This window comes from Magnolia sinica, chromosome 18, assembly GCF_029962835.1.
Source record: "Magnolia sinica isolate HGM2019 chromosome 18, MsV1, whole genome shotgun sequence".
NCBI lineage: Eukaryota > Viridiplantae > Streptophyta > Magnoliopsida > Magnoliales > Magnoliaceae > Magnolia > Magnolia sinica.
The window spans coordinates 4,804,904-4,876,992 of NC_080590.1; the positions used below are offsets into that span (position 1 = coordinate 4,804,904).

Sequence of the window (72,089 nt, forward strand, 5' to 3'; positions counted from 1 at the left end):
TGCATCATTGGTCGAGTGGACCATACATGGATGAGCTAATCAACTCTGATAATCTAATTGTTTTGAGCATCGGGAGTTATTTGGCACTCTGGCAGTGTATGATGCTTGATACGCAGGCACCTAAAAATTGTAAACGTGGCAAACTAACTACTGTGGAACCCACTATCACTAAGTCTCAAAATCAGAGTGATTGGACAAACCTAACCTCTGATTAGTAGACACTTGGTTGTTGAGACAGAACCTCGAATATTTCTTTCATTTTCAACTATCCCTTGAATGCACATCAATCCAATTGTCAGGTAATCGAATAATCGTACTTGTTGTTTCATGATATATCTAAACTGGGATCCATAATTTGGACAGTTAAATTTGAATTTATGAATATTCCATGCATGCAATATCTAAGCAATCTGGAAGTGCCTTTGTATCATTCTCCACGCTCTGCTAGAGTAACAGAGTTTTTCTCTTTCAGCATTGCCTCTTAAATGTTTTGATCATTGGTCATTTTCCATGAGGCCACTGATTTGATGGCTACCACAGTCTGAATCTGGTCACGTTCACTTTCTCGCGATGGCCTATCAAACATGTGGCCCACCAAATGAACAGTTATAAATCTTCTGATCACTGTACACTAGTGACACATGTGCATTAGTCTTTTTTAGGGTGCACTTCTGGTCTTATTTTCATTGAAGATGAACTTTTAAAGGGTTTAACATTCTGGTCGCATCTTTGTCACATAGATCCCTTCAATGCGCCCAAAATCGCCACCACTCCACCGACGAAGCAAATCAATATCTGAACAAGTAAGCAATAAAACAGAGACGATTAACCGAAGTAAGTCAGTATCCGAACCGGCGAATGGTAAAACGGAAACAATTAACAGGAATTCTTCCAAGGCTACAACCAGCATTGCCACAATACCTGAATCAAGCAACGGTAAAACAATGGAAATTAGCAAGAGTGCGACTAGGACTATCAGCAGCACTGCTAAGGAGGCTATAAACAGACTGCTGAGAGGATCTTGGAAGTCTCCAAAGACTGTCCAAAGCAAGGAGTCTTCGGCCAAGGCCCGAAATTCGTGTGGTGTTGGTGGTGGCTTGGAGAAAGTAGCAGCAGCAACTGCTGATGAAGGAAATGGTGTCCTAGTCACCTGAGGATTGATGGAATTCAGTGCTTCATTTGTGTTTTCTAAGCTCTTTGCTTCTATGATGAAAATGGATTTGTGTTTTCATAGATTGCGATATTGTATTTGGTTGGGATGTGTTGTCTTGAATTTGAAACTTTGTTTTGAATGACTGATGAAGATGGTTAGGTAAAAGTGCAATTCTTTTGGTAGGTTGTTACTGGCTGTATACGTATGGACCATAACTATTAAATATTGATAAAGATGTCTTTATTTAATGATTGCTTGTCTTTTGTTTTATGGATTGAAAAGTATTTGCTTTCAAACTATTTTTAAAATACGGCTTAAAACTTCTTACCGTTAGCTAAGAAATGGTCTACAACTAGAAATGTATACAAAATCAGTTTCATATTTTTGTATTGATAAAAATTCTCATGGTTAAACAGCCGCGCATAATCCCCTTACCTCAGCTACTCGGAGAGCAGTCAATGGCTTAGACTGCCCTGTCAGGCTTTTGGGGTTAGGCCGCCTCCGGCTGGACTTGGGTTAAAGTATCAAGTGAGGGTCGAGCTCAGGCTTAAAGTTCAAACTGGCTTACCTATTAGCCTAAGCTTAGACCATGTATAAAATTTCGTCAACTCGGTTGAAGCACATTAGGTTGGTAAGACAATATAAATTTATAAATAAATAAACAATTAAGGGCAATCTATTCCATGGCTAGGGTGGGCCCATCGTACTGTTAATGTAAAATCTACCACGAACATTAGGTGATTCACTGTATAAAAGATTTAGGCCCCAAAAATCAGCCCCATCTATGATTCAAGCCGCTACATAATTGGAAATAGTGCACAAGGCAACACTCACCCTTCAAACTATTTCTCTTCGTGTGACCCACTTGAATGATATATAGGCCTAAATTTTGGATCCTAAGCTTAAAATTTAGTGTGGCAATTAATTGTTGGAATGGATTTCACTTTAGGGTTCTATACATTTCTGGAGGAACCTCATCTTTTCAAAAAGCAAATATAGTGCATGCTGCTCAATCTTTTGCTAAAGTCAAATATTACTCCATGGGCCATAACACTAGTGAGATTTTATGGCTCTACTTGCCTTTTTTTTTCTTTTTCTTTTTCTTAATAATTTTTTACCATATTTTTAGTTATTCTGTATTGTGATAATTAGGATACCATCCATATCATTGGTTATCATATATTTTATAAGGCGTATCAAACATATTGAGGTGGACTGCCACTTTGTTCATCTCAACTTAGTCATGAGTGTTGTTTGTACGGCTTACTTGTTGTTCAAGGACCGGTTGTCCGATATGTTTACTATTATGGGAAAATCTGTAAAGTACTCTCAGCCGACCTATATGATACTCAGAGTAGTGAAGACCAACGAGGTGGTGCTCAACTTGACTTAATCTCATTTGAGTGAAATAAGCTTGGACTTGGCATAGAAGCATAGTGCCGATGTCGTTCACTGAGTCGGACAGAAGGAGTATAATTGCAAGAACTGACTACTAACTAGTCCGTGTGGGGGTGTGGGCGCACATCTTCATAGTAACTGCATAACCGTCCATACCCGCACGTCCGTCATTCGTAGCTAAAGGCTAAGAACGTGACGAGAATAACAGGTACATCCACTCCAGTTGAAAGGTATAAATAGGGGACATATTTACGGGAACAAGTATGCAACATCTTACACCTTAAGTCTACTCTACACTACTTAGACACAAATTCTTAGCCTGACTTTGGCATCGGAGGGTCCCCTGCTTTAGTCATGGTCTCCTTTGTCTCACTCTTGTGCAGGCTAGGGCTCGGCTTGAGAACTCGGAGCTCAGTGAGGGTGAATCAGATTTCTGCATCAACATTTACCAAAGCTATTTTTTATTTCTATCTTTCTGAAATTATATCTAACATGGCACCATTAACATCCATACTCTAGCTTGAGGTAGACTATTAGCGGGTATCTATGGGTGTAAATAATACTTTGGACTAACATTTAAATATTAATAAATAGAGAAGGGGAGACTAAAACCGTAAACTCATTCACAACTCGAGCAAATTACAATTGTCCTTATTTATGGCAGGTGTGAATACAGTGCATGTGTTCATTTATTGGCGAGATTGAGCCCCTCCTTAGCCACACCACCAGCTGTCAATACGACCATGTTGTAAAATTAGGCCAGATTTGGCAATTAGAAGCAGCTGAATTTGAGTGTTGAACGTAAACCAATGTCAACGATGTTTTCAGCTCAAATTCAATGGTTAGGATTGTCCAATTACAGAACTAAATTTTAGAAATGGGTGGGGGCTGCTATTGAGTAACTCAGATAATATGTCACACAAGGATGTATAAATGAGATTAGTATTCCTCTCAACCATGCGCACACTAAATGTGTACCTTGTTACTCGGCCCATCCTTTCAATAATTTCAAACTTGGAAGGTCAAGCCCAAAATCAGGCCATTTGTGATGAACCACTCAGACTCGAATCTTATGCCCAGTATCTTAATGAACCGCTCGGCCCTGACTTTTAAGTCCCATTAATACCTGGGCTGGGCTTGAGTTGACGTTGGTCAGTAGACCTTGCAAATAGCCACCCCTCTAACACAAATTGCATTTTCACATGATGTATATGAAATTACGACTGTCATTGGTTGAGGATTAGTAGGAACATTTTAAGGCCTAAGGTTTCACTCGGCTCCTGGAAATCCAGCTACTGGAAACGATTTCCATCGCTGGTATCTGATTATTTCTCTATTCCCATTATCGAGGTCCAACAACATGGCAGTTGTTACCGGAAACCCACATCATCACAGGCGTCCGCACATGTGAAGGATAACTTTGCAACTGTTTAGCGGAGCCTTTTGCATGTCTTCATTCCGAGCCGCTCATCAGGTGGGCCCATTGTGTATATGCAGTGACAATGAAATCAGGCCACTGCAATCATCAGGTGGGGTAACGCTTGTATGTTGTCTCCAGACCATAGGTCTATCTTCCTGCGTGTCTGGGTCTGGCCCACCTATCCATGTGCGGGCTCATTCTGATGAACCTGGACATGACGTACGCAGATTAGGTACTACCCCTGCCATCCCCAGATGGGAATGGACAGGGGCTTTGAGGGGCAACCGTGATGTATGGACTTCATCTACACCTTCCATCCAATGTTCCGTATCATTCTAGTATGGAAGACCAAAAATGATGCAGTTCTGAGGCTCAATTGGACCACGCATTGGGGATTAAATACCTGCCGTTGAAAACTTTTTATGGGCCACATAAACTTTGGATCAAGATGACATTTGTGTTTTTTCTTCATCCAAATCTATGTAACCTTATGAATAGTTTGGATGGTAATTAATAATCAAGGTGAGGCCTAGGAAGGTTTCAACGATGGGTGTCATTATGTTGGGGTTTGGTCTGCGGAATCACACATATATGGATAGGATATCAATCCAAGAGCACTAAGCAATTACAAGAGAATGCAAAGATTTAACATGGAAAATTCTTTCGGAAAAAAACCATGGTACAAAGCGACAGATCTTCACTATGAAAATAGAAATTACAAAGAGAGGGGACTTACTTGATTCGAACAACCTTGAATCTCACCCTTGTTGTACATAACTTGTGAACATAACTTGAAATTACAAAGAGTTGGACATAACTTGAATTTCTCTGTAAAAACGACCTTAGTGAACATGTCTGCTGGATTCATGCTGGTGTGAATCTTTTCCGGTGTTATGCCTCCTTCCTCAAGCACTTGTTGGGTAAAGTGGTGACGAACATCAATGTGTTTAGTACGTGAGTGATAAACAAAATTTTTAGCTAAATTAATAACGCTCTCACTATCATAGTTAACCGGCACGGCCTCTTACTAAAGTCCCAACTAATTTATCATGCCTCTTAACTAAAAATCTTCTTTAAACGCTTCCGTCACTGTCATATATTTTGCTTCGGTCGTGGAAAGAGTAACTATAGACTGAAGCTTCAACATCCAATTGATTGCTCCACCTGCTAGTACAAACGAGTATCTTGAATTAGACTTTCTGAAATCCACACTGTATGCGTAGTAGGAATCCACATACCCTACCAATTTTGTTCATGTCTTCTCAAAAGTTAAGGCGTAGTCTTTCGTACATCGAATGTATCGAAGTAGTCATTTCACTACTTCTTAATGTTGCTTGCCGGGGTTTAACATGCATCTACTTACAACACTGACTACCTGTGAAATATCTGGTCTTGTACAAACCATGACATCTATTAAACTGCCAATCACATTCGAATAATGCACATGAGACATAACCTGCTTTTTCTCATTTGATTTAGGACATTGTTCTGAAGAAAGCTTGAAGTGAGCTGCGTGGGGAACGCTCACCGGCTTTGCCTGGTCCATTCCATACTTGATTAATATCTTTTCAAGGTATTCTGTCTGTGATAACCAAAGCATGTTCCTCTTCCTATCTCTATGAATATCTATGCTGAGAACCCTCCTGGCAGCCCACAGATCTTTCATCTCGAATGTCTCTGATAACTGAGTCTTCAGTACGTTGATTTGAGACATATAATGACTGACGATCAACATATCATCAACATATAATACTAGGATAATAAATCTGTCATCATTCAGTGTCTTGTCATAGACATAGTGATCGTATTTACTCCGAGTAATTTTCTGACTCAACATGAAATAATCAAATTTTTTATACCACTACCCAGGCGATTGTTTCAGGCCATATAACGACCTCATTAACCTGCAAACTTTTTTCTCTAACCCTTTAATTTCATAGCCCTCTGGTTGCTTCATGCAAATCTGCTCTTTCAACTCCCCGTGCAGGAATACAGTCTTGACATCCATTTGTTTCAGCTCGAGATCGTATTGGGCAACCAACGAAAACACAAATCTTATAAACACCTGCTTAACCACCGGCGTGAATATATTTGTGAAGTTGATTCCTTCTCTCTGAGCATAATCCTTTACTACTAATCTAGTTTTGTATCTATCCTGTTTTCTTTTGAATAACCACTTACATCCGATCGCTTTTCGACCCACTGGAAGCTCCACCAATTTCCATGTGTGATTTTTGTGCAACGAGTTCATCTAATCATCCATAGCCAACTTCTACTTTTCTGCATCAAGCTTACTGAGAGCCTCCTGAATAGTAGACAGGTCCCCCTCATCTATAATAAGGGCATATGCAATATTAAAGTCGTCCCTATATCTTGTCAGTAACCTGCGATCACGCGGTGGGTTTTTTCTCATAGGTAGTTGCTCCGCCTAATCATGTACCTCTGTCTGCACATTTTTCTCTGCCTGAGTATCATTTGTGTCAATCTGGACGTTTACAATTGACCTTTCAGGTTCCTTTTGCTCCTCCTGATCATTATTGTAGAATATGGAGCTTTCATCGAATTTGACATCACGATTAGTGATGACCTTACATGTGACCTTATTGAATAACCCGTAACCTTTCACACTAATGTCGTAACTAACAAAGATGTACCTTTTGGCTCTATGGTCTAGCTTATCTCTCTCAACTGACGGTACATGAGAGTAAGCCTCACAACCAAATATGCGTAGTCTGAGTAGTCGATTTTTTGACCACTCCATACTTCCTCTAGGATTTTACATTCAATTGTCATTGAAGGAGACCGGTTCACCAAATAACAAGCCATATTAATGGCCTCAGTCCATAAGTCCTTCCCCAACGCAGCATTACTTAACATGCATCGGGCTCTCTCCAAGAGAGTCTGATTCATTCGCTCAGCCACACCATTTTGTTCGGGAATGTAGCGCACTGTATTGTGCTTAATGATCCATTTACCCTTGCAATATTCATTAAACTCAGTGGAAGTGAATTCTCCACCATTGTCAGTCCTTAAAACATTTATTTTTCATCCCGACTGTTTTTCCACCATTACCTTCCATTGTTTGAATATGGTGAAAACTTCGGATTTACATTTCATGAAGTAAACCCAAACTTTTCTATAGTAGTCGTCAATGAATGAAACAAACCATGACGACTCTCCAATGAAAATTTTTAGCAATGGCCCCCGTACGTCAGAGTGCACATAATCAAGCACTCTCTTATATACATGTTTTCCAGATTTAAAAGATAATCTAGATTATTTACTATATATACAATGCTCGCATATAAATCAAAATTTTTAAAAGCTAGAATCAAACAATGATCAGATTGTACCTTTATGCACCACTTGCTCATGTGGCCCAGACGAGCATGTCACATACGTAGATACATAAAATCTGCAATAGTTGTTGCCGCTCTACCTGCTGAAGTGTTCCCGATCAATCTGTAAAGGTTTCTGTACCTTTGCGCTCTCATAACCATAAATGTCAGGACACCTTCAATACCAGTGAACTTGTACCCTATAGCCTCGAGTGCATCGAGAAAAATCAGACTTTTCTTCATATCAAGAACGTGCCTGACGTCAGTCAAGGTATGCTCCATTCCATCAAATATCTTGATGCTCACCGTACCAATAGCCACCACGTTACAAGCATTGTTATTACCCATAAAAACCTGTCCACCATCGCATTCCTCGTAATTGAGGAACTAACTCCGATGAGGAGTCATGTGATATGACACTCCTATGTCTAGGATCAACTCATTTACATGATTGTCGTGCACATGTCTGATCATGGACACAGACAGAACTTCACCACCACTTATCGCACTTGTCTCTTTATCAGATGTGACAACATTGGCCTCCTTAGAAGAAGCCGCTGAATTTTTTTTATTCGCTTTAGGATTGGTACAATCCTTCTTCATGTGTCTAGACATCCCACAATTTCAGCACTTTAGTTTTCCTTTGTCATTGCCCTTGGATTTAGATCTAAGTCTTGAAGATTCTGTACCTTGTTTAGAATTCATTTTCCTCGTAATCAGTGCATCGGAAGATGTCCCTATGTCGCTGTTTAGCTTTCTCATGGCCTTCCCTTGAAGGGCTGTAATAACGGCGTCAACAATCAGAGTTTTATTTATGGTGCATATTATGTCTCTAAATGACTCATAAGATACCAGAAAAGAATTCAACAACATACATGTTGGTTACTCATCTTTGACCATATCCAACAATTTGCAAACTAATTTATTAAAGTTGCTGATGTGGGCCTCCAGATCTCTACCCTCTGCCATCTTAAAGTTATATCACTACTGCTTCAAGTGTAAGCGATTTTCAGAGAATTTTTTCGCATAGATATCCTCTAACTTTGCCCATAAACTAGCCGCAATTTTTTCCCTTAAAACATTATAGAGAACCTCATCTGTGAAACATAAATGGATTGAGGATAAGACCTTATCAAGAGTTTTCCATTCATCATCAGTCATACTAGACTTTCTCGCCTCAAGAGCACCATCCTCGTCTTGCTTATTTAAGTAACTGATCATCTTGATCTTCCATAATTCAAAGTTATTTTTGCCTGAGTAATTCTCAATATCATACTTAGTACTTCACATTATTGATAATCCTGTAGATTCAGATATGTGCCCCAACGATAGCTTTGATACCACTTGTTGGGGTTTGGTCTGTGGAATCACACAGATATGGATATAGGATAACAATCCAAGATCACCAAGCAATCATAAGAGAACACAAAGATTTAACGTGGAAAACCATTTCGGAAAAAAACCAAGGCACAAGGCGACAGATCTTTACTATGAAAATAGAAATTACAAAGAGAGAGGACTTACCCGATTCGAACAACCTCGAATCTCACCCTTGCTACACCCTTTGATAACCCGAGAACCCTTTTAAAAACCCTTAGAATACCTTTCGGAAGCCTTAGAATCACCCTAAGGACTCCTATTTATAGATGGAAAAACCCCACTTACGCACCTCCCTAGAAACCGCCTCAAATTTATGCAGTCCACGCGGAATCCGTGTAAGACCCGTATCCTAGTCCGTACTGTTTCGTCGACTGCCGCCATCCTTCCCGTCGAATTCCGGCAACCTGCTACGTATAATCGATGTTTGCGCGTGACTGTAAGTCGAATCCCATAGATTTGAGTTGGCTTAATCCGAGACTTGTACCATTGCAACCGCACCGTCGCCGCGGTTCCAATGCCGCGACTCGCGCATGCCCTGGCTAAGAGATGTGAGCCGGCGTCTATTTCGAAGAAAACGCCGCGCGTTTGCAATCCGAAGAGAATCTCTACAACATGTCAAATCAATCCCATCAATCACCTCATGTCAAGTACAAGAGCACCTATGCTTTCTTTCTCCACAAGTTAAGCAACCACCAAAGTCAACCAATCCATCACCTCACCCATCACTCACATCCATCACCCATCTCCCATCACTTCTCTCCTTACATCCTCTCTCTCTCTCTCTCTCTTTCTCTACACAAATTCTAAGCAACCAAAGAGAGAAAAAAAGTGGACGTCCAAGCCATCATAAGTGAAAAAAATGATTTTGGTGGCTCACCTTTCCATCCCAAAAATCCATCATCCTAGCCCTTCATTTCTCATCCTCTCCATCAAAGTGAAGCACAAGGAGATTGGCGTTCCATCGGACCGAGAAGATCGAACGGTGGGTGCTCATTGGGCTAGATTTTTCATGTTTTGATGATGGACCAAGTGAGGCCTACCGATTGATGATATGGATTTCACTTTGGACCCTAGGTATGGCCGATGCCCCACCTTGATGCTCATGATCATTCCATGATGGGGCCATTTTCCATGGACCCCATCATGATGTTTATTTTCTTGCATGAATAGGGTCATCTAGACCTTTCATTTTGGTGGAGAAAGGATCTCCATCGTTGATTTTCAATTTGATGGGCCCACGTGTAATGGGACCCACTTGATGTATGATCGATTTCAAGGGAGGGCCCATAGTGTCGGGGTCCCTCCATCACACGCGTCCCACTCTATTTCTCTCTCTCTCTCTCTCTCTTCCTTTTGTGTGATGGTGTAGTTGAGTGGCCCACTTGGATGGACCCCACTTTGATGTATGTATTTCCCATGCCATCCAACCCTTTCTTTTGGTGGCCCACGTACATAGATGGGGCCCACCTCAAATGTATGTACTATGCTGAAACTGTCCAGCGGAAAACATAAATATTAGCCTTGTTTCAAGGCTATTTGGGTGGGCCACTTGTGTAGGCCCCAACTTGATGTAAGTATTCAATCCACTCCGTCCATTCCCTTCCACGGCTCATTTTAGGCGTTGAGCCGAAAAATGATGTTAATCCAATTTTTCTGGTGGGCCATAGCATAGAAAATATTGATTTTTACCGTTAAAAATCGACTAGGACCCACCTTGAGTTACAACATACTGGATATTGGACTCCTTTGGACGGTATCGGGCCATGGAATCCAGTGGCTGGGGTGGATTCAGCTTAAGTGGGCTGCACGTATGGAAAACCGTGATAAATCAGGTTTCTAAAAAATATATATATAAAACCAACAGCAGCATTGCTGCTGGTGCTGTCAGAGGCGCCAGCGCCAGCGCCAGCGGCGGGCGGACGGTAGCAGGACCCACGACTCTAGCTGTGGGCCCCACCATGATGTATATTTGTCATCCAACCCGTTCATATGGAGGGCCACTTCCAGCAGTGGGCCCCCTCCAAAAATAAGGACAATCCAAGTCTCAGATGGCCTACATTAGGGGAAACAGTGGGGTTGAACTGTCTGCCATTAAAACCCATTTTTGGGTACACAGAAGTTTTGGATCAAGATGAAATTTCTTTTTCCTCAGCGTCCAGGTCTGCGTGACCTCATGGACAGATTGGATTGCAGGTAACCATTATGGTGGGCCCCACGTGGAGCCCACAGTGATGCATGTGTTTTATTCCCACTGTCCAGGCGGATGGTGGAGCCCACAGTAATGTATGTGTTTTTAACACCGTCCACGAACCCACCTTTAATGTATGTGATTTATCATGCCGTCCAGCCATTTTACTAGCTGTTGGACGGATAGTGGACCCCACCATGATGCATATGTTGCATCCAAATCGTCTATCTATTTTGAAAGACCATTTTATGGCATGAGTTAAAGAATGAGATAGATTTAAGTTCAAGTGGACCCCACCATTTTAAGTAGTGGTCAATGATGCCCACCGTTCAAAACCCTCTAAGGGCCATAGTAGCTTCCCATTAAGTTGATATTTGTTTCCCACTTTATCTGTCACTATGTTAATTTATGATTAGGTTGGATGGGAAACATATTTTATGGTGGGCCTTTGGAATTTTAAATGGTGGAATTCATTATCACTACTTATCTTGTGTATGACCCATTTGATATGCATAGGGCCTAGTTGGGGCAGCCCATTTAATATAAATGGCTATGTTATTAGACCCATCTTGATGTAATTGTGACCCGTTGTTGAGGCCCACTTTGATATGGATATAAGGCCCATGTTATAAGGCTCATTGTGATGTATTCTAAGGCCCATGGGTTATGGCCCATTGCAATGTACATAAGGCCCATTGGTGCAGCCCATTGATGTGGCCCACTTGATTATATAAGGCCCATGTGATATGACCCATTTGATGTATCTAAGGCCCATGGGTCGAGGCCTAACGGGTTGTCCTTAGGGTCCATTGCAATGCGTGATTTCTCCAAGGTTTGTGGCGGGCCATGCCTTGGGAGCAATGTTGGTTTGACGTCCACATTGTAAGAATAATGTTGGTTTAATGTCCGCATTATAAATCTCCCTAGGCCCATTGATAGGCCCATACTTGTTGTGCGTAGGCCATCTAGGCCCACCTTCGTTGTGAGGGAAATTCATCACCTTATAACATGCTTAGTATAACTCCATGATTCATGCCCATACGCATCATATGTATGCTTGATATGAGGAATGTTTGATCATAGTATAAGTCGTTGGGCTGAGACATTTATGGGACTCCTTATGAGACGGAGTGTCCCACATAATCGCGTGGTACACGCAGGATTGCTGCATGACTGACGGTGTGACTTATGCATTTCGCATTGTGTGTCGTGATCACTGCACGCTCAGCGACATCAAGGCCGTGACTCCACAGACACATCGTGGATGGCCGTATCGGATACCGAAAATACTTGGTTCTAACACTGTGGGCACTTAGGATATCCTTGGGTGAAAGTCCCAGAACCTTTTTGGTACCAGGAGATGCTCCAACGTCTAGACCGAGTGGATACATGAGCGCCCGAGTGCCGAATACCAGTAGACCGCGTCTCCTACTGTATCGTGGTCGGTTAGAAGGGGGTGTGGCCTTGTCCGCCCGAGTGAGGGGGCTATAAGCCAGACTGATTTTGGCCAGCTCGCAAATGAGTCCGCTATCGACGAGCCGGGTAGGTATTGACAGACTATTGGTCAGGCGAATGGTGTGGTCTCTTCCACTTCCTTGACTGTGCAGCTAGGGAGGAGGCAGTCGGTGTGAGTGTACTAGACTCCGGTGATATCCAGAGGGGAACTGTACTGATATGTGTACTTGATGAGGATTGACATGCTTGTTTTGCATCTCGCATATGAAATTCGGCTACGTAAGCCTCGCATCGCATTGGTATGGCCGATAGCATTCATGTTCCGCATCGCATGGCCTCGGTATGACCGATAGCATTCATGCCTTGCATCACATAGCCTTGGTACGGTTGGTTGTATTCATGGACTTACCTACATATTTTCGCATTACTCTGATATTATACACTTAGCGCTTGCCTTGCGCACACACTTACACCACCCTCTAAGCTTTTGTAAGCTTGTGCATGATAGTTGCTTGCAAGTAGCGTTGGACAGCAGCAGCGTTGAGGCAAGAGTGCGCATCTGATCATTTTAGAGCTTTTTGATCACCTTGTATTTCCCTTTTCGCATTGTACTTAATTTTTTTTGATATAGTAGATATGTGATGATGTTGTTTTGTGACTTGGTTATGCTTGTGGTTATGCTCCATTACAAACAAAAATTTATACTGAAAATCTTCCTTTTAGGATCCCGGATCGGAATCTGGCATGCAAGTGCCGGGATCCGAGAATGGGACACTACGGAGGCTGTCGGCACCGGATTCGGCGATCGAAAATTTTGTGAGTCTGTTTTCCGAGTTTGGGGCGTGACAATCCGCGCACCATATGCGTAACCTTCGACTAGTCGAGTTAGGGCTTCAACTGGTCGAAGGACCCCTTCGACTGGTCGAGCTTGTCCCTCGACTGGTTGAGTGTCTCGAAAATCTCAAATACATCATTGTTGGACTTCAAGTCGAACGAGTTTTGACCAGTTGAAGGGACCTTCGGCTAGTCGAGCCAGTCCCTCGACTGGTCAAGTAACTGGACCAGATAGATTTAAGACATCTGTTTTTAACAACACATTATACCATTGTTTCCTGTGGTGTGGTCCACTTGAGTCTTGGACCTGACTCATTTTTGGGCTTGCACCCTAAATTTATGTGGGACAAAACTGGATGGACAGTGTGGATAAAACCCGTACATCATGACCCCAAGAGATTTTATCCGTTCCTAGCTAAGGATGTGCGGGGCAATACCCAATCCGTAACCGGCACCCGTTTACCTATTGCACTGTTTCTCCACTAAACTGTAGAACAATATCACCCCAAAAAACCTCGGTCATGCCTGAAGCCACGGTTTCAACGGTGGCCGTATCCATCACAGTTTCATGTTCTAACGTGAACTAGAGCAACAAATGAACTGCGGATGTCAACGGGAAATCGTTATAAATCTACGAATTGAGTAACTCAGTATGCTCTGTCATATTAAGTGAACTCTGTTGGGCTCACCATAAATGCATGTGGTTTATTTATATGGTCCATCTATTATTATAGCTCATTTTAAGGGTTGAACCCAAAATTGAAGCATATCAAAAGTTCAAGTGGACCACACTGTATAAAACAATGAGAATAATAATTTCCACGGTTGAAACCTTCCTAAGGCCCATTGATGTTTATTTACCATACAGCCTGTTAATAAGAACACACGTGCATGAAAACATAAATATCAGCTTGATTCAAAACTTTTGTGGTGGTGTCCGCTTGAGGTTTTGATATCTTTTAATTTTGAGTTCAATGCTTAAAATTATATGGTAAAAATGGATGAATAGAGTGAATAAAATACATAAATCATGGAGGGCCTCACACAGTACGTTTTAGCTTAGTGTAGAGAGTTACTGAGTACTAGACTGTTAATGGGCTGGGACTGGGTTTGGCCTCTTCCCGGATTTTTAACTGTTTTGAGCTGGCTCCATTTAAAAATTTAATTTTAGTAGGCCCGACCCGGCCCATTGAGAGCTCTTCTCAGTACGCAATCCACTTCCAACTTTCAGTAGGATCGAAGGGGTCCACCTATTGGCACATGTTGGTGGCTGACATTTTAAAAATAGAACGCCTGGACAACCTTTCCCGATTGACCGTTGATTGTTTTTATTTGTCACCGTCAATTGAATGGCTGGGGTGGGTTGTCCAATGGTTAAGATTTCTGAGACAGAAACCATCCGTGCTAGTTCCCCACATATGGGCGGATCCCCTGCCACGTGTACTCTAGAGAGATGGTTCTACGATGTTCCGCGCTCCACTCTATCATCTGCCCTCTTATTTCTCGAGGGTTTGGGTTTACTTACTTTGCCACCTCTAACTCGGAATCGGATTGCGTACTGAGTTACTCAGTACGCTCTTATCGTACTGAGTAAACTCAGTTGGGCCCACCGCGAATGCTTGTGGTTTATCCACGCCGTCCATTCGTTTTTCCAGATCATTTTATGTGTTCAACCCAAAATTGATACATATACAAAGCTCAAATGGACCATACCACTGGAAAAAGTGGAAGTATTGATTTCAGTCGTTGAAAACTTTCTAAGGCCCCCAGTGATGTTTATTTGTCATCTAACCTGTTCATAAGATAAGAAAGACATGAATGAAGGGAAAACATAAATATCAGCTTGATCTAAAAGTTCTGTTGTCCCCATGAAATTTTCAACGGTAGATGTTCAATTCACACTGTTTCCGGTGGTGTGGTCCATTTAAGGTTTGTAACATTCCATTTTTTTGATAAAGCCCTAAAATTATGTGTTAAAAGAGATGGACGGAGTGGATATAATGTATGAATGACACTGGGGCCCACGGAGTTTACTCAGTACGCTTACCGTACTGAGTTACTCAGTACACAATCCGCTTCCCTCTAACTCGAGTTTGTCGTCCGTTGGGTGACGAGTGACGACAGAAATGAGGAACGCTCTGCTCAAGCATTTCGCGCGAGGCGCATTCAACTCCGCAAGGTCGACATCTTCTACAGTCGATTCCGCTCTTGGCTCATCTCATTCTCATCCAAACGCGTAATTCCTTCCCTTTCCTTTTTTAAAAAAATTTATTTTTATTTTAAATTTACCTTTTTCACAATGTTCTTGCATTATCAAGAATCTGTCCTGATTCGAATCCATTGAAGCCATCTATGGACGAAGAAATCACTTTCCTCTCTTCTCGGTAGAAATCCGGTCGTGCCATCGCCAGATTGATATAGGGTTTTATACATTTAGCATTCTTTTCTTTGGAACTGGCCACACGTGCTAACATGCGTCACGTGTGTGAGATCCGGGCGGTTCACTAGGTAGGGACCAATGCAAAACATGGCCCGGGCAACAAAAAATGTGCCAGTCCACTCATCAGGTGAGTGTTGTTGTCTCTGAAAAATGTACGGTTAGAGAGAGGGAAAAGAACAACTGTCCACATCTTAACGTATCCTTCTTGGTTCATCTGATGAGTGGATAGACCAGATTTTGGGATCATGGATTGTTCACAGTGAGCCCCACCTGATGAATGGTCCAATGCCCCAGACTTACTGTTCACTGTCCACACCAGTAGCCATATGTTCAGCCGAAAAATCAATGTGCATTGGTGTATATCAGCTTTATCGGTGACCACATTGGCCGACTTGGTATAAATTATTTTTTTCAGGTAAATAAGTCTGAAAACATACCAGATAAATCAATAAGAAAAGATAAAGATATAAAATGACTTCATTTATAACTCATTTTATGTTTTAGCTTGTTTTAAGTATGCATTTGTCTGATTTTTTGTATGGCCCGTCGAAGCAAGTCTAGTTGTTAAAGCTGAGATTTTAACTATTTTAGTTTTCTTTTTTCAGAGTTCAATCGACTTAATAGTCACCAAATAAATTACTTTTTAACTTTTGTTAAGTCATTAAGGGCCTGTTTTGATATCACCAAATAAGCTACTTTGTCTACTTACAACACTAGATAAGTAACTTATTGGAGATAAGAAATTTGGTTTATGATCAATTATAAGTATGGCATAAGTAGCTTATCTTAATTAACTTAAGATACTTTTTCACTTAAGTTAGTTTGGTAAGCATCATTGTAAAAGTAACTTATCTGTTAAAAACTACTTATCTCAATAAGTTTTTTTTTTTTTAATAGCCTTTTGACTTATAACATTTCTACTTATCTCTCTCCCTCTCATAGTCCATGTTAAGGGAGGCTCTCTCTCATGGTCCACATCAAAGGATAGTCCACACCAAAGGTGGGCTCCACATGATGGATGATTCCATATTAACGTGGACCCACATAATGGTTGGTACACATCAAAGGTGGGCCCCACATGATGGATGATCCCATATTAATGTGGAAATGGATGACACATCAAAGGTGGGCCACATATGATGGATGACCCAATATTAATGTGGACCCACATAATGGATGGTCCACATAAAAGGTTGTCCCATAATGATAAATAGCCCACATCAAAAGCGGGCTGGTATGATGGACGACCCACTTCATAGGTGAGGCTTGCATGATGGATGGTCCACATCAAGGGTGGGTTCCACGTGATGGACAATGGACATTGAAGTCGGGTCCCACATGACGATGGCCCATATCGAGGTGGCCCCACATGATGGACAATCCACATCAAAGTTCGGCCCCTAATGATGAATGACCCACATCCAAGGCAAGCCCAGCATGATGGCCAACCCTTTGAAGGTGGGCTCCACATAATGGGCAATTAATAATGGTGGGCCCCACATGATGGATGATTAGTACTGTTAATGGGTCGGGCTTGAGGTTGGTCTCAGCCTGTATTTTGCACTGTTTTAGGCCGGGCCTATTCACAATTTTGATTTTGTTAGGCTCGAGCCCGGCCCATTGACACCCTTATGGATGATCCACATCAAGGTGGGCCTCACATGATGGATGGTCCACATCAAAGGTTGAGAGTGACCCATCTCCAAGGTGGGCCCCGCATGATGGATGACCCACATTGGAAGTGGGCCCACATGATGGATGATCTAGATCAAAGGTGGGCTCTACATGATGGGCGGTGGATATTGAAGATGGGCCTCACATGATGGACAATAACATTGATGGTGGCCCTCACATGATGGATGAGCAACATCAAAGGTGAGCCCTACATAATAAATGATTCACATTAAAGGTCAACCCCTAATGATGAACGACCCACATCCAAGGTGGGCCCCGCATGATGGATGGCCCGCATCAAAGGTGGGCCCCACACAATGAACGATCCACATCAAAGGTTAGCCCCATATGATGGATGGTGGATGTGAGGGGGGCCAAACAAACTTGAGGGGTAATTACTAATGATGTTGGAAACGCTTTTCTACTTTTTGAATGATAAGTATGTTGTTTACCAAACATACTTATCTGTTGATTAAGTAAAAACCAAGACAAGGTACTTATGGCATAAGTAGCTTATCTAAAGTAACTTATGATCCAAACGCCCTCTAAATTACATGTATTTCTGTGCGGAAGTGGGAAAAACGTAAGATAAATATGGTTATAAACATGTAATTATAAATCTTTACTACAAATATAGAATTCTACAAGAGTAAAGGTCTACAACTGATGTAGGACGCATGCACGTGACTAAATAAACAAGTGAGATTAATCGACGATTTAATCTAAATAATTAAAATTCACAAACTACGTTAAATCATCACATATATCAATAATCGGACATTTAACTATGAGAAGTTCAAGCCACATGTGTAATAACTACGCAATGCATGACCATTAAACACTAACTGATAGGATCTTATGGATGTAGAAACATCCAATTAGCATAGGAACTAATTTTAAATTCAAAGGGGTAGCTAATACTACCTAGGTTTGCTCAATTACGGTTTAGGTTAATCTAGGGTTCGTGGGATTTAGGGAAAACTGAAATTAAGGCTTAATTTAATTGATTGGTTATGGATTTGGGTTTTTCAAGTCCTAATTGATGGGAATTGTAGGATTGGAGGGTTAGGTATTTGGGGATTTTAGGCCAAATAGGGTAATTAGGGACCTAAGGTTTAGGGGATTTGGGAAATTTGGGGATCTAGGTTTTAGATTAGAGTTAGGAATTCAAGAGGGTTTTAATGGGGAAATAAAGGGGAACAAGGGTTGACCATACAACCAGCTAGGATGGCTCACACGTGTGGCCGTACGGTCACGTCATACACGGCCAGCTAGGATGGCTCACATGCGTGGAGGGTTTTAGCTAGGGTTTGGTTGGGTTAACATGGATGATGAAAGGAAGAAGATAGAAAGGGTTTTAGATGCAAATATATCAAAGGGAAGAAGCAAGAGATGATAGTTTGAGAAGAATACCTTTTGAGCAATGGGAAAAGAGAAGATGGGAAGATAAAAGAAAGCTTCGCACCTCCGTTGAAGAGGAATTGCACCAAACCTACTATCCAAATCACTTGGAAACAATCTCCAAATCACATGAAGAAAGAGAGAAAACTTGAGAGGTTTTTTTTTTTCCTTGTGAAAACCAATGCATTAGAGGGGTTCACACTCCCCCCCCCCTTTTATATTCTCAAACAATGGAAATCACAATAATGCCCTTTACTAAATGTCATTGTACCAAATCATTCCCTAAACTAAAAAAACATAACATAAAGCTCATAAATGGTCCATAATGTAAAATAAACTATCAAATAAACCCTAAAACAAATCTACGCCATCAAATGGCTTATATATCGTCCATCGGGCCCTATGGGTGGTCGCGACATCGATATGACGATGATAATGTCCCCGATCGCTATCCAACAGTCGAAATGATGCATTGATGAAGAATAATAGCCCAATACTCCTCAGGATGTAGCTCATGATGATCTAGGCCCAGCGGGCCCCATGTATGGGTCGTCTAGCCATAAAGATACCAGCAGGGTGTCCCGTATCCGTTACGATACGGGCGTATCGGCCAATATGTATCGGTAACGGCCGTGGCCGTTACGCGATACGGGGTCGTAACGGTCACCCCTCCGATTCTGTAGCCGTAACGGCCCCATAACGGCTGTTACTGCCTCGTAACGGCCGTTACAAAGCGTAACAGTAAAAAAAAAAGGCTTTTTTTGTTTTGTTTTTTAAGGTCTGTTTTTTCACTTTTTTTGAAACTTCTTTCTTCTAAACTCTTCTTAAATCATTTTATTGTTATTTTCGACCACTCTTAGCTTGATATTACAAATAAAAACAACTTATATTAAGGATTTTCTTAATTTGAAGCTCTGTGGGCCATTTTCCAAAAATTCTTCAAAAATAGGTATTTACACTTTTTATTCAATGTTTTGTTGTTTTAATGGTAGAATATGATGTGTTAATCATAATAGAAGATATTAATGTCCATTTTACAGATTGTTGTTATCATTTTATATTTTTTTATAATTTTTTTCTATTTACGCACTCTTTTTATTGAATGTTTTGATGTTTTAATGATAGAATATGATGTGTTAATCATAGTAGAACATGTTAATGTTCATTTTATAGATTGTTATTGTCATTTTATATATTTTTTTAATGAATTATGAAAAATAATTGCAAATATCTACACAGGTAAGATATTTTCATATTATATTCATTCTAATATATCTATCATTGATAGTTGATAGTTAGAAAATTAAATATATGAGTTTTGCAGTCAAATCCAGGTTGTCTGGTTCATAAATTCATCAGACAGTCCGATACAACTTCTCACCAAAGAGTGGACCGTTACACCACCATAAACATGTTCCAATTTATAAATGAATGCATATTTGGAATGCTTAGAATATTCCGGATTTAATCCATATTTTTTCATATTTTTTTGGCAAAAAAAATAAAAATTGCACCGTTACGGGCCGTCACACCCCTGTATCGCCGTTACGCCCCCGTATCCGTATTGGTATCGGAGGGCACCGTTACGCCAACTGATACTGATACGGGATACCTTGGATACCAGTGCCCTTTACTTTATGTCATTGTACCAAATCACTCTCTAAACTAAAAAAAGCATAACATAAAGCTCATAAATGATCCATAATGTAAAATAAACTATCAAAACTATCAAATAAACCCTAAAACAAATCTATGCCATCAAATGGCCTATATATCGTCCATCGGGCCTCATGAGTGGTCATGATCTCGATATGATGATGATAATGGTCTTCTGATCACGATACAACGGTTGAAACGATGTATTGATAAAGAACAATAGCCCAATCCTCCTCGTGATGTAGCTTATGATGATCTAGGCCCACTGGGCCCCATGTACGGGTCGTCTAGCTATAAAGATACCAGTGCTCTCCTCCTCGCATACACTTGGGCGGATGGTGTGCGGATGTCCTCATCAGTGACTACACTATAGAGTAAAGCTACTAATTATAGATATTAGTTATTATAATATAATATAAGAGTAGTCTAGAGAGGTAGCAGGCCTCTTCATGAAGAAGTGATGTTAGAACCACAATATAATATAATAAAAGGGCAGTCTAGAGAGGTAGCAGGCCTCTCCATGAAGAAGTGATGTTGGAACCACATGCAACGTCTGGTGCAATTCCGATGCTGCATTGGGGTGGGTGCTTTCTGGCTCCTTTCCCCCCAACCTATCCTTGTCTAGTCATGCATTCATGCTTCCTCTTGTAGTCTAGCTCTTCTCAGAGAGGTATTCGACCACTTTGGTCTCCACCTTTGTCAAGGAACGCGAAGTTGAAATGGTGTGAAGAGAGGTGAAGGTGAAGCGAATTTAAGAAAGAAATTAGAAGATGCGTGATGAAGGAAAGCTGTAATGAGACGTCGGTTGGTGTAATTATTAACATATTTAGCTGTCATTCGAAGGGGATTGAGGGGAAAAAAGCTTTGGTTGACTCAAAATTAAGGAGATAGTGTCGTGGACTGATAGAGGTCTTGGAAACCTCAACTATAGGCTCACTGTTAGAGATTTGCTAAGAACAAGAAAGATATACGTTATTCTTCTGCAGGAGTCCAAATTGGAGAATGTTTGCAACACGGTGATTTGTCAGTTGTGGGGATGTAATAACAAGGGTTGTGTTTCTTCCAGTCATTGGTTTTGCAGGGAGTATTATTCTGATGTGGAACAGGGATACTATTGCTGTTGAAGATGATTGGGTTGGCTCTTTCTCATATTCGGTTGTGTGTGAGGCTGCTGGGGAAACCTTTAAGTGGGCTCTATTTGTGGTTTATGGTCCGAATAATCCAGATCTTATGTGCTTAGTGATGGCAGTTAGGGGTCAAGGATAGGTGGAACCTCCTGTGGTGTGTGGGAGGCAGTTTTAACACAACCCAATTCTTGCACGAGAAGTTGGGTGGCACTTGAGTTACAACGTCATTGAAAAAGTTTGCGGAGTTCAACAAATTGCTTGATTTACCTCTTTGTGGGGACCATTATACATGGGCGAATAACTAGGAGAGACTCTAGATGTCCATGCTGGACAGATTTCTCATCATAGTGGATTAGGAGAGACACTTCTTGGAGTGGTGCAATCAGTGCTTTCAAGGCAAATGCCCAATCATTTTCTCATTCTTCTTGAGTCATCAGGTATTTCTGTGTGGTCTTCACCCTTTAGATCTAGAGGTTGGTGTTTGGAGGAAGATGACTGTGTTCAATAATTGCCAAATGGTGGGGAGAATTTGAGGTGGATGTGATGCAGAACGAAATGATCTAACCTAATATGATGCCATGAAATTAAAAGATAGATTAACTAGAGCAATGAAACGACAAAATAAAGCCAATTTACCATAAATTCATAAATTTCAAATTCATGCCTATGACAGTCCTGCAATGGGAATCTCATAAATTACTGGTTAACCAGGATGTATGGGAGATATAACCCCCATCCTAGCGTAGGGTTAAATCTGAATTCAATGGAAATCATGTATCTTGTACGAGTTTTGACATGTTAGGGCAGTTTAAAGGCTAGGGAATGTGGGAAATGGATTTGAGGTGTCTAGGCTTAGAAGAATTAAGGTTGGAATATAAAGGTTGAGGTTTTGGGAGGTTTCGGGTTAGGATTTCAGATTTGGTTTAAGGGTTTTAGGACTTAGGGTTTCTAGAATTGGGAATATGGGTTTCAGGTTGTGGGAATTAGGGATTTATGATTTGGTTAAGGGATTTTCAGATTTTGGTTATTTGGGTTTGGAAAAATTGGAGACTTTGGAATTTTATGTTCAGGATTTGGTGAAATTAGTTCAGGGTTTTTTTTGAAAAGGGAAGCAAAGGGAAGGGAAGAGCATTCGTAACGAACCAAGGGGGCCACTATACAAGGTGTGGTCGGTTTGGGCTTGGGATGGGTCGATTTAGGTTTTTTGGATGATAAGAACGAAGGAAAAAAAAAGGAAGATATGAAGGAAGAAAAGAAGAAGATGAGAGAAGATGATATCTTGTTGAGAAGAGAGAAAAATAGAAAAGATAACTAGGGAATTGTTTCCTGTGGTTTTGCACCACCAATCTAATCATAGGATGAAATTTTTTTGCTTAATCTCAAAGCAAAAGAAGGGAAATCTATTTCATTCATAATATGCATATTGACTAGGGTGGGGACGCCCAACCCTTTATACTATTAGAAGAGATATTTTACAAAAAAGTGCTCTCATATAAGATTCTCAATATAAAGACGTTTAAGAAATTAAAAGTTGTTCCGAACTCCCTAATCTCAACGCAAATATGAGCCATACAAAAAATAACGAAACATGTAAACAAACTAAACAACTAACTATTTTGTGGCCCCATGGGGGTCCACGATCAAGATGTCCAATGACGATGATCCAACAGTTAAAATGGTCCGTGATCGAAATCCAACGGTCCGATCATCATGTCCACTCGAACTAATGGTCCGATGTGTCCATCAAGCTCATTTATGTAGCCTACGTGCATCTTCCCAATGTAGAGTATTCAAAGATGCATGAATATACACGCGGGGTCTTCAACGTGGCTAGGAATGTGAATTGGGCCAAGTGGGCCCCATGTAATGGTTGTCTAGCCATAAGGAGACTGGCTCATCCCTCCTCCTCTGGTATGGTGCTCGGATGTCCTTATTAGGAGGGATGGGCAGGCTTTAGATGTATGAAAAAGTATTAAAAGGTCAAGTTGAAACTTAAGGGCCTGTTTGGGCAGTGGTATTAAGCTGGATTAGATGGGATTGTATTACTAATCCCACTTTGGAATTCGGGATGTCATTTTTGGAAGGTGTGTGAGATGGGATCAAAATTAGCTTTAAATGCTTTGGAATATGGGCCTTGTATTAGAAAGGATTACGAGAATGCCTCTCAAAATTCGACATTGCTTTCCAAATTCATCTGAAACTCAAAACATACTGTGTCCATCCCGCCTTGCACTGTGCCAATCCAGCAAATAGGTGTGGGATCCACATTAGCAAGTTATGTGGGTCCCACCATGATGCATGGGATATATCCAGACCATCCATCCATTTTCCGATATCATTTTTTTTTTTTTTTTGAGAAGTGATGAAATATTATATTAAAGAAAAAAGAAAAGGATACAAGGAGAGTTGGCCCGCTGAGATAGCAAACCAACACTTGACAAAAGGCAAAAACAAAAGAAAACTAAAACAAGGCCAGAGGGGTAGTCTGCAGTCAATGGGAATCCCATTCCACTATGAGGAAATGAGCCCATCTGATAATAGACCCAACGATGTTAGACTTTCCTTCGAAACATCTCTGATTGCGTTCTTCCCAAATCGCCCACCACACTGCCGCTAACGATCTTCTCCAGACCTGGTTTTTCTGGATGCCAAAATCTGCCCCATGCCATGCTTTAAACAGATTGATTGGAGAATAGGGAAGAGCCCATGAAATATTGAACCAGGAGAATACTGCTGCCCATAATTGCATCGTTAGAGGGCAATGAATAAAGAGATGGTTCACCGATTCTGCTCTGCCATACAACAAAGGCAGATATTATGAATGCACATGCCTCTTTTCCTAAGATTGTCTACTGTCAAAACTCTTCTGTTACTGACCAACTAGCAGAAAATAGCAATCTTAGGCGGCTGTTTGTATCTCCACATGAGATTTGTGAAAAGAGCAGACGAAGGGCGAGGGTTGTTGGTGATTTTCCGATATCATTTTAGGGCATGGGCCCAAAAATTAGGCAGATCCAAAGCTCAAATGGACCACACCATAAAAAGCAATGGGGATTGAACGCATACCATCCAAAACTTCTTAGGGGCCAATATGATATTTGTGTTTTCCCTTCATCCAGTTCTTTGTGACCTCATGAACAAGTTGGATAGCAAATAAACATCACGGTGGGCCCTAGGAAGGTTTCAGTGGTGGGCGTCACTGTCCGTACTGCTTACTGGTGTGGTCCACATAAGCTCTGGATCTTCCTCATTTTTTGGCCCATGCCATAAAATGATCTCGCAAAAAGGATGGGCGGCACCGATATAACCCATGCATCACGGTGGGGACCACAAAACTTGTTGACGTCAACACACTAAGAAGGTCACGTCCGTGGCTTGTGATAGCTCCAAACAACGTATCCACGGATTGTGGATTTTGCTACATCCACATCCAATCCAAACGTAATTGAATTTAAATACTAGGATTTACTTTTTTTATACTTACATACCAAACATGGGATTAGAAAATATGGGATAAACCAAATCCACCGACAATACCTTACATTTGCATTTATTGCAACTTTTACAATTCCATCCACCTTAATCCCACCTAATACAGCTGCCCAAACGGGCCCTAAAGAACTGAGTACATTCAAATTTAGAGAAGATGAGAAAAAAAAGAAAAGAAATTCTTAGCCACATTGGTTCTATTGATAGGGATGAGAAAAAAGCACGCGAGGAAAGATTGATTGAGAGGGAAGGGTTAAAGATGAAACGTTTGACAGTTTTGAGGGTTGGAGCAATGTGGAGATAGAAGTCCAGGGTGACATGGTTGAGGGAAGGTCATAAAAACAAAGCATTTTTCACAAGATGGGCTAATGGCAGGTGTAGGATGAATCACATCCACAAGTTAATAATCGATGATGTACTTAAGATCAGAATCAGATTTGAGTTGCAATAGTCGAATTTGATTCCAAATTGAATTTCAAAGAGGGATGTTGAAACCCTCTTTTGGATGATTATCTTTTAAAATTCAGTATTCTATTAAAAAGAAAAGGAAAAAATAAATAATCTAAAGCTTCTTTGAACAAAGTAGCTGTTAAAGATTGTTTTGAATCCTCCATGGTGTTGGATGGTTTGGCAATTTGAGCTCAGGATGATTCTGAAAGATGAAGAAACTAAAGCATCTTGCTGACTACTTGAGAAGCTTCAAGCGGGTTTCTTCCCGCAAAATTGAAAGACACCAAACTGTGGGAACAAAGCACACGCGTTATCTTTTCAGCTAAGTCATTTATCCAGGCAATCACTTCTAGAGTCGGGGCCTTCGTCTTTTGGTTTAGTTTGGGATTTGGTATCCTTGTCCAGAGTTGCTGCATTTTCGTGGGTGCAGTAAGAGATAAATTGCTTACCCTCTATAACCCAAGGTATCCCGTATTGGTATCAGTTGGCGTAATGGTGCCCTCCGATACCGATACGGATACAGGGGTGTAAACGGCGATACGGGGGCGTAACGGTGCAAATTTTTTTTTTTTTTGCCAAAAAAATATGAAAAAATATGGATTAAATCCGGAATATTCTAAGCATTCCAAATATGCATTCATTTATAAATTGGAACATGTTTATGGTGGTGTAATGGTCCACTCTTTGGTAAGAAGTTGTATCGGACTGTCTGATTAATTTTTGAACCAGGTAACCTGAATTTGACTACAAAATTCATATATTTAATTTTCTAAATATCTAATTTATATACTTAACAATTTGATATCATTTCTCCCAATAGTTCTTTAAAAAAATGAAATTAAATTCAGGTAGATGGCGTTGCCAATTTGGGGCTGACTTGGAGGACCAATCTATGCCCCAAATCAGCCTCAAATTCATGCAATTTATTGCCATTATCCTACTTATGAATTGGTGGACATTTATTGGATAGTGAATCATGAAAAAAATCAAAAGGCCCTATTTAAAAAAATAAAAGTCCACAAATTAACAATTAAAACTATTCAAACAATTTGATTTTGGCATTGTGAGTTAGCAATTGCAGTCCATAATTTAATTGGTAAATTTTAAGTTAATATATGTCTCGTGTACAATTTTTTAAGGGCCCGAATTAGGCGGGACTCAGATTGTGAAGTGTAGCACACGTGTTAAAGTTTTTTGGGCCGCACCCGTGATGAATGTGTTATATCCACACCGTCCATCAATTTTGCCAAATAATTTTAGGGCATGAGCCCAAAAAATGAGGCACATCCAAAGCTCAGGTGGACTACACCATAAGAAACAACAATAGTTAAACGTTCACCATTAAAAATTTATTAGGGGCTACAAAAGTTTTAGATCAAGTTGACGTGTGTTTTCCCTTCATCCATGTCAGTGTGACCCAATTAATATGTTAGATTGAAAATAAACATTACAGTGGACCCTAAGAAATTTTTAATGGTGAGCATTCTATAACCACTGTTTCCTATGGTGTGGTCCACCTGAGATTTGGATATTACTAATTTTTTGGATCTTGACCTAAAATGACGTGGCAAAATGGAGGGACCACATGGATAAAATGTATACATCATGGTGGGGCCCACTCGGGTCTGATCACGAGGTATGTGTTATATCTAAACCGTCCATTCATTTGACGAGCTCGTCTTAAGGCTTGAACAGATTGGATGGAAAATAAACGTTACGGTGGGCCCCATGAATTGTTTAACGGTGAAAATCATTATCTTTGCTGCTATTTTTGGTGTGGTCCAGACGATCTTTGGATATAATTCATTTTTTTGGTAGTGCTCTAAATTGATATCTGAAAATAGATGAACGGTCTAGATATAATAAATACATCACTGTGGAGCCCACGTAACTTTGATATCCTTTGAACCGTTCGTACAACTCGGAGCTCGAGGAGTGTCAGCGCTCGTCTTAGCATGACACGTACCTACAATAGCTAGCTGGTGTGTGGTACACTTGTGAATAAAAAAAGAAGGGAGAGAGAGGGAAACTGAAAAGAAAAAAGAGGGAAAGAAGAGAAGAAAAAAGAGGGAAAGAAGAGAGAGAGAGAGAGAGAGAGAGAGAGAGAGAGAGAGAGAAGAAGAAGAAGAAGAAGGACACCGCGGCCGCAACCGCAGCTGCCCAAGAAGAAGAAGAAGAAAAAGAAGAAGAAGGAGAAGAAGAAGAAGAAGAAGAAAAGAAAGAAAAAAAGGTAAGTTTTTTTTTTTTTTCCTTTCCTCCCAATCCTCGCCCATTTTTCAAGGCCTGTAACAGCCGTTATGGGTCCGTAATGGCTGTTATGGCCCGTAACAGCCGTTATGGTCACAAAATCGGGGGGTGCCCGTTTTGACCCCGTATCGCGTAACGGTGTCGGCCGTTACCGTTACTTATCGGCCAATACGGCTGTATTGTAACGGATACGGGACACCTTGCTATAACCTGAAGAGGATGTGTTTTACCTTCCGAATAGGTATGTAATGTGCAGTAATGAGGAGTGAAATGTGCATTATCTCTTCCTTCACTGGTTTGTGGTGAGCTCAGTATGGAGCGTTCTTTTATATAAATTCTGGATTTCGTACTTGCATCAGAATGGTTTGGGGAATTTTCAGCAACTGGGAAATGAAGGTGCTCCCATTTGCGTTAAACTTGGAAATTTAGATGGAAGAAATAACCGAGTCTTCAATGATGCATTGATTTCTGATCATTTCTAGGGGGGAAATTGAAGGAATCATTTCATGGGCGCATATCTCCCAACCTTAGTGGGACTTTAGAGTCCGATCTAAGAAATAAGAATTGGATGCTCATTGATTCCTCTGCATCACATAGTGATCTGATTTTATAGTGATTAGTTAAAAGTTTCCTTGACATCCTGTATAGGGGACATGCATTCATTGTTTGCTTAACTGTTGCAATCCATCTTCACTACAAGGTGTTCACACCCCAAGTATAGGGTTGTGATGTAAATAATCTTGGTAAGACCGAGGTTGAATCCACAGGGATTGAACCTTGTACGTATTCTGAAAGTAACTCGAACTAGAACTAGAATAAGATAAAATCTAAATCAGATGAATATGAGGGAATAATGGTGAAATAGTACGCTAAAACTTGTAGAATTCAAAGGTGGGAAACTAGGGATTCAGAGGATCCACTTGTAGAGATCAGGGAGATCTACGCTTGATTCACGAACTCAACTGGACTTCGAGTCCCATCTTCATCCAGCTGGAAGATATATCACTAAAGCTCAATCTGAACTTCCTCGATCTAGTTTTCAAAGAGGTGAAAGGTATAAGAATTAGAAATAATTCCATCACAAAACCATGCCCATGAGACAAAGCAAACAACAGAATTAAACCAATCCACAACCAATCAGAAAGATGTATGAATATTAGGAAGGATTCCATCATCCAACCATGTCCAAGGGGTAATGATGAACAACAGAGCTTCCTAACTTCACAATCAAATAACATAAAGGAAATACTCAAAGCTATCGTAGACTTATTGTAATCTTAGTCACAACAAACCATTAAAAACTAGAAGTGTTCCTATAATCAAACCAGAATCAAAATCTGTTTAGTCTAACAAGAATCAGAGCCGTAGGATCATTCCCATCACGCCACAAGCTTCACCTCTTAGCCCTAGCTAAGAGGTTTAGCCCGACATGAGTGGGATAGATCTCTCAGAAATCATTAAAAAAAAAACAAATAAAACTCTAAACAATTCTCTCTCTCTCTCCTTCTCTCTCTCTCTCACGTCTGAAGATTGAATGTCTCTCTCTCTCTCTCTCTCCTCTTTCTTTTATAGATGATGCAGTCGGCTACATGCATAGTCGGTGGAAAGAAATCACGCAATCAATCATGCGTGCGTAAGCTGGTTGTAAAAAAAAAACTTGCTTAAATCCTGTTTACATAGCCAAAACAACAGCCAGAAAATTTGCCCACTTTCCTTTCTGATCGGCGGGTAATCCTTCATGCCATGATCATATTTTTCGTCCCTGCAGGATGGACGGTGTCGATTTCTCATCCTGATCATGATGAGGGTCCACAACAGTCCGATGCTCATACTTTGCTTTTGCGCATTGCCTGATTGGAGGCTGCGTAATAGCGTGCGTACCTGCGCCACTGAGACGATTCCGGTCCACTTACTGGGAGATCATCCTCCAATCTACACCATTCACATTGTTGGCCATAGGATGATCCTTTGATGGGTCATCTTTCTGTTTCTGATCGTCCCATCCTTCAGCGTTCAATCAGCCAACCAAGACTCTGTTTTTATCAGTAGATTGACTCTCATTGCTTCTTGCGTTTGATCTATTCCTTTGGATGGTTCAGATTGTCGCTCACTGATTCCTGGCCCACCAAGATCCTTGTGTGAGCCTCTATAAAAACCGTTTGCGAAAGCTTGTTTACGCAGCTGCAAAGATTACGCAGCTAGCTGTGTTGCGCAACCGGAACGGCAGGAATCCTGCTGGCTTGGTGCGTGCACAACGATGCACTTCCAAAAAGGGAAAACGTCCCTATGGACAGTTCTGGATGACCAAACAGATGGACAATGTGGATTGTTTGGACATCCACTCACAGTGGCCCACAACTCCTCTAAATAGCTGCTGTCCCTTAATCTTGTAATGCAGAGGCCCTCCTTCGGCTGAGAACTGTGTGTTCGTACGTGCACCCCAACGTGTGCTCTTTACAGGGTTTTAATCTTCGGCGAACCCTTTCCATGATGGATGGTTTGGATCGTTTACGTGGGTCACGATGGTGGCCTACAGCGATCCGCAAGATGGTCTCTTGCGTCGGTTGCGGCAGAAAAACGGAGCTTTCCGTTTTGGCTGGGAGTCGGGTCAGCGTATGCTGATTGACTCCCCAGATTTAGGGCACCTTCTGTGCACGTGTGTTGTGCACACTTGCTCCATGGAAGTGGGTCCCGTCTTGATGTTTCGAGAAATCCGCTCTGTCCATCCGCTTTTCCAGCTCATTTAATGGGTTGAGACCAAAAGTGGAGCATATCCAGATATCAGGTGGGCCCCAGTTTGACAATTTATGGACTGATCTGTCCGTTGGGCCACTTCCACAAGGATTCAATGGTTGAAATTCGACATGTATGGTTAATTTATGGTCCTTAGGCCATATATGAAATTTCGAACCGAACGGATGGTGGGAACCCTGTGATCTTGCATTCTGTACGACTTTCAGGCCTCTTTAGTGTGACACACATGATTTTCTTGAATCTCGGCCGTGTAAAATCATCGATCTCGGTCCCCTGGAGTCTGTTCCTTGCCTTGGTGATTCCTGAGCGTTAAATCCATGCTTTTAGCATCGTTTTCAGTTCATGCTCGTAAATTCACCTTGCATCACAAACACGATTAAAATAAGGTGTTAAACAGTATCATGTTTGCAAAATCGAGTAATAATTGGGGTCTAATATGCAATATTTGACCCTCAACACAACCAACTCCCAACCAACATTTTGCTAGTCCCGAGCAACGTATGCGAAAAAAAATAAATTGAGAATTACAGGATAATTTCTAAAAACTCGAGTGATTTTGGAAAACAATCCAGATACTAGAAGTCTAAGATTCATGAATGTTGGGTAGTATCTTCTCCTGGACTCAAGCGCATAGTAAACCTCATAATCAAGTTCGAAGTATTAATCCATTAATTAGAAAAATTCTAAACATTAAGATCCATGGGTGTATAGTGTAATCTTGCTTATCAACCTTAAGATTCACTTCTCTATTTCATGAAATCATTGGTAACCAATAAGAGAATTCATGAAAAACCTGCCTCATAGATCATCCTACCAACTTTTGAATTTTCCATTAAAAGTAATGCCAAGGAGGGAATAAAATCCTCACCTATAGGGAGCAAACCTATGGTGAAGACCAGTCGCCCAACATTTTCCGAATGTCAACCGTGGGGAATTGAACCTTCACCTATAGGGAGCATACCTATGGTGAAGGCCATTCGCCCAACCCTTTCAATTCTTCTTTATAAACATGATGGTAAAATTTCTCAGGCTGGTTCCTTTCATGCTTAGTGATTACCAAGTTAATCCTTTAATATCGAACTGAAAGCTTCATGTGTAAGCGAGATGTGGCATGTGAAATCATGACTCAATCAATGTTTACAATTTCTAATCGTGGATTAATAACTCGAACTTAACTGTGAAATTTAACAGATAACTGAATCCAAGAGTCATAAATTACCAACATCACGTATCTTATAATTCTAAATCAACGACAGTCGTCAAAATCACTTTGAATGCACAAGAATATCCACAATTTGCTCAAAACCAAGAAAATACTGATTAGGTGACCTAATCGCCCGCTTCCAACCTAAAATCTACATTGTTCTCAATGTAAAAAGAAATAAGCATGCAATGCATATGAGACAACGGAAGTAAAAGAGGAGAGATGGAAAGATAGTACCTGGATGAAAGAATCAAGAGACTTTTCCACAAAGATCTCAGCATGAAAGCAAGTTAGCACAAGAGAGAAACCAACAAAAGCAAACTATCCTAAAACAATGTAGAAAGCAAACTAACCTAATGGCATAAAACCGACAAATTTCTCGACAAAGTGTGTCATGCATTGTATTACCCATACAGTTCGTTATCAAAAATAGGGATGGCAATGGGCTGGGCTAGGCTACTCCCGGGCGCGACACTTAAGATCGGAGGCCTGAACCTGGTCCAAGCCCAGCATGGGCCTAGCATAGCAGGCCAAACCTGATGCAGAATAATTTTGGCTGGACCCAAGCCCAAAATGATCCGATCCGATCCGACCTGGCCTGAAAGTTGATAAAATCCCTATTTCCCCATTTGGGTATTCCCAATCTATCCATTTATCAAGTGGGCCACACATGTACAAAAATAAACGTTTTAAAGGAACGAAGCCAATGTTCCTCATCATCATTGAATTTCAAAATAGTTATTTGGAATATTATTTGTATCTCAGAATTGATATACATTAGTCGGATTGTGTAAATATCTCATTTCAGATCACGTGGACAGTGCTTAATCTTCTTGTTATGGAGTCAACATGATTTGACATTATGTTCTTTGTTTCGGAGTTGTCCAGCGTGCAGTTTCATTGTCATTGGCCGAGGAAGCAGAAACGGCTGTATTTCCAAGGTCAGGGGTTACCTTACAAGACACAGTCTATCACCTTGAAAACGCTCACCACTTCTATTAAGAATTGTTTTATTTACAAACAGTATAAGAAAGGGCATGCGTAATTCTAATTTAGAAAGTTCAATAGAAAGTGTTCAAGGAGACAAAAGGTTAGAATTCTTTAATGTAATGGACTTGAATTGACAAAAGGTTATCTCAGAGACATTAAGAGGAAAAAATGGAAATCAAGAGAGAATGTTTTCATGTCCTTGGCAGTCAATATCTTTATGTTGCATAAACAAAATACATTTTGATTTTCATCTGCAATTAAGCAGATATATATATATATAATAATGAATTTTGAAGGTCCATGTTTTTTGTGGTTGCCTAAGGCCATTCTTTTACTTTGTTTGTCCTTCCTTTATGTAGAGAGGGTGCAAGAGTTTCTTATGGCCTTAGTTGGGCTCTTGCTGGAAGAGGTGTAATTGTGAAGGATAAAGCTTTTCACAACTTAAAGTCTACTGAGCTACAACAGAAGGGTGCAACCAGTGCAGGTAGCAAGTTCATTATTGCTTTTACTTTTTAATTCTTTCAAATCCTATTGCTTCTCTTGCTGTTCATTGACTCCTTTGTGATTTACTTTCGGCTTTATATAGAGCGATTGTCTGGTCTTCCTATTCACATTAGAGGAAATGCCACAGAAGGTGCTTCAGAAATTACGAAGGCACAATTCAGCAAACTTTTGAAACAGGTAGTAGCTCAGTGTTTGTGATATCTTAGTTTTTCCTTGTATGAAGATTTTCTTGTAGCGTAATCTTATTCTAATCATGTTTCATATTCATTGATTAGGAATGCACATTATCTAACCCACTATTGCAATATGACCTCAATATTTTGTGTTTTCTCTTGAAAGATAAACAAAACTTTAGTAAATAAAATCAAAGAGGGAACGACAATCCTCTATGCTAGCGTTCTCTTTCCAATGTATCAGCAAATGATATGGCAGAAAGATTACATTGCACTGTTGGGTTTTGCGTCTTCTATACTTGGGGCTGAGGATGCATCAATTATTCAGTCATATTGGCTTCCCTTTTCATTCCACCCAAGAAAGAGCATTAACACTCAGCATGTGGGCAACTTGTTTGGAAACATGGCATTCTTAGCTATTATTTGCTAATCAGCTAATTGATATGGTGGGAAGATTATTGCACCAACATTGCATAGAGTCATATTTGCATCTCATAAACTTTGGATTCAGATGCATTACATTTTCGTCCTCATTGGCCATGCATTACTCCTCTCACCTGAGAAAGAATGCTCAACATGTGGGGAACTTGTTTGGGACCATGGCATGGTTGATGGTTAGCAATTATATAGTGATACTAGGAATTCACCACAGTCAATCATACATGTTTTTCTTGTGATTGTCTGGACACACACCAAGAATTGCAACTTGTGCTTGTGCATTGCTTGCTATTTAATTCTAGTTTGCAGTAGCATGTCTTTTGAAATATGCATGGCTCTCTTGTTTGACATATTGTAGATTATTTATGCCATATCCATGTAGCTTTAAATTGATTTAGTCTTTGAGGATTCCATTTATAACATAACGGTTTAGGAAAATTAGTAAATGAAGAATGACAACAGCTAGATTTTGTCAACCTTCTAGCCATTTCTTTCATTTTCTCTAGATTGAAATTTACCTGTTGTAGAGATCTGGAGACATTCCAGCCCTCTTCTCATGTTTTGCCTGTGGTTGCTAAAAGCAGCAAAAGATGCATTTTCAATGAAAAGAATTCACAATTGTTTTTCAAGAATGATGTTGTCATTATTCTCTTAAACCTCCCAAAAGCTGCCATTACTTGATATGTCTGAAAACCTTATCGTTGTTCTTACAATGTCTAATTAAGTAGCTCCAATCAATACAAGATTCATCTCTTTAATTTGCATCCATTTCTAGACCAGACACTATCCTTGATTTGTTTCCAAATCTGGAAGAAAAGATGGTGATCCTTGTTAAATTCTGCAGCACATTAGTAAGTCTTTGAGAAGATGCCAAATGTCTCCATCAGTCCCTAGCGAACTTTGATAGTAAAAAAATAATCATGCTTGTGAGCTTGCAGTGTTCTAAATAAACATTGCTGGTGTTCTTCAGCCATTGAATGTTGTGGGGTTTATCCTTGAGAGAGAGTTCTAATACTAGGTGTCTGCATCACTGAAGTTGATCTTGGGCCATTTATTGATCATTTTGCTTGCTACCCTGCTATTTTTTAACGCATTTTTTTCTTCTTCTTGTTCTAGGTCACTTCTCACATTTCATCCATCTCAAATGTCTTTGTTCATGATGGTGCTGTTGGTTCATATGCAAAATGCGATGCAAAAGTCCGTATCATAAGTGATAGCCCGACTGCTGTATTTTCACTTTCCAATGTTCTTTGGACAACCTCTACTCGAGCAGTTTCCCATGATTCTTGCCCTCTGACTGTTTATGTTGCTACCTCTATGAGGTTGTCTTCAGTTCCCCTTTTATACATTTTATTATGGAATGTCTGACAGTTCTCTTTTTGTGTTAGTTATAAGGATATATTTGGAAATGTCCTTTGTGATATATCTTCCTACGATTTCTTATTTGAAGTCTTCAGAAATTCTTTTATGCACAAGGGCTACATATCTCAGGTATATCTTTTTAGCATGGACTGAGTTGATTGACATGCATCCATAATCGGTCTTAAACTGTGGACTGAGAAGGGTTTAATATACCGCTTCCTTCTTTTTATATGCTATCAATGTATGATCAGCACCATTTTCATATCCTTCTCCCAACTATATGCGTTCACTTTTATGAATTCTGGTTTGCCAATCAATCCGACCCAAAGCTCTATTCTTGATAATTAAACAAGCCTTCATGTCAGTTCTCACCACCTCAATCAAAATATTTTCAGATGTCTCTTTCATACTCTTTTCAGACCCTTCAGCCCTAATCAATCTTCCCCTACTAGACCCTCCATCGCCTTCATTGCACACGATCAAACCATCTCAATATGCTGTCCAATATCCTAGTCTTCTCACATATGCATCTCAATACCCTCCACCTCTCCCAAACGTAAATCTCTGATCATGTTGCTTTATAACTACCAACACTCTTCCCCCATATAGTGTGGTAAGGACTTGTCCTTAGTTTTATGGTCTTGCAATGATAACAAAACACTCTAGAGGCACATACGCACTTCATTGACTGATCTCTAAGTCTATTGGAAGATCCTCATTAATTTCCCCATCCTTTTGAACAACAGAGCCAAGGTAAGAAATGCATTGCTTTTCGTAATCTCTTGACCATGGATTTTAACTAAAGCCTTTCTATAAATTTTCTTACTAAAGTTGCATTCCAAATGCTCTGGCTTGGTTTTGTTTATATTTATGTCTCTAGTCTCTGAAGCCTTCCTCCAAACCTTCAATTGCACAAGCAGTTAATTCATTCACTTTGACAAGTGCAAAAAGGTGAGGGCTTAATATCCCCGATGAAAGTTCCATTGCCACTTGGAACTCATCATTCTCACTCTTGCAAGGTGTTGTCATACGTCTTTAATGATGTTGAAAGATCCTCCTAGAACCCCTTTTTGTGGATTGCCCACGACATGACCTCCTTAAGTATTGTATCTTATGCTTCCTCAAGACCTATAAAAAAGCATGTTTAGATTTCTCCTCGTATCTCTGCACTTTTCGCCGATTGCTGAATTAGAAAAGTATCAACAATAGTTGATTTCACTAGCATTAATTGTAGACACTCCACCTCAGGCTGATAAACTGATTGAGTTTGAACCAATGGATGGTTCACCAAATGATGTAGGACAATTAACCACTTGCTCTAAAAGCTCGAACTGTTAGAGCATGGCAAATTAATCCCTTAATCTCATAGCCCAGGCCCCACATCTCATGAGTTAGGACCTCGGCCGAACCCCCTTGTGGGCACGTGGGCCCTAAATCACATGGGCCGCCTACCCCAAGTGTGTCCCCGCATCCCACGGGCTACCCCACTCGAGCCCGGTGTGAAATGCCCTTGCATTAATCACCCCTGGTGAGAAGTCTCGAACATGAGACCTCCCCCATGGGCCCCAAATCACATGGGTCACCCACCCCAAGTGTGTCCCCTCATCCCACGGGTTACCCCACTCGAGCCCGGTGTGAAAATGCCCCTGCATTAATTACCCCCGGTGAGGATTCTCGAATACGAGACCTCCTGCTCTGATACCAATTTGATGCAGGACAATTAACCACTTGCTCTAAAAGCTTGAACTAATAGATCATGGCGAATTAATCCCTTTATCTCATAGCCCAGGCCCCACATCTTATGGGTTAGGACCTCGTCCAAACCCCCCTCGTGGGCTCATGGGCCCCAAATCACATGGGCTGCCCACCCTGAGTGTGTCCCCGCATCCCACAGGCTACCCCACTCGAGCCCGATGTGAAATGCCCCTGCATTACCAAAACCCTAATCCTAAGCTCTAGCCCTAGAGGCCTAAACCTTAGGAACCCTAATCTCGACCCAATTCAGCCCAGTCAACCCAGTCGACCTAGTCCTAAACCCGAGGACCTCAAAACCCTAGAATCTTGAGTCAACTCGACGAATCGGATCACCCAGTCAACTCACTGAGTCAACTCATCCGGTCAGCCTACTTAGTTCAACAACCCAGTCAACTCACCTAGTTAAGCCCAAAACCAAGCCCGAATCAAAAGCCCAAAATCAAGTCCAATCGAAGTACAACGCACAACCTCAATGTAACATCCTTCACAACAGAGCCTCCACACGAGTGAGGGAGGTGGTCTGTCGAAGGAGTCCCATGTGTGGACTCAAGGCGTCCCTTAAGCATGTGGAGTTTCTCTTTTATAGCCCCAAAGCATGTGGCCAGTGTGTATTTACTCCGATGTCCATCTTCTTTCCTAAATTTACCATTTTACCACCTCATCCAACCCATGAGATGATGTCATGTGACAATCTCAATTCCAAACCATCCACCCATATTTTGCCCTAGGACTTCGTAGAAATTACAAGAAAACCGGGTTTGGGGGCTATAAATAGCCACCTCCCCTTCTCTTTTGAAGCATCCACTACATTCAAGCATCCCTTCTCATCTAGAAGCCTCCTTATCCCTTAGGGCCTTAGCCATCTAGTCATCTCTCAACCAAGGAGGGAGAGGGAGAGAGAGTCTAGCCATGGTCTAGCCTAGCCTAGCCAGAGTCCAAATCTCTTGCGACACCCAAGTCCTGATCTAAGTCAGTCGTTCTATCCTTTGTGATACTACCATCCATCCTACCATTCAAGCTTTAATGAGCTGCATCTAATTCTGTGCATTAGCACCGAGCAACGCTCATTCCCTTCTCAACCTCCTGCTCCTCAAATACACCATCATTGCATTACATTTCATCGTTTTCCTGTATCTAATTGGCAGGTGTATGCTCTGTGCCTTGCCGATATAATCGAAGCTTGCCCACCAGAAACCCAGCCAGTTAGCCATCGTTTTATCATCAACATCAACACAGCATCGAGCATCCCACACATCACATTTCCATGTTCCATAGCACTCAAGCCCTAGGTCAGTTTGAACGAATGCTCTGTGGCTTGCCTATATAATCGGATCTTGCCTAACAAAAATTCGGACTGATCAATCATCATCATCATTACACTACACTTCAATCTTTTGTGTGTGAAAACTAATCTTATTCCTCAAAAATTAGTTAGATCTTTTGAAGTAGAGACCATACATTTGTACGGGCAGAGTGGGTGCCTAACACCTTCTCTCTCTGTAACCGTGGTCCCTTACTCAGAATCTCTGTAAAACAAACTCAAAAGTCATCTTAGGGCTAAGGATCTTCAGATTCTCAATCCTAAGAGTTCCTACAGGGTCTAACCAACTGTAGATTCGAAGTAATTGGTTAGTGGCAACTCTAGTCAAACATAATACCCTCTTAACCCCAAAACCCCTTGAGAGAGGCACCCCGTGGAAAGCGAGTCGACCCCACCCGGGATGCGGCGTCCACAGAGCAACAACTATGCTGGGGATTTGCTAGTTACACTAGTCGCGACCCGATTTAAAAAACAATATGTTACAAATACCTTATGAATACCAGTTCTTGCACATTTGCATTTGCATCTACTCCGGCATCCATTCCAAAAAACTAAAAAAGAACAAAAAAATTGCGCCTCTACGAGTCAGGCGTCATCGAAAATACCTCTCTTATTGCAGCTTAATCCGCACCATATCACCGATAGCCATGGCCGACCACGAGGAGGATGTTCAACTCTTCCACGCTCTTGATCTCGCAGAAGCTCAGCCCGCACAACCACAACAAGTAGAAGTTGCGTCAATGGCTTGCATCCAGGAATTAGCACAAGGTGTAAAAGTATTGCAAGAAACGTTCCTTCAATTCATGCAGGCGCAAACCGCTGTTGGCCCAATTCAACAACAACAACAATCAGCTCCCAGACTCTTTCCAACGTCCAACTCAAATCAAGCACAACCATTGGAGTCTGCACAGGACCACCCACACTAGCCAGCGCAACCCTCAACCATGGGGCACTTCTTTCAGTACTCTCCTGCAGCCGGGAGATAATTTGGGGGCATTTTCACATCGGGCTTAAGTGGGGTGGCCTATGGGATGTAGGGGCACACTCGGGGTGGATGGCCCGATGGATTTGGGGCCTAGGAGGAGAGTTTGGTCGAGGACCTGACTCATGGATTAGGGGCTTGGGCTATGAGATAAAAGGGATTAATTCGCCATGCTCTTTTAGTTCGAGCTTTTAGAGCAAGTGGTTAATTGTCCTGCATCAAATTGGTATTAGAGCAAGATGTCTTGTGTTTAAGACTCCTCACCGAGGGTGATTAATATGGAGACATTTTCACACCGGGCTCAAGTGGGGTGGCCTATGGGATCCAAGGGTACACTTGGGGTGGGCGGCCCGCGGAATCCATGGATTTGGGGCCCGTGTGAGGCGGGTGGTTCGTGTGAGGCAGAACCCATGGATTTGGGGCCCACGAGGGGGTGAAACTCATGGATTTGGGGCTTTCATGCATATCCTGCAGTAGGGGTCTCAAAACAATTTCAAGCAATAGCTTCTCTGATCGAAAGCCTAGGGACAACATTGGCGAATGCCCACAACAATAGGGGTTAGTGTCAGGCCCAGTTCAACCAGCAAAATGCGGTGAATACGCAACAAGAGAGTTACTTCCCATCATCTCAGCCTCCCCTGATCGGGAATGCTTTTGAATTTCAATTTCCCATAGCCGAGAACACGGTTACATTCCAACAAGCTTTCCCTCAAGGGAACCATAGGATCGAAGAAATTGATCACTATGCCAAAGAAATGGAACATGCCTTGCCGCGAGAGACACCGGTCCCTCAAATGAGCCGCATAGAAATAGAAGAGTTCCGGGAGCAGCTCCAAACCATGCAAAGCTAGCCTCAAAGACAACAAGAGGTCGATCTCCCCTCAACAAGGTTCAGGGACGTGTGTCCCTTCCCAAATGCACAAGTACCTCAGAACTTTGAGGTATCCAAATTCAAGAGATACAATGGCAGTGGATGCCCTATGGCACATCTCAAGGCATTCTATGGGGAACTGAATGCAGTAGCAGGGAATGAGTAAGCCCTTATCTGCCTGTTCCAAAAGTCTCTGAAGGGTCATGCCTTGGACTGGTACACTTCTCTGGATTGCCAACGCATCAAGACTTGGGAGCAGCTCTCGCAAGCGTTCATCGACAGGATCAACAAACCCCTAAAAGTAGCCTCTCCATCAATTACACTATCTTTTATAAAACTGTAGGTTTTATGTTGTAAGTGATGAAAATGAATTCTGCCAAGTGTTAGCTCTGAAGGGAAGAAGGTTAGATGTAAGGTTTTGGTTAAAGGTAAGCCTGGCAACATTTCTTAAAGTAAAAGTATGAAGTGTTAACTTTGAAGGGAAGAAGGTTAGATGCTTTGATGTCATCATATGATCACAGAGATCAAAACATGAAGTGGAACTATTTTGCGGGTGCTCACTGTTGACAGTTTCTAGTACCGTTAGTGCTTCTAAATATGTGGTTCATTCTAGTTTTAGTCTTGTGGTATGTACTGTATTAATTTTCTTCAGAGGTGGTCGGTGCTAGTATACCAATCGATCATGTTAATCTTTAAACAGAACTTTCTGCATCTTGTTAATTTTCTGATTAAAGGTCAATTTTTCTTTGCATTCTTGCATTATTTGATAGTTGACTGCTGTCCATTATTCTCGCTTGCGTGTTCCCTTGGTAGATGCATCACCTAGTCTTAATCCAAGGAAAAGAGGATATGGCCCCCAGCAAGAGTCAATATAAGAAATTATTGGGATGTTGTCGCAAGTGTAAGCCTCAACTGATGGACATCATTGTTGCTTACCCAAAAGGTTAAAGTCATACAGGCTACATGTAAGCCCTCTGATAAGTGGAAGGAGAGGGGAAAACTAATGAAATAATCAGCTTATAGATTCTGACCCTGTTGCAGCAGTTGACAATTCCATGATCTTGTTTATGGTATTGCAAACCGTCTGGACTCGTATTAATATTTGCAGTTACCTTGCTAATATTGTCACCGCTTATTGCATCCATTTTACCACAAAAGGTAGCTGGTCAGTTTTTTTTTTTTTTTTGTTCCATTTTTATAATGTCTTACTTTAGTATACACGAAGCATTGAATGGACATGTCCTAGATGAAGGCCATACTCGGTAGATCTTTTTCTGAAAAAACAAAAAACAAAAAATGTAGGTCACTAAGTCGATATGACCAACCTCGATGATGAATTTAATCTAACTGATCCACTAATCCTGCAGCCCAACTATTGGGGAGGCTATTGGTCTCGGATCACATTCAAATGCTGGGTTTTTAGCAGCCGATATTGAACGTTCCTCCCTCATCCTCTGTGGCAAAGCTTTTGCAGACACTGATGGTCTAAAAGATGCCCTAGCTGCCATGGCTGCACCTGTCATCACTGCAAGGGGAGGCCTTCCTCTGTCCGCCAGGTAGGAACCGCTGGTTGTTTGTTAGTTTATTTGTCACAGTAAGTGGTTATTTGGTTTCTGCATTTTCATCTTTTTAGGTTCCTCGTGTCTGGCGACTCCGTGATTCTGTTGTTTGCTCCAGAGGACACCATCCAGAGCTGTGCAGGTCTGCGTGTGATTTTGGCGTCAACTGATGCAGGTGTAGTCCTGTCTTCTCATGGTGTTGCACCTCTCTTTCAAACAAAAGATTCTGATGCACCAATATTCAAATTGCCAGCTTCTGTGATCCTTGCAGCTGCTGATAGGTAATACAAGTGATTCAATGATCAGCCCATGCTCTTAGCAAATATTGTTATAGATGAATACATGATACCATAGCCTCATCAAATTTCCTGCTGCAGTCCTTGTTCTTGGCAAGTTAGGTATCTAGAAAATTTCTCTTCCTTCCAATTATTTGGAAATTCCTCAGCATGCTGTTGGGCATATTATTATTGTGTCCCTTAGGGCCTGTTTCTATTGGTGGGATGCAAAAAGTAATCATGGAAACGAAAACGTATACCGTAGATGCGACTTTTTTTTGCCTGTTGTGAGAACAAAGTAACCTGTGGAAAACTGTTTTCCTCAAAAAATGTATTTTCCTTTTCTTCCAAAAAAACTTCATAATCCTCATTTCCACACTTTCTGAGAGATAAATTTCTCTTTTTGACCATTCCATATTTCCCTGTAAATCACGGGAACCAAAACAAAATAGTTTTTTACAATTCTTCTCCATGGATTTCCTCATATTTGATATTTTCCTTTCCTAATCTACTTTACTGATTGCATTGACCCAAACAGGGTCTTAAATTCTTCAGGAATTCATTAGCATTTCCTCAGGTATATTTATAAGAGTCTTGCTATGCCCACATGCACCTCCCCACATGCCTCTATATGCTTTTTCCACATCGCCTGTGTGGGGAACATCTGAGATGTGCATCATATGTAGATGAGCTGACCCAAAACTCTGGTAAACACGAGGAGTGCTAAACCTGATTATGGGACCGTCGGCCTAGCAAAGCTCTATTTATTATTAATTCCCAAATGTAAGTAAGTACAAGGCTGCAACTATTTTGGTTGTGTTGTTCCATGGAATGCTACTGTTTAGTGCACCTGATGCCTTGGCAATAATATTATGCCACAGTATCAGTCTTTTGCCTTGGTGTTTTGGTAGTCGAGTCAATTTCACTGTTTGCTAAGCAAATGTTTGGATTCCTTTATCGAGCTGCAGTTCTGGTGCCCTTCCTTCTGTATCCAAGCTCTCTCCAGGTCAAGCAGCATACCATTTTCTGGCAGGCTATCAAAATGGGAAGTTTGTGCCTGCATACAGAAAGGGTCCCTCGCCACTTGATGCTCTGGAGCTTTCGAAAGCACTTCTTTCACAGGTTTATTAAAAGCAAAACTTGTTTCCTTATTAAGCAGAATTCTTGCTTAAACCTTTAACTGATTGTATTCTGTCCCTTTCTTTCATGGGATCACTTCAGCTGAAAGAAAATGAGATTCCGTCATTCCTAGTTAACGTCATGGAAGGAGAAAAGCATATAACTGGTAAAGCTGGAAAAGAATACTCGCTGACACTTGAAACTTTGGATACTCTATTACTTTGAATGAAAAGCGACAGCTTTTGAAGAATTTGAATTCTGTCTTTGCTTTCTCGGATGATCTTATTTTTGGAGATGAAAAGAAGGATTTTTATGGTTTCAGGCAACGCACTTGTAAATTTGGTGGAGTCAACCCTATTGAAGAGCATACCACCATTTGAATGTAAAGGTAAATGCATTTTTTGTTAACTTTCACTTCATTACACCTATTTTTCATTCTTGCATTGATTGCATATTCTGTGTGGCAGGAGATACTCAAGGGAAGTACAAAAGCTTTATATCGTGTAAGTACCAAGGTTTACCTGAGGAATTTTCATTCTAGCCACCCTCTCATCCTTTTATTTCTTTCCTTCTTGAATGCCCGTTTTGCACTTGGATTTAAAATTTTCATAAATAAAGTGTTTATGCAAAATTTTTCTCATCATCCCATGTTCCTGAACGGATTATCGTTGTAATGAAATGGTGTGTGAATGAGCTTGAGGATTCCAATGGTGCCAGCATCATTTGCTATTTCGTATATATGACAACTCGCTTCTGTAATTGTATTTCCAAATCACCAGACTTGTCACAGGCATGCACAAGTCTGTCCATAACATTTCCATGCAAAATGAATCGTTCATCATGAAATGGAGATGTACGGATAATACAATCTATAAAAAGCGGTTATTGATAATACAATTTATAAAAAGCTGTTACTTTGGGGCCTGTCGTATCATGGGTAATAGAAATGTGTGGATAATACAAGCTATTATGACAGCTGTTACTTTCATCATGATTCTTTTTTCTTAGGCAGGCACAACCGTCATGTCCTTGTTAAATGAGTCTTTCACCGTGAAATAGAAATGTATTGGAAAATATGAACCATAAACAGATGTCACTTTGGGCCCCGGTCGATGCAACCCATGTTCGAAAGATGTAGATATTTTTCCAGTTTCCCCCCTGCGATGGTCTTGTCAGCTTTAGCCACGATATGTTTTCTATGTATGATGAGCAGGTTTGCAGGTCCGGCTTGGTGAAATGTCCTACGTATTCCACGTTGTGTAGGTCCAGCTTGGCTATCGTATGAATTTTTAGAGGTTTTTATTTGGTTGTGTATTGTTTTGTTTGGTGTGGCGCACCTGATTATTACATCAGCCTTATTTTTGGGGCACTTCATTTTCATGGTTGGGCAGGTGTACTGGTTGAGTTGGGATGGCCACATGCACGCTATGGTTGGCCACTCAATAGCTTTGCACCAACTCCCATCTACAACTATCCTCTCCATTAGCACTAATAAATGATATGCGATAAAAAAGACTAGAAAAATGTATGCACGTCAGAAAGTGGAAACTCGAGTGGGGTTGTGCTTATGCATGCGTATGAGGGTTACCAATACGTGTATCATAGCATGCATGAGACGAGACCTGTGCCCCCGGCCCATATTAACTTCCTCTAGTCGGAAGCTTCGTGGGATCCACAGAGATGCCATGAGAAATCCACTCTATCCATCGGTTTCTCAGGTGGAGAGTCGAAAATTCAGGCACATCCGAAACTAAGGTGAACTACGCCACATGAAACAGTGGGGATTGAACACCCACCATTGGAAACTGTGGGGGCCACAGGAGTTTTGGATGAGGATGATATCTATGCCTACAGTTCATCCCAGTAGTAATAACTTTATGAACGGTTTGGATGGCATATAAACTTCGTGGTCGGTTCCAGGAAGGCGTCAACAGTGGACGTTTCCATTCTCGCTCTCTCCAATCGTATGGCTCACCTGCGATTTGGATCTGGACGATTTTTGGACTCCCGTCCAGTTGTCAGATTGAGAGGGTGATGGGCAGAGAATTTTTTTCAGGGGCATCTTTGTGGGCCCGCCGCTTCCGACTGCAGAAAGATCGTGTGGGTGGGAGCACAGGTACCTCGCGTGGCCTTGGGCAATTGCTGCCTTATCTCTAGGGTCCATTGTTATGCTACAACCTCTTTTGAAACAGCCACATTTAGCATTCAGATAGTATGCATTTATGAAGAATAAACCTCAAAGGAAATATTTTATAGAATAGCTACAAAGATCAGCCATGCTTTAGGACAAAATGTTGGAGAATCGGGGGTGATATGTTAATAGGATAAAGAGTAGCTGAAATAAGGACGCTGTGAACTTTAGGGTGGATGAGTAGCAAGACACAGATTGAACCAAAAAAAAAAAAATGAATGCGTTCAAGGAACCCTAGCCTAGGTGTAACATCAACACGTAATAAAAGTAAGTAAACTTCAAATGATTTGGAAAGTAAAATTAGTAAACTTAAAAATGATTTGGCCACGTGCAACTTGGATGAAACCAGGAACTTCTCAAGTTCTAAAAATATCTGAGTGGAGGTAGTAAGATTTATTATTATTATTATTATTTTTAAATAATAATCTAACGCAGATAATAGTCCTTACAAGAGTAAAATGATGGAATTGGATTCTTATAGTCAATCTGAATTAGTTAGAATAATGCTCAGCTAATAATTCGTAAAATACTTAAGCCCCAATTACTTGAAACTACAGAGTATGGCTAATGCAGTGTCAAGACAGGTAGTCGTTTGCAAGGCCAAGACTGAGGAGAAGCTAAAGGTTGTAAAGCGCGTGTCTATTTAATGCTATGGCAAAGTAGAAGAATACTGAAAAGTGCGAGAGTTAATACTGACCTGGGTACTTTGGAATTGTATACGTGACATATATTAACTCAATCAAACCATTCATATTGTTGGAATTCCATGGGAGAGTTATTTTCTAAATTTCAAATTGATTAATTTCTAAACATATGATTGATAAGCATTTATTTATTGATTATAGACTACTTATTGTTTTATTTGATAATCCATTAAATATCCATCAATAAGCTAATTAAAAAAAATTCAAATCAATATATTTTTCGGAAAAACAAATCTGAATACATACCTACAATTTTCGGGACTCCAATTTTAGTTCATCGTCTCCCACATCTATAATTTCGTTAAGTGCCTTGATATCAACTATCATGCACGGCCCAAGTATCGAAGTTTTACTCGAATAAAGGAAGAGAGTGTGGTCCAACAGATGGTTGGCCGGACATTTCTATATTCCCTAAAAACCCCTATTTGCGGCCGGATGCAGTTTCCAAGTGACTTGGAATTTACTAGTGTCTTACAAAGAGGACATCCACAACTGGAATTTCTTCCTCAGCATGAATGCGCGCATCCAAAATGGAAGGATAATGGTTTTTGGTTTATTACCTTTCCTTGTCAAATAATGCAGACCGCTTTTCTCCATACTTCGCTTCCACATATGCACGTGACAACAAGGACTACCCATACTTCACTGCCACATATTTATTTATTTTATACATTTTATAGCGGTCAGCATCAGAAATTACAACCGTAGTAACCAACACATGGCAACGAAGCACAGGTGTGCAAGATCAGATCTAGTTGTCAGGTGATCCCTACCCCTGTAAACGCCATGTTTCAGAAATCAGGGGAAGCAACACATGCATGTAGAATTCTGACCTTTTAGTCGATTTCTGTTAACCCTTCTTCGTCTTTGCACACGTATGCCCACTTAATGATAAATGGCAGCCTGAATTTTGAGAAATGGCATCTAATGAGGTTGGGATCTCCTGATGAGCGGCTCTGATCTTTCCCCATATATGCCTCTCGTTGCCGCATGCAAGGTGAGTTCACTTCCAAAGTCCACTCTGTCGAGTTGGCCTGGCTTATCTCTCATATAATACGGTCAGCTACGCAGAAAATTAAAGACACTAAACATATAACTGATTTGTCAATGCGCCTCAACCAACGGTGAGGATCTTGCCACGGCTTGCGTTTCCCCCTCATCTTCCTCGTCCTCTTCCACGTCCCACATGAATCGAGCGTACGAACCAAGCACGTAGCTGCAATCCAACAACAGATTTATATATTCTATAAAAACAAGAGATAGAATAAGGCATGCTTTGACAAGAAAATTACGATAGTGCTGCTAGGTTCTCCTTGGGGGAGACAAAACTGGCCATGCTAACGGGGGGCTCGCGGCACGTGTAACAGATCCAAGCCGCTCCCGATCATCGATCGGGAGAATGTAAGGAGGCCTAACCGCTTACTGGATGAGCAACTTGAATCTTACACACGTGTTTCAATTTTCAATTCACGACGCGAGAGGCGCATGAGACTGGTGTGTTGGGAAGGGGAGCCCAATTCCTTTTGCCTCTATCGAGACAGGATCAAGCGTCGCAGGAGTGGTTTGATGATCAGAACCGTTCATGTCGTGGAAAATATTCCATTTGGGACACACTAAGAAACTTCTGAGCGAAAAAAAGAGGCGTGGACAATATATAACAGTGAAAAGAACATTTTCAATTGATAGCATTCAACTCTAAAAAAAATAAACGGTCAGGTTCATCGCTGAAGCGTGACTATGGCTTAATGGCTTATTTATAGTGGTGAATGAACGGTTCAGATCATTGGACCATCTCAGCATGTGCCCCGGGGGTGGCGACATGCTAGATCTGAGTCACAACAGAGGCCAAAAGAACTCGACATAACGTTCGCCGCTGCCCGACTACCTCGCATAAGATCGTTCCAGCTGCCCGCTCGCACACGGTACCAAATCGGATTGCGTACTGAGTTACTCAGCACGCTCTAATCGTGCTGAGTAAATTCAGTTGAGCCCATCTTGAATGTATGTGGTCTATCCACGCCGTCCATCCGTTTCTCTATCTAATTTAAAGGGTTGAGCCCAAAATTCAAGCATATCCAAAGATCAAGTAGATCATACCACTGGAAACAGGGGGGATAATGATTTCCACCGTTGAAACCTTTCTAAGGCCCCACAGTGATGTTTATTTGTCATCCAACCTGTTCATAAGATCATGCAGACATGGATGAAGGGAAAAATCGAGAACTTCTGTGGCCCCCAAGAAATTTTCAACGGTAGACATTCAATTCAACGGTTTCCTGTGATGTGGTCCATTTGAATAGTGGATATGCTTCGTTTTTGGGCTGAGGCTCTAAAATTATCTGGTAAAATGGATGGACGGAGCGGATAAAATACATAAATAATAGTAGACCTCACAGAGTTTACTCAGTACGCCAAGCGTAGTGAGTTACTCACTACGCAATCCGCTTCCGCATCCTGCGGACCAACCTACAAAAAGGGAGATGAAAATGAAAATGAAAATGAAAATACCAGTCGTCGGGGCAGGCATTGACGGCCTGATCGAAGTAGCCGCGGGCCCTTCCTTGGTCCCTTTGCGTCTCCCAAATCAGCTTCCCGTAAAGCGACAAAATCTCTCCATCTTCAGGGTTCGCCAAGATCGCCCTCCCGTAATACTCTTCCGCTCTTTCAAAATCTTTCTCCACCTTCTCACAAATACACGTAAGAACAAAATCAAATTCCCGCCAAAAAAGAGAGAAAATGATATCAAAATCCAAGCATCAGAATCCATGGAAATTCAGGGAAACACAACAAATCGATCTTAGAAAAGAAATCAAGAAATCGACAATGGAATTCGATCCGATTCCAAGAAAATCTACCTCGTGAAGGAACTTCCCGTAATTCCCCAGAAGGAGAGGATTCCCAGGGTTCGCTTTCAACATCTCCTCGTAATAAGCTCCGATTCCGTTCTGATCGCCGTTTCCGCCCCCATCGCCTCCTCTTCCACCGCCATTTCCACCACCGACCTTCCTTCCTTTCCCTATTCCACCGCCGGAAAACTCCAATTCCTCCACCAGAATCTCATTCTCCGGCAAAATCCCCGATATTCCAAGTTCCAAGCTCTTTTTCTTCAAAATCGAGGATCCTTTGTCCTCTTCTCCTTCCGTCTGCAGATCGACACTCTCTTCCGACAGAGCTTCGTCCTCTGCTATCCTGGCCGGGATCGAACGAGAAAATACTCGATTCAAGCTTCGGAATCGGCTGTTTTCATATCGGATCAGATCGGTATCCGATAGCGTTCGCCGAAAATTCGTCGGGAACTGCCCTTTCTCTTTCGATTCGGAATGCAGGACGGAGCGAGGAGAAGCCGTGGAATTTCTGCCGGGAAACGAGATTCCGACCCCGGAATCGTGGTCGGAAAACGATCCTTTCGGAGAAACAATGACGAAAGGTGCTTGGATCGGGCCGGAGCCGGTTCTTACCAGAATCGCTTTCATCTTTGATCGGAAAAAAAATCCCAGAGAAAATGCTAGGACTGACAATAAGCGCTTTAGAGTTCGATGTGTTTTTATAGTCGTTCGCTCGCCGTTAGTTGACTGCAACGGCGTTACCGGATGGCGTTTGTGTTCTTGACACGTGTCCTGCTCCACGTGACTGAAGCGACTGGAAGAAGTATCGTGGCCATCCGTATTGGACGGACCCGAATTACGAGCTGAACCCTCACCCCGCGTACGTGGTGCCTAGACTCTATCGGGCCCACTGCAATGTATTAGCTCTGTCCATGCCGTCAGCTCAAAATCGAAGCATATCCTATTTTCAAGTGGATCATATTACATTAATGTGCTGCGTAGCATTCCAATAACACAGTGTACTGGGATTCAATCTCAAGTCACACACAACATAAATGAGCAAAAATATAAATTAGAAAAAAAATTAAAGCATTTCAAATAAATTATAAGACAAGATATACGTAAAAAAAAAACTCCGACAATAATAAAATGCAAACTTTTGCGACGAAGAAAAACAAAAATTACAAAATAATATACTAACTTCTTTTTTGGAAGTACATAAAAAATTATTTACCCACGTCTTAGAATTATTTTCCATCTGTTAGAAAAGCCATAAGGACACCTATATATAGTTTAGACAACTTTCCTTTCGCACCCTTATGAAAACTGATTCAAAAATCTGCAGTCCACATCAAATCCAAAAATAAAATTGTGTAATTTTGACTGGTTGAGCAGGCTGCATGACTAATCGAGAGGACCCATCGATCGATTAAGCATAAGTTACAACCGGTTGAGCACCTCGAAATCTAAAATTGATGCTTGCTGGACTTTGAGTTGAGACAGTTCACGACTGATCATGTGAATTGCACGACCGATCGAGCAGAAACCATGACTGGGACTGATCATGTGGATTGCACGACCGATCGAGCAGAAACCACAACCAGTCATGCAGCCTCCGAATATGGCTCCACATCTCAACCTAATGAAAGGACTGAACGCTTACCGTTGAAAATTTACTGGGCTAAAGGGATGTTGAGAGTGTTTGCGTTGTCACGCCGTTCTATGTCATCACTGGAGGCGAAGATGATGAAGTCATCAGGGCCAGCGCCAGGTGACTCCTTCCGTCGGGATGGACCGGGACCGCCTGCGACAACTGTTTTACACAGCGTATTAAAATCCCAAAGTTTGTGGAGTCAACCATACATGCGAAATCCACTCGGCCCATCATGTGTAAATTCTTATGTGCACCGTACATTAAAAATTACATTGGAAAAACGGGTAAAACATTCAATGAACCGTACCAATGGAAACAATATAAATTAAGTACTAAACTCTCTAACTTCACACGGTATGGCCAGCCGTCTTGAGTTTCGGATCATGCTGATTTATTTATCTTACCTTCATCCATGTGACCCACCCCTGATCAACGGGTTTGATGAAAGATAAACGACATTGTAGCCCAACACAGAAACCTACGGTTCGCAGCCGATACTTGGCGTTCCTTTGATGTGAACCATTCGAGTTGTCTGTATCGCTGCTTTTGTTTTTTTTTTTTTACCAGGGCCTATCATTGAGCTGTGCAACGATGGATCGAGTAGATGTAACAGACAATATGGTACGGGCCACGGAGCTGGGGTGTTTTACGCGCTGCGTAAAACAGGTGTTGCCGAGATTCACCGTCCGGTGGGGTTGGAACGCCATGGAGTTCGTACGTATTTGTACGGACGCGTGTAGGATTCGCAAAGTGCAATTAGTTTATTAAAAAGTTCTGATACAATACATTCAGCTGTATTGCAATAGGATACACGGGCGCTTTAATCTTTGGATTCATAATAATCTTTTAAATTATCAGAACCGTTTATATGATGTCCATAAATCAGCGCCTTGATATCTTTACTTCTTCTTTTTTTATTTCTAGTAGGGACGGTTTACCTAATCTTTAAATAGTTGAACAGCTGAAACATGTGAATCTCGGAGTTCTTTTGGGTATTTCTTGTCCACGGTGCTGCCCATCACGTTAGAGGGTTTGGATCTATAAGAAGAATACGATACATGTCGGGACGTATCTTGCTGCAATACATGAAGCACACCTGGCAAAAACAACCATGTCAGACACGTGATCCATAGCTCAAGTGGTAGAATGGTAGAATGAGGTCATGGTATCGATCCCTGGTGGGGTGGGGTGGGGTTGGGGGTGGCGGTGGCTAACAGTGAAGTGAGAACTGACAGTGAGGGGTACTAACAAGCAAAAAAAAAAAAAAAAAGTAAAAAATAAACCCACGTCAGGCATATCAGCGGTGCATAAAGTGTCTTCCACCGCAAATATGTCCAATTTCAGGCCCATCTACTCGTCGTGCAATTTAACCATTTCATAAAGACGTCTGCCGGACGTTGAATTTTATTTGGGACGGCTCGTGCGATAATCTATTTGGAAGTGACATGTGTCATTGCACATAAATGTAACAGTGTGCATAAGATATTATACTGGTATGAAACCACAGCTGGCACATACCGGGATCGTACATTCAGTCAATGATGGGGCAGAGCCGATGTGTACAAAAGATTAAATGCAGTGGAGTAAAAAAGACGAGAAAGAAGGGCGAAAAACGAGACATGTTTGAAAGAGTGAGAAATATAAGGGCGTGTTTGGACAGGCCCATCCCACGGGATTAGATTGTAATAGGGTGGATTGCATTAAGCGATGGCTGTGTCAGTGGATTGCAGGCAATCCCATGGGATTGCTAAATCCAGGGAATCTACCACTAAGGGCCCGTTCGGCCGGGTGGATTGGAAGGGATTGAATGGTAATAGGGTGGATGGCATGGATTTCTAGGTAATTATGGCGTTGTCAGTGGATTGTCTAGAGATCCATGGGATTGCTATATCCCTGGATTGCTAAATCCGGTCTGTTTGGCACGCCCGGCTAATCCGTTCCAATCCCTCAAACCAAGCACGTCCGGGGCAAATATGAACGGTTTAGGGTGGATTGGATGGGATTTAAAGGTAATGATGGTGTTGTCAGTGGATTGTCTTAAGATCCGTCGGATTGGGATCACACCACCGACTCTGTTTGGCACGCCCGGCCAATCCCGGGATTTAACTGCCAATCCCTTCCAATACCATCCAATCCCTTCCAATCCGACCGGCTAAACGGGCCCTAAGTATGTTTAGCCCGCCTAGTCAATCCCAAGATTACGCCCAGCCAATCCCTTCCAATTTGTTCATCCAAACATGTCCCAGGCAAAAATCATGGGATTGGGTGGGATTAGGAGGGATTGGGTGGATTTCAAGGTAATGATGGTGATGTCAGTGGATTGCTGGCAATCCCATGGTATTGCTCCAATCCAAGCAGAATTTCATCGTGCTTGTTTGGCACGCTTGGCCAATCCCGGGATTACTCATTCCAATCCCTTCTAATACAATCTAATCCAATCCAGCCTGCCTGGCCAAACAGGCCCTAAAATACTAACCTATAAACGAATTAACTACTATAACTGTTGAATAAAGAAAGATTCGATTCAAAGTTAACCGGCAATCCATAAGTTCTGTAAATAACAACTGGCTTAATAAAACAAGTCATCTCACACCACATCAATTAAATTATCTTTTCTTATCATATCTTTATTTTATCATAAAAATAATAATTAGTAGCAATAATATTTAACAATAATTCAATAGGGGAAATTATATTCGAGTATATACTTTTGCTATATACTAATTCCGGTGTTAATATTATCAATTCATCTTTCAAAAAAGCATCTTACAACTTTTCTCTATGTGATCGGAGCATTTCTTTTTTTGTTTCATTATTTTCACTAATAATTATCTTTTCTTATAGAAGATAAAGAGTAACACAATGCATCTTTGGAAAAATAATCCTATCGTCCCACGATAACATGATCTTCTTAATAACTATCTTGCGAGTGGTTAAATAGGTGATTGATATTCTTAGGTCTTAGTCATATACAATCTTAATTAACATATTTAATTGTTTTGACACTTGAGGTTAAGTTATTCAATTTAAATTGAGTCATACAATCAATTCTGGTACATGCCCATACATACCTCGTGTGACAAAAACAAACGAGTGTCAACACTAGAGTACATTAATAAATTATAATATGATAGATGTAGGTAGGCACTTTTAGCCTTTGAATCCGATGTCCCTTTCAAAATCCAAACAGCTCATATGAAAGAAATGGATTGTGTCTAGTTGCTGCTGGATGGAAATTGGTCCAGACAGGAGTTCTCTGGGCACCGAGATGATATATGCATTTTATCTTCACTGTTCATTAATTTTTTCTTATATTGTTTTAAGTTATGACCCCAAAAATGAAGAAGATCCAAGGCTCAAGTTACTTACACTACCATCATAAGTATAAGTTCTTGCTTTGTGGTAGACTTTCAGGAGTTTTTACATCAGGTCTCATACCACCATTTCATAGGAGTGAAAGTAGAAATGTTACCTTGATCCAAAACTTTTGTAGCCCTTCAGGAGTTTTTAATGATAGGCTAGAGCCTCATTTTCAGAATTAATACCCTAAAATGATTCGAAAAATAGATGAACAGCTTGGATAAAACACATGTATCAATTCATATATCACGGTGTGCCCCACAAAGCCCCTGCCTGGACTGATTTTGTACGGCCTGAGGCAGGACACAGTCTACTTCTTCACATGATGGGTCTCAATATGTACGGTGGATACAATTTTTACCATAAAAAAAAAGCTATAAATTGGATCTCTTTTCGGCCTTTACTAATTTGGCTCATTTCTTGCCCAACTTAAAAAGTAGTTTTGGACATCCCATCTAAGATGAGTCTCGTCACATAAACATCTTGGATTTTGGAAAGCTTACAAATGCAAGCCTCGTCGTTTTCCAAGCCTCTTTGATAAATTAGATACAATCAATACAGCGGCTGTATCAGTTCTGACTCTGATATGACCATTCCTTTTAACGGCTTATAATATCTAATTCATTAAGAAGATGGGCCGCAGCATGGTGATAATCTGACATGAAAATTAAGGTGATCCATTCATTGATTTAGATGTTGTGTCCTGCTTAACGAGTGGATTGACCTGATTTATGTGTCAAGTAGTGATTATCATGTGATCCATTCATTGAACCATGTCCCTTTCACTACTGACATGCCAAAACACATGCCTAGGCCTAGTTCATAAATGTCTCACGTGCACTGAGACGCGGATTGCTTTGGACACCCTTTGGAAGTTTATGCGCTAAGAATTTAGGCGGATCTCAAGATCATGCTCGTGAGAAATCCAATGAGACGAAGTAGGTGAGAAAATAACTAGCCCTAGAACACTTTTGAACATTTTTGAGGTTCTTGGTGATGTTTATTCCTATTGAGATGAACTGAATATACAAAAATATTAGCCTGACCCAAAACTTTGGTAGATCACCAGTGTTTCAGCAGTGGATGTTCTGTCTTTCCAGACACATGGCTCACTTGAGTTTTGGATCTATCTTATTTTGGACTCATGTCCGGATATGAAAAAATAGACAGAAAGAGTGAATTTCTCACTAGTGGACCACACCTAGCAATCTGCGTCAGGTGTGCAGCATGCATCAGACACATAACCACTTCCATGTGCATACATGTGCATCCAATTTACTTTAAATCCATATAAAACCAAGTCTCTGTTACAAGAGTAGGAGGATTCTTTTGAAGTGTCCTTTTTTTTTCTATATAGTTGTGGTCCACATGATCCCACATAATGATTATAGTCCTGTGTGAATTTTGTATATGGTGTACAGAGCAAGCGCCACCTTATCACTTGCCTGATATCTCGCATGCTTGCTAGGATGGCATGTGTGCTGCGAGTAAACGATGTGTGCGAGGCCAGCAAACCTCCCTGACAAAAAGATCTCCACAGGTTACCTGTGGGCCAGAAAGACCTTTGCTAGATCACACGTGTGTACAAGCATACTAATGCACATGCCACAACATGTGCCACCCTGTCACATTGGTATGAGTTCGGTTCCATTCATCAGATGTCTACTACCATTTATATGCTATTGCCCAAGAATCAGGTTGGTCCAGTGGTCAGGTGGCTGCATATTACGGCCTATTTAATTTGGGAGCGTTGATTTGGAACCTCTGGATTCATAACCCGTGGATTTGAAACCCCCTGATTTTTGAAATCCTCCGGTGGTGTTTGACACTAAAAGTAACTATGTATAGTATATTTATTAAGTTTGAATCTAATTACTAAATCAATTTTAATATCTCTAATTAGTGAATGTATGTAATGTTAAACACAATGGTTGCAATAAGCCCGCTGAAATATATACTTTGTCCAAAAATGATGAAATTCTAATTCTCGAATGATCCAAAAGTACAAGATTAAGTCCGAGTGACTAACCAATAATTTTTAACCGTTAATTTATATGGACAATGTTTGATTAGTGTTGATCACCGTATTGAAGTAATTATAATGATACAATTGATAATCTAATTATTTGGAATATCATTAGTGGCCATGTGTCCAATAAATTAATAGCCTAGTGACACATGTTACACATGCAGCTCGTGAAAGGATTTTAAATGTAATCTAAGCTTTGGTTGTGAATTCAAACCCCATCGTTGATGGGACGTGAAACCCCCTCTATCTAAAACTCTCACTTACTTTATGATGCTAGATAACCAGGGATTTGAAATCCCTCAAATCCTCCCAAGTCCATGGTGCCAAACAACTCCTCTTGGGCCTGTTTGAGCTCATGTTCTCACATGTAGTTACTTGTACACGCGTGTGGGCTTAGCAAAGCTCTTTTAAAAAATATTATTATGCTTTAGTGCAGGGCCATTCAAAGGTTTGTCAATTGCTGTCCCCACAGCGTACATGAAACATATATAGTGATCAGGACCGTTGATCATCTGGTCCCACAACGCAAGCCATAACTGTAATGGTTAGACAATTAAGATCGTCCATCGATCAAAGATCCAAACTATAGTGAGTTTTGATTGGGTTGCTGCTCCTTTTGTGCTAAGTGTCCAGTTTATGGCCCACTGATCAGACGGCTACTGAAGGATGATTGATTGTTTTATGGGGTGTGGTGTGGCACAACTACATCGCGCGCCATCCAGCTCTGACGTTCCTCATCACCGTGGACGGCGCCGTGGTCGCATTAGAATTTAGAGATAATTTCGTGCGCACTCCACGTAACTCCACGCAGCGCGCATTTTAGCAGAATAGGACGCGAAAACTGGGTATTTTGCATGCAACCACGTCTGGCCAAGAGAAATGCCATGCTATGAGGGCTTGAAGAGGCCATTCACTGTACATGGTGACCAGGGTTAGTGTGTGCACCGCCCATCCACCAGGTGAGGCCCACCACGAACACATCGTACCAAAAATCAGCTTCGTCAGCCGAGCCACACGCCTATCTCGAATATTATAGACTGGCTTTTCATTTCCTCCAGAGGAGACGGGCCTTTCCGAACTCGGAATATTCATGGAGGACCCCGGCTGATAAACGGTCCAGATTCTTATAAGGATGCCAGGTTGATACGTATGCTGAGAATCGCCTCTTCAACCTGTCCATGCGCAAATAGCTTTGGTATTTCTAACAAGTCCAAACCCTGGCACGCACGATACTATGGGCTCTTCATGTAATAAATAAAGCCAAAGGGAAGGTCGCTTTCTAATACAACGGCGATGAAGAAGCGCCCCAGGTTCCATCAATTCTACCTTACATGTTCGCTAAGTCATCCTTCTCTCCAAAACTGTGAACTGGGAGGTTTTCCTGTTAAAGTTCTTATTTTTCCCTTGTTAAATGCGTGGTCTTGCTTTTGTTGAGAAATGCTCCCACATAACTATATATCCACCTAGCTGGCGTGTAAGGCCCACCATGGTGTTTCTACTCACCCATCTAACAAGGTTGTCCTGTGATTAAAATGGGACACCCCAAAAGTCAAGTGGCACTCCCATAGAAAATTATCAACAACCACAAAAAAAATAAAAAAATAAAAATAATAAAAATTCATATCCACGTAGTGTGCAACTATTCGTGTAATTTTTCAATTATCTTATTTTCATGGTATGACAATTTTGTTGGATGGATGAGATATCATGCAACACCATAGTGGGCCCCACAAGTCAACTTATCAGACATATAACTAGTATGTGAGCATTTCTCTTTTTAATTCACTAGGTGGATGTAAGCACATATGAGAGTATTTTAGTGAGACTTTTTTTTTTTTTTGTTAGCTTGTTAGTACACGCACTGCCGGTTCACAATTCCCTGTTAGTCACCTCTGCTGGGAATTGATACCAAGACCTCAATGATGAAACGAGGTATCTTTCACTCAATCCACCACTTGAGCGATAGATCTAGGTGTTAGTGAGACTTAGATTGCATGGTGTGGAACACAACACCTATATGCCAAAACTTTGAGAGCCCCACCATGATATATGTGTTTTATCATGCTGGCCATTCATTCTGCCAAATTATTTTAGGGCATGAACCTTAAGTGGACAACACTATATATGAGAAGCAGTGGGTATTGAATACCGCCTCGTGAAAATTTCTTGAGTGCCATAGGATTTTTTTAATTTTTTATTTCATATAAAATTATATTATTGTCTTCACTTCATCCATCCCTTTGTAACCTTATGAACAGTTTGGATAATAAATAAATGTCATGGTGGGCATCATTATCCTCCAGTGCTTCCTTTGGTGGTCCACCTAAGTTTTTGATTTGTTTTATTTTGTTCGCTAATACCTAAATCAGAGTTTTTCCTTCTCTTCTCTCTTATTTATAATAAAGCAGCCGTGCACACCACTCATTCTAACACCTAAAATGATAAAATAACTAGGCAGTGGTTGGGCCCCACAGTTTTTGCCAAATTTATACAGCCCTGAAGTCTGTGTGTGTTCTACACCACAATCCAAGATTTTTTTATTTTTTATTTTTTTGATTTTTATTTATTATTATTATTATTATTATTTTTTTTTTGTGCTGTCCAAGCTCAAACAAAAGAGTCTTGCATAGGCAGTGGTTGGGCCCCACAGTTTTTTTTTTTTTTTTTGGTGCTGTCCAAGCTCAAACAAAAGAGTCTTGCATCAAGTTGGTGGCTAGCTAGAAACCTATCCGAACTTTACTCATGTATAGTGACCTTTCCTACCAAAGCCTTCATAGAGGGGAGTGGCATAACGCATTTGCATATCCTACTTCAGCTTATTCCTGTAGTCATAAGCTGTGTGGGGTCCACAAACATGGCTGTGACAAATCCACTCCACCCATCAGTATTGAAAGACCTCAATAGTAGAGAAATCTAAAAACCAGGCAAATCTAAAACTCATGTGGGCCACACCACAAGAAAAAGCAAAGATAGAACACCCACCATTGGAAACTTTGTGGTGCCACGAAAGTTTTACATCAGGATGATATTTGTGACTATAGTTTATCCGAGTGGCAATAACCATATGAACGGTTTGGATAGCATATAAACTTCATGGTCAGCTTCACTAACGCTTTAACAGTGGACGTTTCCGTTCCCGTGGTAGTATCCTACTAAGGTTTTAATGTTAGAAATTGATGTTTGGATACACCGAAAAATATAAAAAATAAATGTACGAAAAATTATTTCACTAGGCTAAATCACGTATAAAATATGCTGTCATTAAAGCTTGATTCACCCATTTATCAACTGTTGATAGGTTACAGGCGAATTGCTTCTAGGATAAGACAAGCCTTATTTGGATCCAGCGTGCAATAATCACGATGGGTCCACTATGGAACAGTTTTAACGCAGTGCGAAGTGCAAAGTGTGCCATCTAGCGCCATTACAGCCACACTGCCTCACTGCCCACGCCCTCGCCTGTGCTCGTGCCCGTGCCCGAGCCCGAGAGCGCGCACACTTGTGTTCTAGTGCTATGCATTGGAACATGTAACTCAAGTATCACCTCCTCCAAAAACTCCAAGTAAGAATACTCTTCACAAGATCTCATATAAACCACAAAACTTTTTTTCACATTTTCGATGTGGGACAAAGCACACACACCGCACTTTTGAATTCAAAATTTCAAAAAGTATTTTGGTGGAAAATTCTCGAAAATTTGAAAATTCGAATTTTCGTTTTTCAAAAAACCACTGATTTTTAACAATCCTTTACTGATTTTTTTTTTAAAACAATGAAAACTCTGCCAAAATAATAACAGTTATTATGCATAAAGAAAGATATCTTACGATTTGAATCTTTCCTCAATTTAAGTATTTTAAAGTTATTTCAAAATTTCTTGTTGTCGCAGCATTGAACCAGTTATTCTTATATAATATAATCAAAAATACCACATATATAATAGTTCCTGCGTTACGTGTTCCTTCATAATCTCGCTTAGCACTTTTAATGGTCATGTGTTTATCCTGTTTCATGAACGATCCTGAGATTACTTTAACTCTCATGAGAAGCGGTACCACTTTTACATTCACATACGTGAAATCCTTCCAATGTTTCCGTTAAAACACTTGTCTTATTTGACTGTACTTCATTAAGAGTTTAATATTTATCCCTCTTTTATAACGGCCAACACTATCATCCTGGATGAGGTTCTTTAATTTTATTTAGTGCTGAAACTTTTCACTTATCAGTGAATTGTTGTTATCCATTAAACTCAATATTTAGAGATTTTCTAATTTTGGGTTGGGTTTCTTTCACTAGCGAAACTTTGAGTAAAAAGTTTCAACCTCATTCCTTTAGATGTCGTCCTTACTACCTCTCTCGTCAGAGGTTTAGTAAAATGATCAGCCAAGTTATTACTCGACTTTACATATGAAATCGCAATGATTCCATTTTAAATCAATTGCCTTATATAGTCATGTCTCAAACTTATGTGTCTGTACTTCCCATTATAGGTACCACTATCGGCTCTTGCTAGAGTGGTTTCACTATCACAATGAAATAAAACAGCCGGTATAGGCTTCGCATAAAATGAGATTTCAAATAGAAGATCGCTTAACCACTCAACCTCTTTGCCTGTAGCAGTTAAAGCTATGAACTCAGATTCCATATTTGAGTGCGTTATGTAAGTTTGTTTCTTGGATCCCCAAGATAAAGCAGCACCTCTTAGGGTGAATATTCACCCTGTAGTGGACTTGTTGTCTCTTGCACTCGATATCCAACTTGCATCGGTATATCTTTCCAATATTGCTGGAAATTCTGAGTAAAATAGCCCTAGTTCTTTAGTTTCTTTAAAATAACTTAGAACTCTACTTATTGCTTTTTAGTGTTCAACACTTGGATTACTTGTAAACCTTCTTAGTTTACTCATAACGTATTCTATATCCAGTCTTGTGTATTGCATTGCATACATAAGACTGCCTATAGCATTAGCATACTCTAGTTGTGCAACTGCTCTTCTACTGTTTTCTTTTAACTTGATAATTGGATCAAACGAAATTTTTGCCTCTTTAATTTTTAAGTAATTAAACTTGTTTATTATTTTCTCAATATAATGAGACAGACATAATGCGAAACTCCCACTATGTTTTTTTTAACTTTGATACCTAATATGGTATCCACTTGTCAAAGATCATTCATTTTGAAAACTGAAGAAAGAAACTTTTTGGTTTCAGTTACACCTTTCATTTTATTACTGATTATTAACATATCATATATATACAAGCATATGATTACAACATAATCATTACACACTTTTGAATATATGCATTTATCAGCAATATTATGTTCATAACCATAAGACAGAACTTTAGAATCAAATTTATCGTGCCACTGTTTTGGTGTTTGCTTTAATCCACACAAAGACTTATCAAGTTTATATACTTTTCTTACATTTTCTGATAGAACAAACCCTTCTGGTTGCTCCAGTATACTTTCTCATCGAGATTACTATTCATGAATGCTGTCTTCACGTCCATTTGATGGATATGAAGATGATGTATGAATGTTAAAATGAATAAGATCCTAATCGATATTATTCGATCTACTGATGAATAAGTGTCAAAATAATTGATTCCTTCTTTCTGTTAGAAACCTTTAGCAACTAACCTTCCTTTAAAAGTTTGAATTGTATCATCTGTGTGATATTTTTTCTTAAATACTCATTTACAACCTATTGATTTAGAACCTGGAGGTAGATCTACCAATTCTCATGTTTGGTTAGATATTATGAAATTCATCTCATTATTAATGGTCTCTTTCCAAAAAGCGGAGTCTCTTGAAGTCATAGCTTCACTAAAGGTTTTAGGTTCATCTTCTATAGTTAAAACCATAGGTATTTTCCTAATAACCTTCTCTTTATCACCCTCAATTAGATGAAGAGAAAGTCGATGAGAGTCTACTTAATCAGGATCAAAACTCTTTTCTACTCTTACTCTTTGACTCCTACGAGGTTCACTAGGAGTTTTTTCTCCTATTTAAGTTTCTTTTATAGTTTCATTAGGAGATTGAATCTCAACATTCTTTTTTACCGTGAATATAGAATTCTCAAAGAACTCTACATCTCTAGACTCTATGATTATATTAGAGTTTAAATTTAGAAGTCCATAGGCCTTACTATGTTGTGCATATCCTACAAAGAAGCATATGATAACTCTTGGTCCTAACTTAGTTCTTTTAGGTTCTGAAGTTCTGCAGTATACAAGACACCCCACACTCTAAGATACCCTATGTTAGGTTTTCTTCCTTTCCATATTTCATATGAAGAGGTCTTGATTTTCTTAGATGAAATTCGGTTTAAAACATGACATGCAGCTAACAGTGCTTCTCCCCATAGGTTTAATGGCAATTGTGCTTATATTAGCATTGAGTTGACCATTTCTACTAATGTCCTATTTTTTCTCTCTGCTACACCATTTTGTTATGGTGTATAAGGTGTTGTGCACTGATATATTGCGCCGTGTTCTTCATAATAGTTAGAAAATTTATTAGAGAAATATTCTCCTTCTCGGTTACTACGAAGGATTTTAATATTTTTAACTAATTGATTTTCTACTTTACATTTATATATCTTGAATGCATTAAATGCTTCATCCTTCGATTCTAACAGATATACATATACATATCTTAAACAATCATCTATAAACGTTATAAAGTACCTTTTACCTCCACGAGTAAGAATGTCATTTAGTTCACATATTTCAGTATGCACTAGATATAATATTTGAGATGATCTCTCAACGCTAGGGAATGATTTCTTGATTATTTTAGACCATATGCATACTTCACATTTATCTTTGTCTTATCATTGTATGATATTAGGTCGTTCTTAGCCATGAGTTTTATGGTACTGTAGCCAATATGGGCTAGTCTACCATGCCATAGCGTTACAGACTCAATCATGTAAGTAGAAGAATTCTTTTCATTCAAAGATAATTTGATCATCCCATTACAAGCGTATCCCTTACCCGCAAAGTTCTCATTCTTGGACAAGATCAACTTACCTGATTCAAACACAACCCTAATCCCAGGTTTACTTAAGAGATCCCCTGAGACAAGATTCCTCCTTATGTCTAGGACATGCAGTACGTTGGTCAGGATTACTTTCTTTCCAGAGGTAAAGAGTAATTCTACGGTTCATTTGCCTGCAACTTTCGATCGTTCTTCATTTTCCATTTGAACCTCTTGACCATTGGTCTCGTCTTCATAGGTTTTGAAGGTAGATCGATCATTGCATACATGGACTATGACACCTTTATCATACCACCAACCAGGAATTTTCTCTTGAACTAGGTTCACTTCTGTGACCATGGCTATGATTTCATCGTCTACTGCATTAGCCTCTTTCTTAGGCTTTTTTCGGTTCCTACAGACTCGGGCGAACTGTCCGGTCTTGCCACAGACATAGCAAGCTCCCTTAGGTTTGTCGTTTTTCTTCTTTTGGGTTTTCTTGAATTTTCCTTAATCTTTGTTAGGTTTAAGGGAATTAGCTTTCTCATAGATATTATTATGGGATGGCCGTTCTACTGCGTTCACCTTGGATGAGGATGCACCATAAGTGTCATCATTTTTGTCTCGGTTACGGGATTCTTCTTTAGTTTGAAGATATTTTTGGATTTGTTCCAGGGTGAACTTTTCGGATTTATGCAATAGTTTCTTCCTGTAGTCTTTTTAACTCGGAGACAATTTTTTGATTATAACTCTGACTTGAAAGGATTTAGGAAGATCAATTTTTATGGCTTTTATTTTGTTTGCAATAAGCTGCGGTTCTTGGATCTGGGCAAGCAGCGGTAGATTGTCTACCATTGTGAAGTCGAAATACCTGGTAATTAGGAATTTTTGTGTACCTTCCTCTTCAGCCTTATACTTACATTCGAGCGCGCTCTAAATTTCTTTTGCTGATGTGGTCCCCGTGTACAAATCGTACAACCGATCAGAGAGAGCATTGAGAATGTGGCCGCGACATAGTAGTTCATCTTCTTGTCGCTTGGTCCTAGTAGCAACCTGTTCTTTAGTGTCAGTGTCCTTTGTTTCAGGCAGAGCTGGAGAGTCGGGTCCAGGATGTAGAAGATCTTCTGAGCGGTCAGCAGGAATTTCAGCTTGTCCTGCCATCTAGTGAAATTTGAAACATCGAATCGGTCCAATCGGATCAGATCCTGATTCATCAGTTTGACTGATGCAACACTTTCGGTGTCCATGGAATCACGCTTTAAGATTGTTAGAAATTGATGTTTGGATACACGAAAAATATAAAAAATAAATGTATGAAAAATTATTTCACTAGCCTAAATCACGTATAAAATACACTGTCCTTAAAGCGTGATTCGCCTCCTTATCAACTGTTGTTGGGTTACAGGCGAATTGCTTCCAGGATAAGAAAAGCCTTATCTGGATCCAGCGTGCAACAATCACAATGGGTCCACTATGGAACAGTTTTAACACAGCAGATCTATTCTGGCAGACTCAGATAGCAGAGATGTTCACAATATTCTACAATAGAGATTTGGATTGTATCTGATCTAATAGGAGAGATGGTGTGTTGAGATGATGAAATCGGACTGGAATGGTCCAGTGCAAAGTGCGCCATCTAGCGTCACTACAGCTACACTGCCTATGCCCTCGCCCGTGCCTGTGTCCGAGCCCGAGCGCGTGTTTGCGTGTGTTCCAGTGTTACGCATCGGAACATGCAACTCGAGTATTACCTCCTCCAAAAACTCCAAGTAAGAATACTCTTCACAAGATCTCATATAAACTACAAAACTTTTTTTCACATTTTTGATATGGGACAAAGCACACACACCGCACTTTTGAATTCAAAATTTCAAAAAGCGTTTTGGTAGGAAATTCCCAAAATTTTAAAAATTTGAATTTTCTTTTAAAAAAAAACCTCTGATTTTCAACAATTAACAGTGGAAGGTTTCGTTCCCATGGTAATAGCCTGGATATACCTTGAATCGGCCATTTTACAGTTTTGGGAAAGTTTATGGCCTTTGTATATATCTTGGGTCGGTCCTAATATGAAGATCGGGTCACCCCATGTAAATTTGATACTGATATTATTGACATTGCTATGTGGTCCTGCAATGATTTACGTGTTTTATACCGAGCGCGGATTAGATAATGATAAGGTCAGTTGCCAAATCGCTACTGAAGTGACGTCACCAAACTCAGTGGACCCCACCATGATGCATGTGTTATATCCATACCGTCCATCCATTTGGAGAGATCATTTTATGGCATGAGAAAAAGAATGAGATAGATCTAAAGTTCAAGTGGACCCCACCATAGAAAACAGTGGGGACAGTGACATCCACCATTCAAAACTTCTTAGGGGCCACAGAAGTTTCTGATCAAACTGATATTTTTGTTTTCACTTCATCTATCTCTATGTTAAGTTATGAATATGTTGGATCTAAAAACTACATCATGGTGGGCCCTATAAATGTTTCATGACTGATTCCACACTTTTTCATAGTGAGTCCACTTGAACTTTAGATTAATCTCATTCTTTTTCTCATGCCATAAAACTATCCCTACAAATGGTTGGATGGTATGGATACAACACATGCATAATAATGATAGGTCCACATAGCTTGGTGACGTCACTTCAGTAGTGATTTGGCTACTGACGTTGTCCATACGGTAGGAAGTGGATTGCCTGGTGCCACGCACCGCCAATCTTGGCGGTATTAGAAGATTAATATTTTATAAGATAATTAGTGATATATTTACAAGACCCTCCGTCATGATGTTTATTTTACATCCAAACTGTTCGTAAGGTCATTCGGACCTGAATGAAGGGTAAAAGAAAATATGAGATTGATCCAGAACTTTTGTGACCCTCAAGATGCTTAATCCCCACTATTTTATGCAGTGTGGCCCACCTGAGCTTTGACCTGTCTCATTTTTGGGTACAAGATTTACAATGATCTTTCCAAATGGACAGACGGTTTAGATATAATATATACCTCATGACGGGGCCCATATAACTTGGTGACGTCGACACACCACCGATGTTGGTGATGTGTGACACAGCAGGCATTGCATTCCGCATACCACCGGGCAGATCCAAATATCAATGGAGACGGATTCCCCTGCCACCTGCCCCGTGGCCACCTGCCCCGTGGCTGGTGAAATCGGATTGGATACTGAGTTACTCAGTACGCTTTTATCGTACTGAGCTCGTTGGGCGCACCGTGAATGTATGTAGTCTATCCACACCGTCCATCTGTTTTTCCAAATAATTTAAGGGGTTGATCCCAAAATTGAAGCATATCCAAAGCTCAAGCCGATCATACAACAGGAAACAGTGGGAATAATGATTTCCACCATTGAAATCTAGCTAGGCCTCACAGTAATGTTTATCTGTCATCCAACCTGTTCATAAGATCATAAAGACATGGATGAATGGAAACCATAAAAATAAGCTTGATTCAAAACTTACTTAGTCCCCGAGAATTTTTCAACTATAGATGTTTAATTTACACTGTTTCCTGTTGTGTGGTTTATTTTATTATTGGATATGCTTCATTTTTGGGCTCAAGCCCTAAAATTATCCAATAAAATGAATGGACGGAGTGGATCAAATACATACATCCTGGTGAACCTAATAGAGTAACCCCGTACGCAATCCACTGGTTGGTAGTCGGTGCTATGTGGGCCCCACAATGATGTATATGTTTCATCCATTACATTCGTCCATTTTTACATATCATTTTCGAGCTTCCTACAAAAATTAGAGGGATCTAAATCTTAGGTGGACCACACCACAGGAAAACAATAGTGATTGGATATGCACCATTACAACCTGCTGAGGCCCACTGTACTGTTTAGGCCCTTAAAATGTTTTTAATGGTCGAAACTCATTCAACACTGTTTCTTGTAATGTGGTGCAATTAAGATTTTGACATACGTAGTTTTCAGTACCGTACCATAAAATGATCTGGAAAAATAGATAGACGGAATGGATGAAATGCATAGTTCATGGTGGGACCCACAGAGCACCGACCACCAGCCATTGGCTGGTGGCAGGGAGAGTAGCCAATCCGTTTCCAATATCATTCAATGCCCTATGGGAGTGAGATGTGCATTCGCTCGCGTGACGGGATGGGTGATTGTTGGGCCACAGGTGTCATCATGGAGCACTTATTGAAAATCCGAACCATTCATCAGCTACAGAACGCTCTGATGATTCACTCTCCAAAATATAAAAATGGTTTACTAATCAAACAGAAACAATTTTATAGTAAACAAACAGATAAAATGATCAGCAATCCTTGTAATAAACACGTGTGACTTACATGATGAGAAATACCATTCCAATAAACATGATGGATCACCTGTACCGCAACCGGCCCATAAGCGAAGTTGCATTCCTGGCGCTTCTTTTTCAAAAGAACGGCACGAGAGGACCTCGGGTAGGCCGAGGAAACGGATTGGCTACTCCCCCTGCCACCAGCCCGGCGGCTGGTGGTCGGTGCTCTGTGGCCCCACCAGTTTCATCCATTTTTAAAGATCATTTTAGGGCTTTATTTCAAAAATGAGAGGGATATAAATCTCAGTTGGACCACGCCGCCACGGGAAAACAATAGTGATGGGATATCCACCGTTAAAATCCTCTTAAGGTCCACTGTACTGTTTATTTGACATTCAATCTGTTGATTAGGTCATACAGGGTCAGATGAACCGAAAAAACAAAAACCAGCTTGATCCAAAACTTTTATTGCCCGAAAAGGTTTTTAATGGTCTACACTCATTCAACACTGTTTCCTGTAATGTGGTCTATTTGAATTGGGATATACCATAAAATGATCTGTAAAAATGAATGGAGGGCATGGATGAAACACATACATCATGGTGGGGCCCACAGAGCACCGACAATCAGCCATTGGCTGGTGGCAGGGGGAGTAGCCAATCCGTTTCCGGCCTGCACGTAAGCTAACCGAGACCCGCGTGGATGAAAATTTCATGTGATCCAACCCGTCCATCAGGTACGCCACGCTGCCTCATGCTAACCCTCGAATCAAATTACGATGATGATTCAAAACTCAGATAGTTCGTAGCATAGGAAACAGTTGGGATGGGACGCGTCCGCCGTTAATTTTGTGTAAGCATCCAACGTGGTGTGTATAGGACATCCAGTCCACTCATCTGATGTGAATCATAAGGATGGAAATAATACTAAAAAAATCATATTATTCCAAAATTCAAATGGGCCATGATAGGATAATTCTGAAGTTTTTTAATAAATATAAATTGCGTGCGTTGAATCTGCCTGATTTTTCGATCAAGGTAAAAAAAACAATGGTATACCTGATGGACGGTTTAGATTTTATGCACGTTCCATGCTTTCCGCACGTGGAGAGAGCCATTCCCGTGAGATACGCAAGAGTTCTCCTTTTTTAAAGCCCGAGAACGTTTGGGAGAGTCGCGCTTGTAATAGGGGAGTGTATATACTCGGCCAAGGATACCTTGATGCTACATTATTCTGTCCATTAGAATAGAATCACGACTGCAAACGGGAACCTGGAGCCCGCACGTGGCGCCGGGGAAATGGGCGAATAGGGATGCAGGAACGGGCGCGGATTGGATACTGACAAGGCCAGTATCGATTTGACGTCACCAAGCTATGTGGACCCCACCATGATGCATGTGTTGTATCCATACCGTCTAACCATTTTTAGAGATCGTTTTATTGCATTACAAAAAAAATGAGATAGATCTAAAGTTCAAGTGGACCCCACCATAAAAAATAGTGGGGACAGTTACATCCACCGTTCAAAACTTCTTAGGGGCCACGGTAGTTTCCAATGAAGCTGATATTTTTGTTTTCACTTCATTTATCTCTATGTTAACTTATGAATATGATGGATCTCAAAAATACATTACCGTGGGCTCTATAAATGTTTCAACGGTGGGTGTGACGGCTCCTACAGTTTTCTGCGGTGGTCCACTTGAAATTTAGATCTATCTCATTCTCTTTCTAATGTCATAAAAAGATCTCTAAAAATGGTTAGACGGTATGGATACAACACACGCATCATGGTGGGGTCCACAGAGCTTGGTGACGTTATTTCAGGGGGATCTGGCTACTGACCTCGTCAGTATCCAATCCGCGTATATAAACATCAAGGTGGAGCCCATGAAGGTTTCAAGGGAAGGTATTTCTTTCCCCATTTTTTCGTCTCATGTGGCCCACTCTAGTTTTGGATCCACGATCAATTTTCCTACAATGAGCTGTCCACTTTAGTTTTGGATCCACGATCAATTTTCTTACAATGAGCTCGCCGAATGGGTGAACAAAGTATATTTCCCAAAAACATGGTAGTGGGCCCTACCCAGCATCTTTGCACAGGAAATTTACGCGGAAGCAGGAAATCCCTTCCTCTCTTGTACCTCCAAAGCGTAGCTGTTGACATGAAGTCGTGTATAAGTTATCCAGACGGTGGATACGATGGGCCTCACGGTTGATTAGGATATCCAAAAAATCCACTCAAACAGTAGAAATATTTCGGCCCTTTGATCATTTAAAGTCTTCTCCTTTAAGGTTTGTATTGTGGGCCATTGACAAAATCTCCCAATCTCGAACGTATTTTGGATATTGCCCATCTAAGTGGAAGCCCATCATACAAAATGGTTTAAGTTACTGCAAATTGTCCCGGATCCAACGTCTACAGTTCCACGTAGATGTAGACTTACGCCCTGGACGTGGATTAGCTATTGACAGGTTAAGTAGTGAGCCCAAACTGAAGAATGAGTTAGATCGAAAGCTTCTATTCATCACAAAAAACAATTGGGAGAGTGATGCCGTCAATTGAAACCTTCCTACGTCCATTATGATGCTTATTTGAGATCTAACCTATTGCTAAGTTATCATAGACACAAACAAAATAAAAACACAAAAATCAGCTTGATTGAAAACTGTTGCAGCCCTTAAATGGTTTTAATGGTAGGCATTCAATCCCCACTATTTGTTGAGATGGAGTCCACATGGAACTTTGAATTTGATTTATTCCTTGGCTAATACCTTAAAATGATCTCTCCAAATAAATAATTGGTGTAATACAACAAATACTTCACAGTGCAGACATAATTTGGTGACATCACTTTAATAATAAGCCCCGCTACTCGGCCTTTCAGTAGCTAATCCACGTCTTTGGATGGGCACAGATCAGCTACTGCCAATTAGTAGAGTAGCGATACCCGCTACTCAAGAGATGTCATCAAGTTCTATAAGCCCATGATGATATAGGCCTATAATGATGTATGTTTTGTATTTGTATGATTTATTCATTAGGAGAGCTCACTTTCGGATATGAGCAAAAAATAAGGCATATCTAAAACTCTGGGAAACCTAACCCCAACAAATAATGGAGATTGGAAGCCTACCATAAAAAAATTCCAAGGCCACAAAAAGTTCTCAATCAAGTTGCTATCCGTGTTTTCCTTAGTTGATACCCGTGTCAACTTGTGAGATGGTTGGATCTCAAATAAACATTTTGGTCGACCAAGGTTCCAGCGGTGGCTGTCACTGTCTCCACTATATTTTCTATGGTAGGTCCACTCAAGCTTTGAATCTCCCTCGTTCTTTAGCTCATACTCTAAATTAATCTATCCAAAACTCATACATGATGGCGGAGTCCACCTAAATTAGGGCTTATTTGAGAGCGTGGATTTAGAACCGCCTGGATTTGAAATCCCTCCTACTGTGTTTGGCACCCTAGATTGTGAATCAACTTTAATCCAAAAGTAGCTATGTATGATATATTTATAAGGTTTTGAATTTAATTACTAAATTAACTTTAATATATCTAATTAGTGACATATATAATGTTTGATACAATGGTTGTAATAAGTCCATTGAAAAATATGCTTTGCCCCAAAAATAATGAAATTCCAAGACTTGGATGAACTACAAGCATAAGATCATGCCCGAGTGACTAACTAATGATTTTTAACCATTAATTTACATAGACAATGTTTGGACTGTGTTGTTAATCATATTAAAGTAATTAGAGTAATGCAATTGATAATCTAATTGTTTTTTTCGGATATCATTAGTGGCCATGTGCCTAATAAAATAGTAGTGCGGTGATGCACATTACACGTGATTATTGAAAGGATTTTAAGTGCAATTAAAGCTCTAAAAGTGAATTTTAGTATGGCTACACACATTACACATACAACTATTGAAAGGATTCGAGTTGAAATCCCCTCAAATCTACGGTGATAAACGATCCCTTATCTACGTCACTTCAATCGCTAGTCTTACTACTCACCTTTCAGTGGCTAATCGGCGTCCCACTTGGATGTAATGCATCAAACCACGGTCAGTGATTGCTACTCACAGGGTCCCACTTGACAAGAATTTCGACATCATCGTCACGTGATGTACATGGAATGTATATGGCACGATGTGACACGTGTTGCGGCGGAGAATGGACGCCCATGCTTTGATGACGCCGTTATATCTTAGCGATGGAGACAAAGGTGAAAGAGCCGGTTTCACTCTACCAGCACCCACTCAGCAGCGAAGGATGCCAGCGTCTACAGCACACATGCTTTACGGGGCATTAGCTGTGTAGCACCGTCCATGTTGTATATGTTAATCCACTCCGTCCATCATGTGATATACTTTATTTTGAAACCACCAGAAGCAGTAGGGATAGCAGCATCCACAGTTGAAACTATTCTATGGCCCATCTCGATGTTTATTTGCCACCCAACCTGTTTATAAAGTCACATAAACATGAATTAAAGGAAAACATAAAAATCAGATTGATCCAAAATTTCTGTGGCCTATAAGAAGTTTTCAATGATAGGCATTCCGTCTTCACTCTTTCCTGTAGTGTGGTCCACTTGAGATTTGAATCTTCCTCGTTGTTATTTGGTTGATGCCCTAAAATGAGCTGATAAAATGGATGGATGGCATAAATAAAACATACATTATGATAGGCCCACAAGCTTCAACCATTACCGAGCTTGGTAGCGAAGGGGTCACTACGGAATCCGAGGCCAACGTCCTAGCTTTTACGTTTCTTTCTGTGGGCATGTCTTTTCAACCTGGCAACCCCGTTTCACACTTCAGTGGTGGACCCCACGCCAAGCATGCGGTGTCCGAGTTGCCCACCGCTCCCATCAAATTTTGATTGAAAGGTGATGAGATGTGAATCCAATTTGTCATCACCTGATAAAATATCAGAAAAGTGGAGTGATAAACAGTGGGTCCCACTCTCATGATTAAGATAGTGATGACAACTTCTGCACTTGATCATTCCCATTCCGTATTCACATGATCAATAGCTTTGAAAGAGGGCGATGCATGATACACATA

General features: G+C 40.7%; 3 protein-coding genes across 3 annotated transcripts in view; 2 read left to right on the forward strand and 1 right to left on the reverse strand.

Moving 5' to 3' along the window:
- The window catches only part of LOC131233609 (protein WVD2-like 1), a 5,540-nt gene extending 4,139 nt beyond the window's left edge, over positions 1-1,401 (forward strand). Inside the window, exon 5 of the mRNA XM_058230389.1 lies at positions 741-1,401. Coding sequence (XP_058086372.1) covers positions 741-1,154 — 414 coding nt within the window. The 3' untranslated portion in view covers positions 1,155-1,401. The remainder of the gene's footprint in view (positions 1-740) is intronic.
- A 10,290-nt stretch (positions 1,402-11,691) lies between these two features.
- On the forward strand, positions 11,692-43,732 carry LOC131233715 (uncharacterized). Its single transcript, XM_058230501.1, has 12 exons — positions 11,692-11,709; positions 15,259-15,402; positions 32,497-32,549; positions 32,958-33,082; positions 33,185-33,279; positions 34,830-35,035; positions 41,372-41,560; positions 41,638-41,844; positions 42,807-42,960; positions 43,060-43,123; positions 43,280-43,345; positions 43,425-43,732. Exons 1-12 carry the CDS (start codon positions 11,692-11,694, stop codon positions 43,496-43,498), a joined length of 1,395 nt encoding a protein of 464 aa, XP_058086484.1. The 3' UTR covers positions 43,499-43,732.
- A 2,752-nt stretch (positions 43,733-46,484) lies between these two features.
- LOC131233849 (uncharacterized) lies at positions 46,485-49,377 on the reverse strand. Its single transcript, XM_058230662.1, has 3 exons — positions 48,708-49,377; positions 48,361-48,533; positions 46,485-47,068 (listed from the first exon to the last, which is right to left on the reverse strand). The coding sequence occupies exons 1-3, from the start codon at positions 49,323-49,325 to the stop codon at positions 46,957-46,959; spliced, it is 903 nt and encodes a 300-aa protein (XP_058086645.1). The 5' UTR covers positions 49,326-49,377; the 3' UTR covers positions 46,485-46,956.
- Between the last annotated feature and the right edge of the window lie 22,712 nt (positions 49,378-72,089).

Bases quoted from the DNA above. Each gene is read 5' to 3' on its own strand.
- LOC131233849 (XM_058230662.1), bottom strand. From the start codon at position 49,325: ATGAAAGCGATTCTGGTAAGAACCGGCTCCGGCCCGATCCAAGCACCT. The intron at 48,534-48,707 runs GTAGATTTTCTT...ATTTGTGAGAAG, and splicing joins ACGGGAAGTTCCTTCACGAG to GTGGAGAAAGATTTTGAAAG. The intron at 47,069-48,360 runs GTATTTTCATTT...GTTGGATTGCAG, and splicing joins AATGCCTGCCCCGACGACTG to CTACGTGCTTGGTTCGTACG.
- LOC131233715 (XM_058230501.1), top strand. The intron at 33,280-34,829 runs GTAGTAGCTCAG...TTCTTGTTCTAG, and splicing joins TCAGCAAACTTTTGAAACAG to GTCACTTCTCACATTTCATC. The intron at 41,561-41,637 runs GTAGGAACCGCT...TCATCTTTTTAG, and splicing joins GGCCTTCCTCTGTCCGCCAG to GTTCCTCGTGTCTGGCGACT.